General features: G+C 38.7%; 2 protein-coding genes and 2 pseudogenes across 3 annotated transcripts; 2 read left to right on the top strand and 2 right to left on the bottom strand.

The window, feature by feature from the left end:
* Positions 1-21195: 21195 nt before the first annotated feature.
* On the bottom strand, positions 21196-23537 carry LOC143627700 (5-OH-xanthotoxin synthase pseudogene; annotated as a pseudogene).
* Positions 23538-35327: 11790 nt separating this feature from the next.
* Positions 35328-39292, top strand: LOC143627699 (protein FAR1-RELATED SEQUENCE 5-like). The gene is made up of 8 exons (XM_077097468.1): positions 35328-35382; positions 36752-37063; positions 37240-37345; positions 37448-37537; positions 37611-37806; positions 38003-38260; positions 38342-38572; positions 38918-39292. Exons 1-8 carry the CDS (start codon positions 35328-35330, stop codon positions 39290-39292), a joined length of 1623 nt encoding a protein of 540 aa, XP_076953583.1.
* A 15553-nt stretch (positions 39293-54845) lies between these two features.
* On the top strand, positions 54846-58777 carry LOC143627697 (putative mitochondrial-processing peptidase subunit beta, mitochondrial). Its single transcript, XM_077097466.1, has 9 exons — positions 54846-55509; positions 56788-56952; positions 57021-57158; positions 57231-57382; positions 57468-57576; positions 57649-57747; positions 58245-58310; positions 58403-58510; positions 58605-58777. The coding sequence occupies exons 1-8, from the start codon at positions 54847-54849 to the stop codon at positions 58421-58423; spliced, it is 1413 nt and encodes a 470-aa protein (XP_076953581.1). The 5' UTR covers position 54846; the 3' UTR covers positions 58424-58510; positions 58605-58777.
* Positions 58778-59320: 543 nt separating this feature from the next.
* LOC143627696 (beta-glucosidase 40-like) lies at positions 59321-68798 on the bottom strand (annotated as a pseudogene). The gene is made up of 12 exons (XR_013152633.1): positions 68462-68798; positions 66970-67036; positions 66619-66677; positions 66439-66514; positions 62292-62363; positions 61929-62016; positions 61593-61830; positions 61136-61419; positions 60921-60952; positions 60753-60855; positions 59825-59933; positions 59321-59495 (listed from the first exon to the last, which is right to left on the bottom strand). The product of XR_013152633.1 is annotated as a beta-glucosidase 40-like (transcript).
* Between the last annotated feature and the right edge of the window lie 3291 nt (positions 68799-72089).

The following is a 72089-nucleotide window of genomic DNA, read 5'->3' as shown; positions in this document are numbered from 1 at the left end:
AAACCGAAGCATAGACTCTTAAAAACCCATAACCATGGAACTTGTAAACATGACCAACAAACTAAAATAAGCAAGATTAATATGTATGAACAAGTTATATAGATGTATATATATCAAGGACACGAAGTCCTCCATGAAGCCTTGCCTTATGAGCTCCGAAACCTCACCGACCGGAATCAGAGAAGTAACTACCAAAGGTAAACAAGGGGTGTGTATATATATATGTTGCACAACCATAAACAAGTATTAATAAGGCTACATAAACTAATTAAGATGAAAGACTAAAAATGTGACATCTGCCCCGATCCGACCCGACCCAGGTACCCGTTTCTCCGATCCGATCTCTTTCTTTTATGATTTAATATTTATTTATACTTATATTTTACTTTTAATAATAATAATATATTTTCCTTCCCGCCTCTTCCTCTCTTTTCCTTTCCGCCGTCCCGTCCATCTTCTTCTCTCCGTCTTCTTTTCCCTCTTGTTGCCGTCCCGCCTCTTTCTCTCTCTTGTCGCCGTCCCGCCCTTAAGCCTTGAACCCCCTTCTCTTATTTTTGTGTCCTTTGTTTCTTCCCGCCTAAGGTTGTCTGCGCTGCTCCACGCGCCAGACTCCTTTCAAGGAAGCCTGCGTGAAGACCATCTGTTCCAGCGATACGCGAGACGAACTCTTCTCGCAGCGCGCTAAGAATTGTAATTCTTCTCGCAGCGCGCTAAGAACGGTAGTTCTTCCCGCGACGCGCTAAGGATTTGTAGTTCTTCTCGCAGCGCGCTATGAATCGTAGTTCATCCCTCGACGCGCGAAGAATTTTAGTTCCTCCCGCGGCGCGCTAAGAAATGTGATTCTTCCCGCGGCGCGCTAAGAATGGTAATTCTTCCCGCGACGCGCTAAGGATAATAGTTCTTCCCGCGGCGCGCTAAGGTTTGTTCTGTCAGCCTTCGCCTTCGCGCGTGCGCTCGAGCCTTCTCGCGCTAAACCCTTTGAGTTTTCTTCTGTTTAATCTAGCCGTTTGCTTTTGTGTTGTCTTATCTTCTGTGCTGTTGACCTGACCTATCTTATGTCTGAAAAGTTACTTTCGGCGCAGCATGCGCACCAACCCCATTGGTTGACAGAAAAAGTGACTGACATTATCTTTTGAGATCTGCTTTTCCATGCCTGACCAGTACCTTTATCTGATCCGCCCATGCTTTTTACTGTTCCCTGTCAGCCTTTTTCTCTTTTTCCCTGCTGCCATATCTTTTGATATCTTTTGCTTTTGGAATCTTTTGCTTTTTGAGATCTTTTCCCCTTTTTCTAGGGATTGTGTTCCCTAGGGTTTCCCTATAAATAATAATGTTATTTTCTTAACACTGCACACACAAACACTTATTATCTCCCTCTTCCTTGCTCTCTGCCGTTGATCCTCTGCCGTTTCCTTTCTCTTTGCCTTCGCCTTCTATCCTGTTCTGCCCTGCTTTTCCGGTAATATATATTATATTTAATAATTTACTTATTAATTATGCTAACTTATAATCAAGACTTAAAACCAATCATTAAAACAATAATCTTATTTATAGGTTAACTTGTGCTTGTTTAAAGTTGGTTCTTGCTTTATCTTACACCGCATCGTTTATCAAGTGAGTAATCTCGTACCTAATCCCTTTTTATTTTTAATGTTTTGGGATGTTCATGTGTTCATACAAACTTAGAGTCTTAAACTGTTTATGAACTTTAGTCGCGCAGATCCCATGTGTTGAGGACGTAGACTTGGCTGTTTATTTGTATGTGTGGATCATTAACCGTCTTGTCGGTCTATTCCGCAGTTCTCATGGTACCATTAGATGAACACGGGAGAACAATCGTTTATGATTTTCTCTTTTGTTTACACTTGCACAGTCTTTCTTGTTTGTGAGCTCAATTGTGAGCACTGGCAGTCTATGAATCTTAGAGTTGATCCCGATCAGATTACACCCTTGTTGAAAACCAGACATACACATGTTGCGCGCAGATTTATTGTTATCTATGTATTGTATTAAACTTGATTTCTCACCAACACGCAAGTGTTTGACGTTTTATTTTAACACATGTTCAGGTTTGCTGTAGCTACATTTGGAGCTTGTGGACACGTAGGACGTTTTTACTTTTGGACCTAGATTAAAATGTATCAAGACAAGTTATTGTTGTTCGAATATTTTGTTTTATAATATATTGATTTATGTTGATTTATGTTATCTTGTGTTGACTTTGCGCCTGCGCGAATGAATGTATTTATTAAATATTGACACCCAATAGTGTCACGAGTAATGAAACAATATGTGGCGCCCCGATGTATAATCCGCCTTTGGTCGGGGTGTTACAGATTGGTATCAGAGCTCGTTGACTTTAGGATAGGTGGTTAGACGTAACGGCCTAGAATACCTAAGAGTCCCTTCTCGTGCATGAGAGAAATCTCATGTTTGCGCGCTTATTGTTAATTACTCGTTGTTTATAAATATGCTCGCGCTTGCGCAGTATATGATTTTATGATTTATTTCGCGATATTTCGATTTTTGCTGAATTTCGATTTTTATTGATTTTTCTTACATATTCGTTTGTTGGATTTGAAAATCCGAAAAGTCATGGTGATACATGAATAGTTGATTTTCAATTTCCATTTACGATTATGTTCTGAGGTTGGAGACTTGAAAAGTCATGGTGATACATGAATTGTCAACCTCCAATACTCATTTTCTTGTATATTTTACATTGAGGATTGAAAAGTCATGGTGATACATGAATCGTCAATCTCCAATACTCGTTTGCTCGTATATTTTAAATTGGGAATTCGGAAAGTCATGGTGATACATGAATTGTCGATTTCTGATTCGAATTTGTTACCTTTATTAAGTCTGCATTTAGGGTCATTTATTTTAACTTTTGACAGTAACTGACTCCGCGAAACCAAGCTTTATAAGATTAAACTTTGCGCTAAAACCAAGATATTAACAAAAATTAAAACTTTTATAGAATGCCTCCACTATCTCGCCGATTTCAGAGAAGAGAAGCCTCGCGCATGCGTAGACAGCAACGTTCCCAGGAAATGGCCGCCGCGATAGCCCAAGCCTTGAGCCAAAACAATACCTCCAGTTATAACATTAAGTCCTTTAACGCGGGTAACCCTCCAAAGTTCACAGGGCTTGAAGGAGCCACCGTGATGCTCCAATGGCTTGAGAAAATAGAAAACACTTTCCTCCACACCCAATGCCCCTCAGACAGACGAACCCTATATGCTTCCAGTGTCCTGGAATCCAGAGCGTTTACATGGTGGAATGGAGTAGCTCATGCGCGTGGCGCAGAGGCTGCTTCTAGCATGACATGGGAGGAATTCAAGGAAATTCTTACGCGAGAATTCTGCCCTCCCAACGAAGTTAAGCGCCTGGAGGAAGAGTTTTGGAATCTTAAGCAGTACAGTGGCGAAGCGCGCGAGTACGCGACGCGTTTCCATGAACTAAGCCTGCTTGTCCCTCACCTTGTTACCCCTTCCCGCCGAGCCATAGAGAAATTCCTTGGGGGTCTCCCCATGGAAATTCAAGATTCTGTATGGGCCAGAAACCCAGTAACCCTCTCTGACGCCATCGAGTTGGCCGCTGTGCTCAGCGACAACCATGTCAGAGCAGGAACCCTGTTCCTGCGGGGAGCTGAGAAGACTAAACCCACCAAGACTGCCCCTGAACCAACAGAAACCAAGCCCGAACCCTCAAACCGTAACAACCTCAAGCGCAGGCGCAAAGCCTATGCGCTTACCAACCCGCCCATTGTTCAGCAACCCCTTTATCAACCTCCAGTTTACGCGCCTAGCCCACTGTCAGTTTACCCAACTCCCCCTGTAGTCCACAACTATGCCCTAACCAATCCCGCACTCCCTGCCCCGCCAACTAAGAAACCTTACACAGGAAACCACCCCTTTTGCCCAACCTGTAGATTTCACCACCCAACCCAAACCCCGTGTCGACTTTGTCACCGATGTGGCCGCGCTGGTCACATGGCGGAAAACTGTAGAGTTCTTCCCGCCAATCCAATTGCGCCAACACCACCAGTCTACCCGCAGAACCCACAACCAACCTACCAAAACCCACGACCCAGATCGTGCTTCAACTGCGGTGATCCCAGTCATTTCCGGAACGCGTGCCCGAGACTACAAGTTCAGATTACGCAAGCGAATCCGGTGAACCAGATTTCGAACCAAGTGACACGCGGACGAGCTTTTAACATAACCGCGCACCAAGCGCAAGCGAATAATGACGTAGTTAATGGTACATTTTTGCTTAACGGATTTTATGCTTCTGTACTTTTTGATACTGGCGCCGATAGAAGTTTTATTTCTCGCGCGTTTGAGCAGAAGCTTGCGCTTTTTCAGTTGAATTGGCTAATGGCGAAACTGTTTTAATTAACTCAGTGATTAAGAATTGTACGCTTAACCTTAACGAAAACGATTTTCTGATCGACCTCATCCCCATGCCTCTTGGAAGCTTTGATGTTATTATTGGTATGGACTGGCTTACGTATAATCGCGCCGAAGTTATTTGCGCCAAGAAGATGATTCGCATACCTCGAGAAAATGGTGATCTTCATATCTACGGCGAGAAACCCTCCCGCGGTCTTAAACTTATGTCTTGCGCCGAAGCCCGACGGCTCATGCGGAAAAGGTGTATTGCATTCTTAGCCCATGTGGTTAAGCCCGATGAAGGAAAGAAGAAGCTTCGCGATATCCCTGTTGTGCGTGATTTCCCTGAAGTTTTTCCTGATGATCTTCCTGGTATCCCTCCCGCTCGTGAAGTCGAGTTTCGTATTGATCTTGTCCCTGGTGCTTCTCCCGTAGCTAAATCTCCTTACCGTCTTGCACCCGCTGAGATGCAAGAATTGGCAAGTCAACTTCAAGAGTTGACTGCTAAAGGATTCATTCGCCCTAGCTCTTCGCCCTGGGGTGCTCCGGTGTTGTTCGTTAAAAAGAAAGATGGTTCGTTTCGCATGTGTATCGATTACCGCGAGTTGAACAAACTCACCATTAAGAACCGGTATCCCTTACCGCGTATTGACGACCTCTTTGATCAACTCCAAGGTGCCTCTTGTTTTTCCAAGATCGATCTCCGCTCTGGCTATCACCAGTTGCGTATCCGCGATGAAGATGTTCCGAAGACTGCTTTTCGAACTCGTTATGGCCATTTTGAATTCTTGGTCATGTCCTTCGGTTTAACCAACGCACCCGCCGTTTTCATGGATCTAATGAATCGGGTGTGTAGGCCTTTCTTGGATAAATTCGTGATTGTGTTTATCGATGACGTTCTGATTTATTCTAAGACCAAGGCCGAGCATGAGCAACATCTCCGATTGGTATTGCAAAAGCTTAGAGCCGAGCAGCTCTATGCGAAGCTCTCCAAGTGTGAATTCTGGTCGGATGAAGTACAGTTTCTTGGCCATGTTGTTAACAAGATGGGTATTCATGTCGACCCATCCAAAATTGAAGCAATCAAGAACTGGATTACGCCATCCACTCCTACCGAGATCCGCTCCTTTATGGGCTTAGCTGGTTATTACCGGCGCTTCATTTCGAACTTCTCGAAGATCGCTTTGCCTTTAACAGCTCTAACGCACAAAGGTAAACCGTATATTTGGGGCTCGAAGCAAGAAGAAGCCTTTCTGACGCTCAAGCGATTGTTGTGTGAAGCTCCTGTCCTTGCGCTACCCGAGGGTAATGATGATTTTGTCGTGTATTGCGATGCATCCAACCAAGGTCTCGGTTGTGTTCTTATGCAACGAGGCAATGTTATCGCTTACGCATCAAGGCAACTCAAGGTTCATGAAAAGAATTATACAACTCACGACCTCGAACTTGGTGCAGTTGTATTTGCCTTAAAGATCTGGAGACACTACCTTTATGGTACTAAGTGTATCCTCTACACCAACCATAAAAGCCTTCAGCATATCTTTGATAAAAAGGAACTCAACATGAGGCAACGCCGATGGAACGAACTCATCAGCGATTACGATTGTGAGATCCGGTATCATCCTGGTAAGGCTAATGTGGTAGCCGATGCGCTCAGCCGAAAACCCTGCCAGCTTAACTGTATTTTACCGCGCACGCAGCTTCACTTCGCGCCGATCCAAAGCAACCTTGAATCGCTCATTCGTGACGCGCAGCGCGCATCCATCAGTAATGGTAACCTTCGCGCCGAGTTAGCGTGTGGCGCGGAAGCACATTTTGTGCCCAATATGAGTGGAATTCTTTGTTATCTCTATCGCATCTGGATTCCCTTTGATGAGAATCTTCGCGCTGATATCCTGAGCGAAGCGCACAAATCTCGGTATTCTATTCATCCTGGCGCTGATAAGATGTACAAGGATTTGCGCATTACTTATTGGTGGCCCGGTATGAAAAAGGATATTGCTGTGTTCGTATCTAAATGCCTAACTTGTTCTAAGGTAAAAGCTGAACACCAACGCCCATCTGGTTTGCTCGAACAACCAGAAATTCCTACGTGGAAATGGGAAGGTATAGCGATGGACTTTATTACCAAGTTACCTTTGACAACAAGCAAACATGATAGCATTTGGGTAATAGTGGATCGATTGACTAAGTCTGCTCACTTTCTGCCCATTCGTGAAAACTACCGTGTTGAGCAACTCGCGCAGCTTTATGTCAAGGAAATTGTCTGCCGCCATGGTACTCCTTTGAGCATCATATCCGATCGCGATGGCCGTTTTATATCTCGCTTTTGGAAATCTCTCCAATCTGCGCTAGGAACTCGCTTGGACATGAGTACGGCATATCATCCTCAGACTGACGGTCAGTCTGAGCGAACTATTCAAACTCTTGAGGATATGCTCCGATCTTGTGTTCTTGATTTTGGAGGTAATTGGGATTCGCACCTGCCTTTGATCGAGTTCTCTTATAATAACAGCTATCATTCCAGTATTGGTATGGCCCCATTTGAAGCACTTTACGGTCGTAAGTGCCGCTCCCCGATTTGTTGGAGCGAAGTGGGTGAAACTCAAATCACAGGACCCGAACTTGTTCAAGAGACAACCGATAAAATCGCCAAGATCCGTGATCATCTGCTGACTGCCAGAAGCCGACAGAAGAGTTACGCAGATCGCAGGCGAAAGCCTCTCGAATTTCAAGTTGGTGATCTTGTTCTCCTCAAAGTGTCGCCTTGGAAAGGTGTTGTCCGCTTTGGGAAGAAAGGTAAGCTTGCTCCTAGATATGTTGGACCATTCAAGATTCTCGCGCGTGTAGTAAAAGTTGCCTACAGACTTGACCTGCCGCCCGCGCTCAGCAATGTGCATCCAACGTTCCATGTATCCAATCTCAAGAAGTGTTTAGCTGACGAGAACCTTCACATCCCACTTGATGAAGTTCAAGTTGATGAATCTATGCATTTCGTTGAGAAGCCTGTTGAGATTATGGATCGCGAGGTAAAGCAAACCAAGCGCAGTCGTATCCCTATCGTGAAAGTTCGCTGGGAGTCCAAGCGCGGAGCCGAGTTTACATGGGAAAGGGAAGATCAAATGAAGATCAAGTACCCGCACCTGTTCTCTGCGCAACCTACTTCGAGATAAATTTCGGGACGAAATTTCTTAAAGTAGGGGAGACTGTGACATCTGCCCCGATCCGACCCGACCCAGGTACCCGTTTCTCCGATCCGATCTCTTTCTTTTATGATTTAATATTTATTTATACTTATATTTTACTTTTAATAATAATAATATATTTTCCTTCCCGCCTCTTCCTCTCTTTTCCTTTCCGCCGTCCCGTCCATCTTCTTCTCTCCGTCTTCTTTTCCCTCTTGTTGCCGTCCCGCCTCTTTCTCTCTCTTGTCGCCGTCCCGCCCTTAAGCCTTGAACCCCCTTCTCTTATTTTTGTGTCCTTTGTTTCTTCCCGCCTAAGGTTGTCTGCGCTGCTCCACGCGCCAGACTCCTTTCAAGGAAGCCTGCGTGAAGACCATCTGTTCCAGCGATACGCGAGACGAACTCTTCTCGCAGCGCGCTAAGAATTGTAATTCTTCTCGCAGCGCGCTAAGAACGGTAGTTCTTCCCGCGACGCGCTAAGGATTTGTAGTTCTTCTCGCAGCGCGCTATGAATCGTAGTTCATCCCTCGACGCGCGAAGAATTTTAGTTCCTCCCGCGGCGCGCTAAGAAATGTGATTCTTCCCGCGGCGCGCTAAGAATGGTAATTCTTCCCGCGACGCGCTAAGGATAATAGTTCTTCCCGCGGCGCGCTAAGGTTTGTTCTGTCAGCCTTCGCCTTCGCGCGTGCGCTCGAGCCTTCTCGCGCTAAACCCTTTGAGTTTTCTTCTGTTTAATCTAGCCGTTTGCTTTTGTGTTGTCTTATCTTCTGTGCTGTTGACCTGACCTATCTTATGTCTGAAAAGTTACTTTCGGCGCAGCATGCGCACCAACCCCATTGGTTGACAGAAAAAGTGACTGACATTATCTTTTGAGATCTGCTTTTCCATGCCTGACCAGTACCTTTATCTGATCCGCCCATGCTTTTTACTGTTCCCTGTCAGCCTTTTTCTCTTTTTCCCTGCTGCCATATCTTTTGATATCTTTTGCTTTTGGAATCTTTTGCTTTTTGAGATCTTTTCCCCTTTTTCTAGGGATTGTGTTCCCTAGGGTTTCCCTATAAATAATAATGTTATTTTCTTAACACTGCACACACAAACACTTATTATCTCCCTCTTCCTTGCTCTCTGCCGTTGATCCTCTGCCGTTTCCTTTCTCTTTGCCTTCGCCTTCTATCCTGTTCTGCCCTGCTTTTCCGGTAATATATATTATATTTAATAATTTACTTATTAATTATGCTAACTTATAATCAAGACTTAAAACCAATCATTAAAACAATAATCTTATTTATAGGTTAACTTGTGCTTGTTTAAAGTTGGTTCTTGCTTTATCTTACACCGCATCGTTTATCAAGTGAGTAATCTCGTACCTAATCCCTTTTTATTTTTAATGTTTTGGGATGTTCATGTGTTCATACAAACTTAGAGTCTTAAACTGTTTATGAACTTTAGTCGCGCAGATCCCATGTGTTGAGGACGTAGACTTGGCTGTTTATTTGTATGTGTGGATCATTAACCGTCTTGTCGGTCTATTCCGCAGTTCTCATGGTACCATTAGATGAACACGGGAGAACAATCGTTTATGATTTTCTCTTTTGTTTACACTTGCACAGTCTTTCTTGTTTGTGAGCTCAATTGTGAGCACTGGCAGTCTATGAATCTTAGAGTTGGTCCCGATCAGATTACACCCTTGTTGAAAACCAGACATACACATGTTGCGCGCAGATTTATTGTTATCTATGTATTGTATTAAACTTGATTTCTCACCAACACGCAAGTGTTTGACGTTTTATTTTAACACATGTTCAGGTTTGCTGTAGCTACATTTGGAGCTTGTGGACACGTAGGACGTTTTTACTTTTGGACCTAGATTAAAATGTATCAAGACAAGTTATTGTTGTTCGAATATTTTGTTTTATAATATATTGATTTATGTTGATTTATGTTATCTTGTGTTGACTTTGCGCCTGCGCGAATGAATGTATTTATTAAATATTGACACCCAATAGTGTCACGAGTAATGAAACAATATGTGGCGCCCCGATGTATAATCCGCCTTTGGTCGGGGTGTTACAAAAAACCTTCAAGAACACTTAAGAAGATAACCTTGAATCTTTGATGTTTGAGAGAGTTTTTTTTTGGAGTTGTAGCAAGGAAAAATAAAGAGGAAAGGTGGTGTATATATAGGGTAATGTTGGTGGTCAAATATGGGTGTGAGACACAAGAGTTTTCATACAAAATGGATCAAGACAAAAACACAAAACAACAAAAATAAATAAATAAATAAATAAAAATAAAAATAAAAATAAGTTGTTTTCAAGACCCAACAAGTGTGAAACAATATTGTAACATAAATCCATCATTTTGATTATAACATAAGCTTCGGTTTACAAATCGGGTCGGTTTACATAATAAACAAATAGAAAAATGATACAAACAAAACCCGAAATTGACGAATGTCACAACTACCATTAAGCGCCCAAACGCATTATGATGGGGAAGGTATCCACCTCCTAATAAAGAAGGTTTAGTTCTCCCCCCCCCCCAACCGATGTGGGATGTCACAATCCACCCCCCCTTAGGGGTCCAGCGTCAACGCTTAGAAGCAGAACGGATTTAACATTAACCTTTCGACTTAGGGCGTCGGCGACAACATTCGCTTTACCGGGATGGTAACGAATTTCGCAATCGTAATCACTAAGTAATTCGGCCCATCGTCGTTGTCTCATATTGAGATATTTTTGGTTAAAAATGTGTTGAAAACTTTTATGATCGGTAAAACCACACATTTCGTACCATAAAGGTAATGTCTCTAGATTTTGAGAGCGAAAAACGGCACCAAGTTCAAGATCATGATTCGTGTAGTTCTTCTCGTTGACCTTAAGTTGCCTTGATGCGTAAGCGATGACGTGACCTCGTTGCATGAGGACACAACCAAGACCTTGATGAGAGGCATCGCAAAATACCACGAAATCGTCGTTTCCATCGGGAAGGGTTAAAATGGGAGCATTGCAAAGCATGTCCTTGAGTGTACAAAAGATTTTTTCTTGCTTCGAACCCCAATCAAATGGTTTTCCTTTATGAGTAAGGGAGGTAAGAGGCAAAGAGATCTTGGAAAAGTTTCGAATGAAACGTCGATAATATCCGGCTAAACCGAGGAAGGATCGAATTTCCGTGGGAGTCGTTGGAGTTTTCCAATCCTTAACAGCCTCAATTTTAACGGGATCAACATGAATACCTTTGTTGTTTACGATATGTCCCAAAAATTGAACTTGCTCGAGCCAAAATTCGCATTTGGAGAACTTAACATAAAGTCGTTCGTTTCTAAGAAGTTCGAGAATGGAACGCAAATGATGCTCATGTTCGGATTTGAATTTGGAAAAGATGAGAATGTCATCAATAAAGACAATAACGAATTTATCGAGGAATGGTTTGCAAACGCGGTTCATGAGGTCCATAAACACCGCGGGTGCATTTGTTACCCCGAAGGGCATAACCATAAATTTGAAATGTCCATATCGAGTACGAAAAGCGGTTTTTGGAATGTCTTCTTCGCGAACACGCAATTGATAATAACCTGATCGAAGATCGATTTTGGAGAAGCAAGTTGCGCCTTGAAGTTGGTCGAATAGGTCGTCGATTCGTGGCAAGGGATAACGATTTTTAATGGTGAGTTTGTTAAGTTCCCTATAATCGATGCACATACGAAACGAATCATCCCTCTTTTTCACGAAGAGAACAGGAGCGCCCCAAGGAGAAGAGCTAGGACGAATGAAACCTTTATTGGTAAGTTCTTCGAGTTGGTTCGATAATTCTTGCATTTCTGACGGGGCTAAACGGTAAGGAGCCTTGGCCACGGGCATCGCCCCGGGCACAAGATCGATTCGAAATTCAATCGGACGAACGGGTGGAAGACCGGTGACATCGTCGGGAAAGACATCGAGGAAATCACGAACAATAGAAATATCTTGGATTTTCCTTTCCTTTTTGTCTTTTGTCGCCAAGAGAGCTAGGAGCGGAGCATACTTTTGGCGTAAGTATTTTTGCGATTGAGAACACGACATGAGATTAAGCCTTCTCGAAGTAGCTTTTCCGAAGACCTTAAGGATTTTACCATTGACAAGCGGAATGCGAATGAATTTATCGAAGCAAACAACTTCGGCACGGTGCAAAGATAACCAATCCATGCCTACTATGACATCGAAACTTCCCATTTGCATCGGGATGAGATCGATGGAGAATTTATGGTTAGCAAGAATGAGAGTACAATCGAGGACGATGGAATTTATGGTGATGGAGTTCCCATTGGCGACTTCAACAGAAAACGATCGGGAAAGCTTGGTTCAAGACATTGCAATTTTCGACTCAAATTTCAAAGAAATGAAACTTCTATCGGCACCCGTATCAAATAAAATGGAAGCCAAATGTTGGTTCACTAAATACATACCGTTCACAACATCGTTTGCCGCTTGAGCTTGATTAACATTCATCATGAAAGCTCGCCCTTGATTGCCTTGGTTGACTTGAGGTGCTTGTGGTGGTGGAGGAGGTGGTGCTTGTATGGCTTGGATGTGTTGGATGAGTGGTGCATTGAGTTGGGAAAGTTGAGGTTGGTAGGTTTGAACTTGGTAAGCTTGAGTTTGGTAGTAAGGTGCGGTATTGGTTTGGTTAGTAAGGATGAGGTGAGGACAATTCTTGCGGAAATGGTTAGGGTCACCGCAATTGTAGCAAGCTCGGGGTTGTTGAGGTTGGTTTGGTGGGTAGGGTGCATATCGGTGTTGAGTATTTTGGGGAAAAGTTCTTAGTTGGTTAGGTTGGGTTCGTTGTGCGGATCGGCATGTGGTGTTGAGATGACCAAGCCGGTTACAAATGGTACAATGGCGACAAGGCATGTTTGGTGGGTGATGGAGTTCGCAAATGTTGCATAGTGGGGCGGTACCGGTATAGGGTTTTCGGGTTTGGGGTGCAATTTGGGTTTGTTGTTGAGGTTGGGGTTGGGTAACGGCATAGTTTCGGTAGTTGGTTTTGGGTTTCTTGTTGTTGTTGTTATTGTTGTGACGGGAAGAGTTGTAGTAGTTAATGGCTTGTGGTGCGTGTTCAACCTTGGCTTGTGGTGCGGGCTCTGGTTTGGCTTTTACGTTTAGTTTCTTGAGGGTTAGGGTACCCGCTTTCACATGGTTCTCCGATAGCACCGACTAGAGTAATGGCATCCTCAAGATTCACGGGTTTGCTACTCATGACCGAGTCCCGGATTTGCATAGGTAAACCCCCAATGTATTTGTCAAGCTCACGCTCAGCCGGGGTAACCAAATGAGGGACGAGAATGCTCAACTCATGGAAATGGAGTGAGTAAGCGGCGTTATCACCACTATCTTGCTTGAGGTTCCAAAATTCTTCCTCAAGCTTTTGAAGTTCGTGTTTAGGACAAAATTTCTTCATCATGAGTGCCTTGAGGTCGGACCATGGAAGAGCCATAGCCGTTTCTGACCCTTGGAGATGCATGACACTACCCCATCATGTTAGAGCGGTTTTTTTAAACATGCTTGAAGTGAAATTTGTCTTTTTCGCTTCGAGGCACTCGCTATATCTAAACACATTCTCCATATACCCGAACCATTGCAACAAGGTAGTCGCACAGTTCGTACCCCAGAATTCGGTTGGGTTGGCACTAGTAAATTGCTTATATGGATAGGATACGGGTTTGGGTTCAACGGGTGCAAAAACGGGTAGAGGAGGTTGGGTAGCTTGGATTTGAGTTACAAGTTTGGGAATCACAGCGGCCATTTGCTTGACGATAAAAGCAGACATACGTCGGTTGGTGTTCTTGCGCGGTCTTAGTGGAGGCATGCTAAAAGATTATAGATAAATGGAATAAGTTTTAGGTAAAAAGAAATGGATATGAGAGTGTATAAAATAAGAATAAGGTGAAGTTAAATTTTTTTTTTGATTGTGAATCCTAGAGTTAGTGTTACATAAAATATAAATCTTTGTATATAAACAACAAACCGGAAACAATCGTAAATGATTTTGAGGGGTTAAAGCTTAAAAATTTGAGATTTTGAGGTTTATAGAGTCGGAAAATCGTACATGAACCACCATGATTTGATATTCCAACTCAAAAAAAAATTTATAAAACACAATGTTGGAGTCTAAACATGTGCACGAATCACCGCAACTTTTACATGTTTTCGACTCAAATAACGATAATAACACCATAAATCGGGATACAACATCATGTCAAAGCACTAGTGCACGAATCACCGTAGTTCTATTGTTTTGACACCGAAAAATTAGGATGGCGATCGGAACGCTCGCATTCGACTACTTAAAGTATTGACATGTATAACACGGTTTGTGGCCTAGAAAACTAGCACTATAATCCCACCATTCCAGGTAAGTAAATCACCTTCGATTCTTGGAATCTTTTTGTCAAATGGTCGTTTTATAATGTCTCGCTTCCTATGAGGGCTACGAACCCAATATAAATGCAACCTTTAAGAGATTATAAACAACGGGATCCAAGTTAATCTTGTAATCCATAAAACACAATGAAAATCTACTTTTTGCGTTTTAAGGTAAGGATACATAGGAAATACTATGAAAGTGTGTGTATGTGAACATTTGGGAGATTGGTGAATTTTAAACAAGTTTATAAATAATATGCGATATGAACAATCAAAATAGAGTAAACACGTATGAGCACATGTATAGGACCCTAAGCATAACAATATTAGGTCGTTACGTCTAACCACCTATCCTATTGTCAGGGCTTTGATACCAATCTGTCACACCCCGACTAAAGGCGGCGGAACATGCCGAGGTTTAACGATTGTCCATAAGCACATGACACTAATTAAAGTGACAGTATTTAATAAACTCATTTCATTTCACAACATCGAAAATGTCACATAACAATTATCCATAAAATAACCATAAACAAGATATCACAAAATATGACAAATTTGATATTGTTCATTTTTACTAATTTCCTAAGGTCTTTGATGTCGTTTTCTTCACAATCATAAATCAACCAAGATGCAAACCTGCAACATTTCATAAAATAAAGTTTGTCAACACAAAGGTTGATGAGCAATTCATAAGTTTAATCATATTAGTATATAATAAAGATAGCCACAAAACTTGCATACGAAACGATAAATAAAAGTGGTAATTTGGATAAATAGATATCGCTAAACACATTAGCGACACCTAGCTATAAGGGGATGCCAAATAGTCTAGGAATTTATAGTTATCGTTAATTGCATTACGTTAACGACACCTTGCTATAAGGGGATGCCAAATAGTCTAGGATTTTGTAGTTCCACCAACCAAAAGCGATAAACACATAGGCATATAAGCATAGAACACCAAATCGAGCAATTATTTAGGTAAAGTATACAACTACATTTGTGGTTTAAGATTCAAATATAAAACATTTTGTTGAATAACTATGAAATGTCACCCCTAAAATAAAAGATGGAAAATGGGGTATGAAGTACTCACATTCAAGTAGTAAACTTGAAAGATGATAATTTGGAGATTTGTCGGAACGACGAGTTTAACGCACAATGCCTAAAAAGAAAAGAAGTCTTGAATTTAGAAAGGTTGTCTTGAAGGTCTTTAAACAAAATAAATGTTGAGAAATGTAAATAATTAAAGTTCAAGGTTTTAAAATGTAACTATTTAAGAATTTATAATAATAACCCTTTAAAAATGTAAGTTTGCTCGAAACCGGGTTAAAGTATCTAATCTTAATATTTACTCAACCTATGTTAAGTAATAAGGTGGGTAAAATGCAATAATGCAAATCCCTTTGGAATAAAGATACTAAAACGGTTTTTTTTTTTATCGAGTGTTCGGGTTGTCGGTTCGGGTCTTGATAATTGGTCAAACCCAAAGTCGACTTTCCAAAATATTGAATGTTATGAGATAACTCAATAAAATTTAATAAGACTTAACCAAGTATGTAGTTCCATTGTTTTAGAACTAACCACGCACGTTAAGCGAGTGTTCGGTTTTGTCGGTCCAAACTTTGTTATGAGATCAAGTTGGATCCAACATTTCCAAGTACTTAAGAAAATATTTAAAAATCAATTTGTAACTATTTTTAAAGAAATATACAAGTCTTGATGGCTAAAAAAAAACACACTTGTGTGTCTTAAACGAGTAAGAATCGGTTTGGTTCGGTTTCCATCTCACAACAAGTTCATAGATGGTTTCCACATTTCCAAATACTAAAGAACTTGTTTAATAATGTACAAATAAAAATACTTTAACTTTTACGACCAAAAGTTAACTTTAAACAAAAGTTCGGTTTTCCGTTCGGATCGTGTTTCGGGTGAAGACCGAGGTAAGATTCTACAAACCCATAACCATAGAATTTGTAAAAATGATTTTAGAAACTTAGATCTAACAATAAGTATGTTTAAACAATTATTTAACAAAACTAGTAACAAAGTTCGGTTTACGGTTTAGAGCTATTTACGGTTAAACCGAAGCATAGACTCTTAAAAACCCATAACCATGGAACTTGTAAATATGACCAACAAACTAAAATAAGCAAGATTAATATGTATGAACAAGTTATATAGATGTATATATATCAAGGACACGAAGTCCTCCATGAAGCCTTGTCTTATGAGGTCCGAAACCTCACCGACCGAATCAGAGAAGTAACTATCAAAGGTAAACAAGGGGTGTGTATATATATATGTTGCACAACCATAAACAAGTATTAATAAGGCTACATAAAATAATTAAGATGAAAGATTAAAAACCTTCAAGAACGCTTATGAAGATAACCTTGAATCTTTGATGTTTGAGAGAGTTTTTTTTTTTTGGAGTTGTAGCAAGGAAAAATGAAGAGGAAAGGTGGTGTATATATATGGTAATGTTAGTGGTTGGATATGAGTGTGAGACATAAGAGTTTTCATGCAAAATGGATCAAGGCAAAAACACAAAACAACAAAAATAAATAAATAATAAATAATAAATAAATAAATAAAAATAAAAATAGGATGTTTTCAAGACCCAACAAGTGTGAAACAATATTGTAACATAAATCCATCATTTTGATTATAACATAAGCTTCGGTTTACAAATCGGGTCGGTTTACATAATAAATAAATACAAAAACGAATACAAACAAGACCCGAAATTGACGAATGTCACAACTACCATTAAGCGCCCAAACGCGTTATGATGGGGAAGGTATCCACATCCTTATAAAGAAGGTTTAGTTCTCCCCCCCCCCCCCCCCCCGCCAACCGATGTGGGATGTCACAATCCACCCCTCCCTTAAGGGTCCAGCGTCCTCGCGGGACCTGGCACCACTGGTCCGGCAACCTGGCTCTGATACCATCTGTAACAGCCCAGCTACCGCCGCACCATAATATTGTCCGCTTTGGCCGGGACGTACCACCATCGCCTCACGGATTTGCTTTTGGTTGCCCAGGTGAAGACTTTCCAGGAGGTCACCCATCCTTATACAACTTCCACCTGTGCACGCTTAACTGTGGAGTTCTCCTCTCATCCACAACCATTAAGCGCCCAAAACGCGTTATGATGGGGAAGGTATCCACCTCCTTATAAAGAAGGCTTAGTTCTCATCTTCAACCGATGTGGGATGTCACAATCCACCCCCCTTAGGGGTCCAACGTCCTCGCGGGACCTGACACCATCGGTCCAGACCTGGCTCTGATACCATCTGTAACAGTCCAGCTACCGCCGCACCATAATATTGTCCGCTTTGGCCGAGACGTACCACCATCGCCTCATGGATTTGCTTTTGGTTGCCCAGGTGGAGACTTCCCAGGAGGTCATCCATCATGTTACTTCTTCCACCTGAGCACGCTTAACTGTGGAGTTCTCCTCTCATCAACTACCATTAAGCGTTCAAAACGCATTATGATGGGGATGGTATCCACCTTCTTATAAAGAATGCTTAGTTCTCATCCCCAACTGATGTGGGATGTCACAATCCACCCCCCCTTAGGGTCCAGCGTCCTCGCAGGACCTGACAACATCGGTCCGGCCCTGGCTCTGATACCATCTGTAACAGCTCAGCTACCGCCGCATCATAATATTGTCCGCTTTGCCCGTGGCGTACCACCATCGCCTCACGGATTTGCTTTTGGTTGCCCAGGTGAAGACTTCCCAGGAGGTCAACCATCCTGATACTACTTTCACCTGAGCACGCTTAACTGTGGAGTTCTCCTCTCATCCACTACCATTAAGCGCCCAAAATGCGTCATGATTGAGAAGGTATCCACCTCTTTATAAAGAAGGTTTAGTTCTCCTCCCCAACCGATATGGGATGTCACAGAGTTAACAAAATATTAGAATATTTAAAGTTGCATAAAGTGATGGTAGTTGTTCTTATTTACAGTGGTTAAAGGTATTAGATTTGAAATGCTTAAATATAAATATTAATCCTGTGTTATTAGTTAATATTATAGGATGTTGTTGGAATATTTAATTAATCGATATATATAGTTTAACAACTTATAGAAAACAAAAAAGAAGCAAAGATTTCGGATTTTATGAAAGCATTGTAAATGACTTTTAACTGGATTAGATATCTTTTTAATTAATGTGAAAATAGAATATTCCTTGAAATGTAATGAGGAGCATGATTAATTTATAAATAAAAAAAAATGAATATTTCTATTAAGTTACATTATAATAAGTGTGAATTTTAATGAATTTTTATAACACATTTTAATAATAAATGTTATGGCTGTACTTTTTTTTAAAATTCTATATATAGCTTTATTATTTTGAATATAAACCATAATAAACACTTTAATTATGTACTAACCAACATGTAACACTAACGTAAGCCTAATTCGAAATATTTGTATAAAAATAAAACTAATAAGTTAATATAATATTGAAATTATGTAAATAACTAATGAAAACAATATTCTAGGTTTCAATATCCTACATGATTTTGAAAACAGAAAATAGTGGAATGAGACTGAAGCATGTTTTTTGGTTTAAAATTTTGAATGCTTTTAATTAAGTAATTTGTCTTATAAGATGTATTAAATTAACTATATTTAAATGTATAAAAAAGTATAAATCAAGTCATAAAATATATGTCTATGAAGCTTGGTCTAAGTTATGAAAGAAAATATTGAAAACTAAATATTAATCTTTTTATTGTTAAAACATTTTATACTACACAAAAAAGTCATATAATAAAGGATTAATTTTATATGTACATTTACAAAATGACAGATAGTTCATATAGTAAATCGTTATACATATGGATTATTGTTATAATATTCAACTTCAATGATTTAATGGTAAACACCAAGATATATATAATAGGTATTCTCCATGTTTGCAATATTTATACAAAATGTTTGGAGAAAATTAAGAAAATACACGTTTTCTTGAGTTCAAATGCGTATGAGAAAATTATTAAATCCAAATTTGAAACCAATCTTATATAAAAATTATGCATTGTTGCTCGAATTCCAGTTTAAAAACAATTTGTAGTTTACCATAAAAATCCAAATTCTTCAACAACGATGCACCTTTATTTTCTTTATTTGCAATTAATTGTGACTTTAAAATTTTTATTTTAGCATGCCTGCAACTTTAATTTTTAAGTTTCTTTATTTTACCATTAATGTTAATAAATGAATCAGTTAGGATTTACATTTAATAAAAATATTGAATTCATTTATTGAAATGACTTAAAAGATAAGGATCATATATTAAAATTGGTTGAAAAAAAATGTAAGAAGGACTATGAGATTGACAAGTGGCAAAAGTGATAGTATTTTATTAGAGTAGATAGATACATCAATTTGACACAGTATAGTAACAAAAAAACTAAAAAGAGCCCGAAAAATCAAAAATGGCCCGGGTAGAACCAATCAGGTCCAGATTTTTTTTACCCTTTTTTAGTAGTTGCCAAAACAAGCGGCTCGGGATAACGGGCTGGAACAAGTTCGGGTCAGAAATTTACACAATGTTATTTATAAAAGATACTAACTTCAATTTCAAAGGTGTTACAGAATTACTATATCATAAGAGGATTGACGTTGCAAATTGTCGTTACCGCAGCCTCTAACGCGGGTTCCTTAACCACTCATTTGAATAGTAATTTTTTTTATATAATTTGCTAGACAAACATGTTTATTTCGTTAGTTTTTCTGATCATAGTCTTTTTATATAGTTTATTTTTCATATAATTGGGACATATAACTTGCTATATTCAAGTATAAGATTTTGGTACCATTAGTTTAGAAATGTTTTCGATATAAATTGTATGCACGTCCAAATTCAACAGTTTAATTTTCAATTAGTCAAAACCTGCATATCAGTAAAAGTCGATACAAAAGTCAAAGGTTCATATCAAGTCAAGTTTTGACTGCAAGGTGCAATATCAGAATTTGAAATTTTGGTTAAGTGTTCTGTTTCAGGCTCATCTAAGACTTATCAGACCATTTGACAGTTTGATACAAATTATTACGAACTAACCCATTTGACCAGGTTAGTGGCTTGATTGACTCGTATTGACCTTTTGTTTTGATCTCTGTGAGCGTATATGTTTATACGACGCATATCTCTATACAAAAACATATGCGACGCATATATTATACGTCGTATAAACATATACGCTTACAATCTCTCCAACTTTTTTGTTAAATAACTTAGTTTGTGAAATATGATTAATTATTAAAAAAGCTGGCTTGATTATTGAATCCAAACTTAAGGGGCCACTTAAATAGTTGGGGAATTATCAAAGCTTATATGTTCTATGTAATCCTTTGATATAAATATAAAATGTTTGTAATTCTTTACATTATTAAATTTATATTTTTATTGTTTTTGTTTTATTACCAACTAGTATATTAGACAAGTTCTAAGTTCTAACCTAGTTTTATATAATTGACTATTTTATAACTTCATGATTAATCAAATATTTGAATAAAAACCTGGTATTTATTTAAAAAAATATTAAGCAATAGATGTATGTTAAAAGTGGAATTCGAACTCCATTAGGTGACATCCAGAACCTAACATAAGGCCTCAACCATTGTACCAATTTTCATTTTGCTATACAAATATACTCCAATTTTATTTATGGATTTACTCTCACTTTTTATATAAACTTTTTACTAAAATTAAATTTTCAATGGTTCGCATAAACCCATGCGTGTACATATGGGTCCACCCGTGTGTTCAAACTATATATAAAAGATATTGTGACTTACTTAAAACATTAAATTTACAACCAATCAAATAGCTCCTTCTGACAGCTCAGTCAAATAGTTCAACAGAACCATGTTGCGTCTTGCGTGAATCGTGATATAAGCCCAAAAACTAAAGAAAATAGATAACAAATATGATATGTGTTTGATTATCTTTCTCATCTCTTGCTCTGAAATGTTTGATTCCTCCGTCCCTAATTCCTTATTGTTGTTTTATTTTATTACTTATAATTGTTCAACTACTTTAATAGATTTGAGTTTGATTTATGAATTGGGTCATAATTACCTAATACACATTCTCCTTATTTGCATTACTTTTTATCTTAAAACAGACGGTAAAGATAGAAAAAAATTACACATTAAATTATGGAAATACGAAGCATTCAGTCAGCATCTTAAGCTTTCCCAGCATTTTGGATCACGACCCACCGCCCATGCATTCACGTATACTAGAGTCTTCTTTGGTATTTCATATCCACCTAGAACACACCGATCTATCGACTCACGTGGGACTAAGAGGGGCACGGTTGGGTACAATCTAAGCTTCTCTTTGACTACTGCTTTTAGATAGTTGAGCTTATAAAGGTCATCTTCGTGTACTTTTCCTTTATTGCAGATGGCATTGTTGAACTTTCTTTAGAGATTCAGGGTTCTTCATCATCAAAGTCATTGCCCACACCACTGTTGAGGCACTTGTTTCTGTTCCCCCCAGCAAGACTTTCTACAATATTCAAACACAATTATTATTTTATATATATATATAAACGAAACTTTTAAAAGCTATCTGGCTGCTCCAAGCCATCAGGTTGTTTTACTTGTAAATGGAGGTTTCTCATGCATTTAACCCAAATTCACAGGTATAGGTCTCACTAAACCCAGATATCCGTTAAACGAGTTATAACATCTCATTAAATTAAAAATTAATCGCATCAAATATTTGATATGTAAATTTCATAAAATAGGGACATACTGAAAACCAATATCTGATTTTTAAAAAATATATATTATTTATAACAGATAAACAATTTTATAGTAAAAAAAATAAGCCGGTCATGGGTCTCGTCAAACCCAAATAGCTTTTAAACAAGGTTACAACATCTCATTTATTTGTGAAACCCTTTCGTCATCAAACCCTAAGTATATTATTAACTTTCTTACAATAAATAAAATTAAAATCCAATATATATATATATATATTATAAATGAATAATGTAAAACAAACCATGTAATACGCGGGATAAAATGTAGTTATTAACACACACACACACACACACATATATATATATATCGAGCCGGGGTCTCACCGGAAGCAACTTTTCTATTCCTAATGGTTGTAAGGTTGTCTACATCTTACTCTCAAACTTTACCATAGCTTTATTATTGGTGGGATTTACTGAGTACGATGATGATACACATCATATATATATGTGTGTGTGTAGGGGAGAATTCTTTTGAGCACCACTTGAGTTTTAAGAACTCGGAAGAATACTACGTAACAATTATTCTTTTTGAATTTTTTTTACATATACGTAATATATGCAGGTTACATGTACGTAAAAAAATTATATAATTTTTTACGCACCGAGTTGACTTTTTTACATATGTGTAACGAACGTTTAAATTAGTGTAATCACTGTACATATTTATTCTCTCTCCTACTTTAATTTTTTAATCAAATTTAATCTCAACCATATAATCTAATTTATTTAATTAAATATGTGGTTAAGAATGAAGTTCTTAAGTTCTTAAAACTCAGCAAGGTTATCAAATTATCCCTCCCCTATATATGTACGTATATATAGCTAACAAATAAATATTTCGCTAACCATGAGTACGGCTTTGATGTGATCATAAGTGAGTTTGACGGTGGAATCCGACTCTTGCTTGAGTTTAAGCAAGATATCAAGCAAATTGTCTTGCATAAGTGAGTTTGGTTTATTTCGGTTTACATGTTCATCAATAATTTCTTCATAGAGCACATCCATGCCTTTGAAGATTTTTTCAAGTGTAGCAATGTTTCCATTAAGTTTATCAAGCCACCCCATCATAGGAAAGTGATCCCTGTAAACAAAGTTAGGACATTGTAACAAAAGGTCATTAAATCATGTCGCTTCTTGTTGTTCGTCATCATACTCAGACGGCCTTTTCCCAAAAGCCACTCTAGAAATGATATTACTTGTGAGTACCATCACGATTTCACTCAAATTCACTGCATGTTTCTTTGCAATTCTATTCTTTATCGCATCGATCATGCCAAACACTTCTTCTTCACGAACGTGACAAAACGAGTTCACTTGTTTCATTGAAAAAAGATGAAGGGTGCAAGTCTTTCTAAGCTCCCTCCAGTATTCGTTGTATGGTGAAAAGGCTGTCTTTATTACCGTAAGACAACATCTGCTGGCCTGTAAACACAGGCCTGTTGCAGAAGATCAAATCGTTGGTTTTCAAGACTTCCTTAGCCATTTTGGCAGAAAAATAACGAGAGTTTGGACAAAACCTAGGCGCAAGGACATCAATGGCCCATAACGTTTTGAAAGACGCCAAAGGCAGTCTGGAAGGTTGGATGTGCCAAGCTGATGAAGGTTTCCGATTATTGGAAACCCGGGAGGCCCGGGAGGTAGTGGGAGGGGTGTTTTCGACACAAAAGTTCTAAATATGTTATAGAGAAACAAGAAAACGAACAACACAGAGATAGCTAAGAGTGTCATGACAACGGGAAATGAAGCCATTTTTTATTTTGTAGATTGTGATTGTGTATGTAGAACGAAATACACTGACCAACCTATTATATAGACAATGCAAACGTTGTATAAAATACATGCTAGCTAAAACTGTCTGTCCATGGGCATCCATCCATAATTGCTCATTCTTCTGGATTGATTTTTGTCATTAATTTTTAGTGGACATACTTTTTTTGCTCATTTTTAACATGTAAAAATAAGAAAAAAATTATAGGAGGGGTCTTTTAACTTTTTTTTGCTCATTTTTAACATGTAAAAGTAGCAAAACTATTTCTTTATGCTCGCACACTTTTTCATTGGATGTCATTTGCCAAAAGAAATCGCAGAAAGCATCCTTTATACATAAAAACTCTATCATGTTACGTCATTTGCCACTAACCCCGTTAATTTTCTCGTTAAATCTAGTCATGCGCAAGGAACATCTGGGTAGGTTTGTAATGTTACAATTAATTTAATAATCAAACTAAAAAATAAAAACATATAAAACACACACACACACTCTCTCTCTCTCTCAACCACCATAATCGCCAACCAACAACCACCACCACCACTTGCCTTAACTACTGCCTAACCTAAACACCGCTTTCTTCTTAATCTTCTCCTAACACCATTGATTACCGCCAAGCACCATCCCTACCCCACTGATAAAACCCCCAACTCCTTCTCCTCACCGACACTGTTGTCACCGCTACCATTACGGCTGCCACCGCCAAGACAGACATCGTGTCTCCTCCCCATATCCAACAATAACAAAACCGTAATTTATGATTTCCCCCAAATTGGATCTCAAAATTTCATCTAAAATTAATGATCATTTGGAACTGATAATTAGCAAGTTCATTCTTTCCTTCAACATTTGCTTCAATATTAAACGGACTATTTTCAAAGCGGTTGGTGGTGTTTTCCGCAAACGAATAGGAGACGGCGGTGTTGTTTGAGACGGTGGTGGTGGGGTAGTTGGTGATATGAGAAGGGTAGAGCATTACACGTCAATCTCCGACCATTATCGTCACCCCTCTCACCTCTTTAACCCCTGGAACTCTCAAATGTGAAACCCACATTCTCAAATTCGAAACCTGAAGAAACACTAACCAGACCCCGGGCAGATTACGGGTAACCTGGGGGTTAGATAGATGTTTCCCACGAGGGGTTAGACCCGGAGAAGATGGTTCTTCTGATAACCTGCAAAACAGACACCGTGAGCTTGTCACTGAGAAGGGGGGGGGTTCCTCCTTGTGACCACCCTCCGGCGTGAGAATCAGACTAGATTGCTCTTTAAATATAAATGTATATTAAGAGATTGCTAGAGCAGATATCAGGTATAATATGATAAGATATGTTAAGATGAGATGGTCATACCATTTGTGGTATTTATAGCCGAAGGTAGGTTTCCAAGGAGGTGTGGCCGGCTGCAATAGTGTTCATGTTCCACCAACAGTGGCCTACGCATGTGCCCTGCTGGTAGTTGGTGGGTAGGCAGCGGCTGATAGTGACCAGGCCTGCTGTGTACTATTCCTTTTCCACCAACTGCCGGCTATGCACGTGGTATGACAGGAGTTGGTGAGTAGGCAGCGGCTAATAGTGACATACAGTACAGGAGCATGCTGCTCGCCATACTGTTGTCAATAAGCTGTCGTATCTTTAGTTAGATCTTTTGCCCATACCTCGTCAGGTACAGTACAGAAGATCTTCCCGTATCGTACGGACTGGCTTATTTGGGCGGGAGTATTCCCCCTCCCGCCCTTGTGCGGGATTGTTCCCGGCTTTGCTCATTCCTTCAGGTGACACTGAGTGATTGAGAGCTAAGTGCCTTGTGCGTGTAGCCTTGCTGCGCGGGTGGCCTTCCCTGATGGCTTGTATCCGAGGCTGCGGGGACAGGCGGAGTCCTTCACCATTGGGAGGCATTTCCTGCGGGAACAGCTTGCGTACTGCGCGTAAGGACGTCACGTCTCTGAGCATGGTGGGTCCTGCGGATCCAGTTGGTTTCTGCGCAGACGTTCCTCTTCAAGGTGAGTCTTGCGGGTTCAACTGGGCTCTGCTGGGACCTACCTCTTCAAGTCCCCCCAGTCCAATGTTCTTCTCATGAGTGTTTAATAAAGTGAGGTGAACTTTTGGACTTTAAGCAAAGGGTTTTGAAAAGGGTTTTTTAAGGTTTTCCATGGGGATTCTTCCCGCGGAAGTCCTTGTCACTTGCAGAAATTCCCGAGTTTCCTGCTTGATCTTTGGGTATGATGCGGGTAGGCTGTAACCTCCTCGCAAGTCAGGAGCGTTGAGTCCCACTTGTGTGGATTCTCCCTGAGGTTTTGGTAGTTTTGAACATAGTGATCAATTATGTTAAAACCACCAATTCCATCCTGGTGCCTCAAACAATGTAGTTCTCGACGTTCCCGCTATGCGGGGATGTTATTTCCGTTTCCGCAAGCATTGCCCAAAAGATCCTTCTTGGTTTCAATTCCCTGCGGAGCGCTAGGTATGTGAAGGGTTTTGCCTTAACACTGTACCCGCGCTCGTCTTACGGTTACTTTACTTCCAAGGTAACCCTGGCGTCAATTCCCTGCGGGTGCTAGGTATGTGAAGGGTTTTGCCTTAACACTGTACCCGCACCCGTCTTATAGTTACTTTGTTGCCGGGGTATTCTTGGCTTCAATTCCCTGCGGGTGCTAGGTATGTGAAGGGTTTTGCCTTAACACTGTACCCGCATCCGTCTTACGGTTACTTGGTTGCCAAGTTATTCTTGGCTTCAATTCCCTGCGGGTGCTAGGTATGTGAAGGGTTTTGCCTTAACACTGTACCCGCATCCGTCTTATGGTTACTTGGTTGCCAAGTTATTCTTGGCTTCAATTCCCTGCGGGTGCTAGGTATGTGAAGGGTTTTGCCTTAACACTGTACCCGCATCCGTCTTACGGTTACTTGGTTGCCAAGTTATTCTTGGCTTCAATTCCCTGCGGGTGCTAGGTATGTGAAGGGTTTTGCCTTAACACTGTACCCGCATCCGTCTTACGGTTACTTGGTTGCCAAGTTATTCTTGGCTTCAATTCCCTGCGGGTGCTAGGTATGTGAAGGGTTTTGCCTTAACACTGTACCCGCATCCGTCTTACGGTTACTTGGTTGCCAAGTTAAGGGGTATTTTCCCGCTTACTTTTGAATTTTTGAATTTTGAAATTCGAAGAGTTGGTGAAAGGATAAGAACAGTCCAAACCTCTGAAACGTCGTGCGACGGTTTCTTCTGACTGTGTCAGGACGTGCAGGAAGTTATGGTGACGTGACAGTACATGGTCATTCCAGACGCTTTTTCAGGCGCGTGGGCACGATTTTTCGGGCGCGTGGCCGCGAAATTAATGGTACACGTCCTGTCAACAGCTGTTGCCAGCTTGCTTTTTGCCACGTGTCATAGTTTCATTGCACCTTCAATTTCTCTCTCTTCCGCATTAAATTCATCGCATTAATTGCGATTAGTATATAAAGGGGGAGAGGGTTCTTTGTAATTCACACTTTCACTCTTCTCTTCATCTTCTAAACGATTTCCGGCGAATACTCACCTTTTCAGGCAAGCATTCTCTTGAAATCGTTTTCTTTCATCTTCAAGATGTCGTCTCGTGATTTCGAAGCTACAGCCGATGACAAGAGTACTGCTGGCAAGTGCCAGTGTGCTCTGCCTGGCGATCTGTATCGGTACGTCGTTAGGAAGTTCATGCTCGAGTCTCTCGAGCCTGAGTTTCCTGAACCCCACCAGACGGTGTACGATGCCCCTAGAGGCAAGATCGGGGTTTATGCTGCATTCTTTGTTTATGGGAATCTTAGGTTCCCATTGACAAAGTTTGTTTTCCGTGTCCTGGAGAGGCATGGTGTGCACCTGACCGAGGTGCATCCGATGGCGATTGCCAAGGTTCGCCACTTCGAGTGGGTGTGCCGGATTCTGGGCATTGAGCCCTATGTTGACCGCCTGATGACCTTCTACACTTGGAGGTGCATCCAGGGGTGGTACACGTTGATAACCCGGATCAAGGGTTTGAAGATTTGCGCGACCGAGCGCAGTCTTCGCTCGTGGAAGCGAGAGTTCTTCTACATCTCCGCTTGCGCCATCCCAATTGCCATGAAATTCAAAAACGGGCAAGCACTTCCCAGCCTTCACGCCTCCAACTACGAGGAGGCGGAATGGTTTTCGAAGATATCCCGAGTCCAATCTCCGGTTTACCGGTTTGCGGAGTCCGGGATGGTGATGCTGGGGATGAGCCGGGTGTGGAAGGAGGCGGATGCGCATAAGATCCCAATCGTCCTCGAATACGGTTCGAACTCTGTTCCTTACGGTATGCTTTGTTTCTTTTTGTTGATTTAGAATCTCTTCTAACTTTTTTCCTGTTTATTTCAGAGGGGAACGACTTGCAGTCGCTCCTGAACCCGCGGGAGGCTGACGGTCCCGCTCGGATGGGTACTCGCGCTCTAGACGAGAACGAGTTGCCCATCCTAGAACAAACGGCGGATCGGTTCGTGGAGGTCTATCCGCTACGCCATGAGATCCTTAGCGCCAGGCGGCCAGGTAAGGCGCTATTCGACCCTCGACCCCTCAATGTTGAAACCTCTGCTGGAATTCCTCTAATCGTATGTTCTGATGAGGAATCCGCAGATGGTCCTCCGTTGGTGCGGAAGAAGAAGGCTGCCGGCGGGAAGGGGAAGGAGAAGGTGGCCTCCACTGCCGATCCGGTGCCTCGGTCTGACTCGGAGGCCGAGAGCGAAGAGGTGGCGGGGAATCCCGGTGGTGATAAGATCACCATTCCGCAGGCTGTGACAACTGTCACCGAAGAGCCTAGGATGACAACGGTGACCGGCGCGAAGAGGCCGGCTCCATCGGGTTCATCCCCGCCCGTCCGTACTTTCAGGCTCAAGAAAACCCGTAAGTACAAACTTTATCTTTAATTTCATAGCTTTATCATTAACACTTTTCTTCTTTGTGCAGGCGTGGATGTTGACGCATTCCAGGGTGGAGCGCAGAGGAGTACATCTCCGCCAATGACGGTAGGCTTGGTCAGCCTACCTGAGGCGACGACCCAGGCGCCTGCGCCTGCTTCCGCTGGTTCAGTTGCTCACTCCTTTGAGCCGACTGTTCCAGCTGTGATGACGTCACCGCCGGCTGTGAGTGCAATTTTTACTGCATCTTTCACCGAGCCGGCGGCTACGTTTGCTGCGGATTCCGCGGCGGCAACCGCGGCTGCTGCTACCATGCCCCCGTCATCGGCAACGACGGCCGATCCATCAGGTACGCATGGGGCTTCTCGCCAATCTCTGCCACCTTCCCATCTGCCTGACCTCTTGGATGGATTTCCCTTGGGTTCAGGTGATGGGTTCGGCGGCTATCGGCCTGTTATTGACCCTACAGGTGCGTAGGGTTCTTTTGGCCCATTTTATATATATATATATATTTTTTTCTTTTTCTTTTCCTAACTGCTTTATGTTTTTTGCAGTGTCGGATTCCAATGAAGTGTATGTTCCACGATGGAACATTCGCCGAGGAACAACCCTTCGCACCCCTGTGGAGTGCGTGGAATGGGCTCGTCACGCTGCTCCCAGTGGTGCGTTGGGGGAAGCCATGGCTAGCTACCAGGAGGGTAGGCTAACCAATGAGCTTCGGGTTCTCCTGGCCCGGATGCAGCCGCGCGTCGAGCTGCTTTGTCGTGAAAACGACAAGTTAAAAGCAGCTCGCCTTAAAGAAGTGGCTCAGGCGCGGGCTGTTCGGGAGAACCAAAGGCTTTCCGCAGTGGCTGCGGAAAAGGAGAAGGGCTTCAAGGCCCTCGAGGTTGAAGTTCAGGCTCGACTCGAGGCCCGTTCCAAGGCTGCCCAAGCTGTTAATGAACAGCTTCGGCTGGCTAAGGAAACTGCAAGGAACGCAACCGAGAGGGCCACCAAGGCTGAAGCTGTTGCTGAGCCTCTACGCGTGGAGAATGAAGAGCTTAAAGCCAAATTAGAGGCTCTCCAGCAGGCTCATGATGCCTTGGCGATGGAAGACGCCAAAAAGCTCCAGGAGATCTTAGACCAGAGGGGGGTGCTTGACCATACTGAGCGGAAGCTAAAGGGCGTCGAAGAGGCTGCGGCTAAAGAAGTGTTGCTTGCCAACCTCAATAAGAGTGAAGCCGAACGCGCCCGTAACGAAGCTCAAGCTGCCCTCCAAGAAGCTCTGGTTGCCAAGGAATGGCTTCTTCGAGAAGCGTTGTCTCAGGTATGCTTTTCATTTCTTTACGCTTTTCTTTGTAGATAGAAAAGGTTTTGACACTTGTATATTTTCTTGTAGGTTGTGCATCGGGTCTTCTCAGAGACCTCTTATGATGATGCTATGAGCGCAGCCCTCAACGCTTCTCACGAGGATGGGGAAAAGGCCGGCTTCCTGCTTGGTCTAGGGTTCGTTGAGAAAGGCATCCCGCCTTCCAACTTCCCTTTGTACGATGTTGATACTGAAGCTGTTTACGACCAAGCAGTGAATCAGTACGCCGCCTTCCCTCATCCGGTGGTGGAGAAGGTGAATCAAGTTGCTGCTGCTGATGATGGGCTACCTATCTTTAAAGCTTTCCTTGAACTGCCACGATCTACTGATGGTGCTGGTCCAAGTGGAAGTGGCCCTGAAGCCTGATCCTGAAGATCCCTTCCCACTGCTAGGATAGATTTAGCTTGTATAGATTTATTTTCTTGTAGGCGGGTAGTTACCCGGCCATTCTTGTAATGAATATTTATGAAATATAAATCTTTGTGCGGGTAAGACCGCTACTTTCTCTGGATTCCTTGCTTTATAAACGTTATATAACTTGCATACTTTAGTTCAAATTAGCAATTTTCCAAGTGTAGAATAAGTTAACCTTTGAACGTGGTAGATAATAGGTTGAAGTTTTGCTTCCTCTTTCGTGATTGTGCGGGTAGGACCGTCACTTGCACTTAGTAGGATGGCTAAACTTTACCTGCGTCTAACCTGCGTGTAGGTTTTCCTCATCTTTTCTGAGGATAAGTTAACCTTTGAACGTGGTAGATAATAGGTGTGAAGTTTTGCTTCCTCTTTCGTGATTGTGCGGGTAGGACCGTCACTTGCACTTAGTAGGATGGCTAAACTTTACCCATATCTGACCTGCGTGTAGGTTTTCCTCATCCCTGTTTTGAATAACCGTTCGACGCGCGGTTGTTAATAGGTTAGTGTTCAGTTTCCTCTCATGATTCATGCAGATAGACCGGCACTTTCATTTAGTGGGATAACTGAACTTTTCCCCTTCAACTGACCTGCGTGAAGGTTTGTCGTTTTTTGGGTTTATGCGGGTTTTGCCGCCTTCCCCACGCAACTACTTTTCACGTATTTATGCGGTGAAAACCGGCATATTCGTGTTGAATAAATTAACCGTTCGACGCGCGGTTGTTAATAGGTTAGTGTTCAGTTTCCTCTCATGATTCATGCGGATAGACCGGCACTTTCATTTAGTAGGATAACTGAACTTTTCCCCTTCAACTGACCTGCGTGAAGGTTTGTCGTTTTTTGGGTTTATGCGGGTTTTGCCGCCTTCCCCACGCAACGACTTTCCACGTATTTATGCGGTGAAAACCGGCATATCCGTGTTGAATAAATTAACCGTTCGACGCGCGGTTGTTAATAGGTTAGTGTTCAGTTTCCTCTAATGATTCATGCGGATAGACCGGCACTTTTATTTAGTAGGATGACTGAACTTTTCCCCTTTAACTGGCCTGCGTGAAGGTCTGCCGTTTTTTGGGTTTATGCGGGTTTTGCCGCCTTCCCCATGCAACGACTTTCACACTTATGTATGCGGTGAAAACCGGCATCAGTGTTGATAGTTAAAGTATAAATGTAAAATCATCAGCGTCGATGTTTTAAGGAGAATCATTTCCATTAGAAGTGGCTCTTGGCCTTTTCTTTACAAATTTGGAATTGATTTACATGCAAACTGTGTAATTGAGCTCCCTTCCATGTTGTTGGGATGGGAGTGCCATCGAGCCGATACGCACCTGGTTCGGGATCTCGTTCTTTACGCAACATGTAGTCTCCACATTGAAGCTGGAATTTTTATTCGTGTTTTCCCCAGCTGGGGTTCTACACGCATCAGCCTGCTCAGCGTTCATTGCGCCACGAGGTGCGCGAGCGTCCCATCTCTGACGAATGCTTCGACCATGTCCTTTACGTCTATGCATTCTTCGGTGTTGTGGCCTTTTGTCCTGTGAAAGTCACAGTATTTACTCCGATCAGCATTGTGACGATGTCGGATTATTTGAGGCTTTGGCCATGGGAGCTCCTCAGTAGCGAATATCTCGGTGACGCTTTTGGTGAGCGGCGTCCATCTGGAGTTCTTGTTTGACTGTACGTTATCCCTTCCGCCTAACCGATGCTGCAAGCCGGATGAGGTGTCAAAGTTTACCCTTGACTGCCAAATGCCTAGCTTCCGTTTTTTGTTTAATCGGGCGGTAAGGACGTTGTCTTCTCTTGTTTTCTGGGTGTAGAGGTTTGTGCTCTGTGGGAGATCTCTACCCAGTTGCTTCTCCGTTTCCGCAAAGCGTTTTGCTGCTGTCATGATGGCATCCCATGTGGATGGCATGCCATCTTTACCCGTTAAGGTGCGGATGAGCTCTGGGTCGTTCGCGCCCTGAATAAAGGCAGCGCGAACAAGATCTTCGCTAATGTTACCCAGACTTAGCTTCTTCGAGTTGAAGCGAGTGATGAAGTCTAGCAAAGATTCATCTTTTTCTCGAATGCACTTGAGGATTGTCCATTGCTCCTCGGTATACTTTCGTTGTTGGCTGAAGTGTTGGCTAAACTTCTGTTGGAAGTCTGCCCAGTCGTAGATGTGGTTGACCGGTAGACGATCGAACCACGCTCTAGCAGCCCCGACAAGCGTCATTTGGAACATGTAACACCACGTGGGTTCCGTCCAACTACTGACGGTTGCCCCCGCTATGAATCTGTTCAAATGATCATCTGGGTCGGATATACCATCATATGTGCCTATGCTGGACATTTGTTTGGCACTTTTTGGGGCAATTGCTTCTGCAATGTCCCTTGCAAATTTGGACGTTCCTGCATTTGCAACATTTGGTCTGAATGTTTTGGAGAAGTCACGTGGACTTCCACCTGTGTTTTTTGGTTTGAAGGCTTCTCCAAAATGCCTTCTCGGTTGGGAGTCCGTTTCCTTACGCTTCCCTTTTGCCCTATGGCGAGGGTTCGCGTCGGAGTCGGATTCCTCCGAGTCGTCCAAGTAATCTTCGAATTCGTCAGCCTGTTGGACGGAACGCAAGCGTTCGTCCAACTCAGCTTGGAATTCCCTCTGACGTGCCTCCGCCCATGCCTTAACTTCATCGAGTGTTTGGCGGGGGAGTCTTGTTCGTTTCTCTAACTGGGTATCGGTGAATCCCAGTGAGCGATTATTTACTGCACTTGCCCCAGCTTGGGTAGCTGGGGTAGTGTTCGTAAAATTTACTTCACTTGCCCCGGCTTGGGTAGCCGGGGTAGTGTTTGTAAAAACTGTGTTGCCGGTATTCCCCCCAGTAGCTGGGGTTATGGTTACCGGAGTTTCTTTAACCATCTTTCAAGAAGTTTGAAAAAACTGGAGAAAAATGTTCTAGCTTAATGCACGGATGGCGCCAATGAAGAAACACTAACCAGACCCCGGACAGATTACGGGTAACCTGGGGGTTAGATAGATGTTTCCCACGAGGGGTTAGACCCGGAGAAGATGGTTCTTCTGATAACCTGCAAAACAGACACCGTGAGCTTGTCACTGAGAAGGGGGGGTTCCTCCTTGTGACCACCCTCCGGCGTGAGAATCAGACTAGATTGCTCTTTAAATATAAATGTATATTAAGAGATTGCTAGAGCAGATATCAGGTATAATATGATAAGATATGTTAAGATGAGATGGTCATACCATTTGTGGTATTTATAGCCGAAGGTAGGTTTCCAAGGAGGTGTGGCCGGCTGCAATAGTGTTCCTGTTCCACCAACAGTGGCCTACGCACGTGCCCTGCTGGTAGTTGGTGGGTAGGCAGCGGCTGATAGTGACCAGGCCTGCTGTGTACTATTCCTTTTCCACCAACTGCCGGCTATGCACGTGGTATGACAGGAGTTGGTGAGTAGGCAGCGGCTAATAGTGACATACAGTACAGGAGCATGCTGCTCGCCATACTGTTGTCAATAAGCTGTCGTATCTTTAGTCAGATCTTTTGCCCATACCTCGTCAGGTACAGTACAGAAGATCTTCCCGTATCGTACGGACTGGCTTTTCAAAGCGGTTGGTGGTGTTTTCCGCAAACGAATAGGAGACGGCGGTGTTGTTTGAGACGGTGGTGGTGGGGTAGTTGGTGATATGAGAAGGGTAGAGCATTACACGTCAATCTCCGACCATTATCGTCACCCCTCTCACCTCTTTAACCCCTGGAACTCTCAAATGTGAAACCCACATTCTCAAATTCGAAACCCCTTTTTCAACCACTCGTTCTCGTTCTCAGATTTGAAACAGGTTGAATATGGTGGAGAGACAAACGGTTATGGTTGTAGGTCAAGGTTGGGTTATTTAGCAGATGTCTTAGGCGGTGGCAATGGTGGTGGCCTTGACACGGAGAGAGATTGTTTAGAGAGAAAGAAAAAAGAAATGGGTTTTTATTAATTCTGAAATTTAACATATATCTTCTTTTTATATTAAATAAGGGGAAAAGAATAAGAGATGTGAAAAGACACTATTGCTCTCAAGTGGGGTTCATTTTACCAGATTTAACGAGGAAAATTAACGGGGTTAGTGTCAAATAACGTAACGTGATAGAGTTTTTAAGTATAAAAGATGTTTTCTGTCATTTCTTTTGCCAAAGGGCATCCAATGAAAAACATGCAAATATAATGGACTACTTTTGTCAAGATATATTTAGTTGTTTAAAATTAATATATTTATAAAACTAAATATTCTAAAACTAATTATAACATATAATATTTGTATTGAGTATTCCAAGGGAGAATTATGATTTGCGTACATGAACTTATAGGACGAGCGCAGGTTATGTTAAGGGTGTTCACGGTTCGGTTTCAAACCGTGAACCCGTCCAAACCGGTCTTCAGTTTGGTTTCACGGTTGGTTTTTCAAACTAACTTTTGATCGGTTGGTTTCAATATTTTCAAACTGTAGTGAACGATTTGGTTTACGGTTTATATCAAAAAACAACCATATAAAAGCCGACCTGTAAGAAATTATTATATTAAAGTTGTGAAATATTTCACACATAAATATATATTATCTAATATATATAATTTGAAAGTTTGGTGACGCTATCATCTTATTGGTCCAAATGGCGGTTCGATATTGGACAATTTTTTTTGTATTTTTATTTTGTTTTATAGTTCCAGTATCGTAACAAGAATAACTGAAACTAATATATATAATTTGAAAGTTTGGTGACGCTATTATCTTATTGGTCCAAATGGCGGTTCGATATTGGACAATTTTTTTTTTGTATTTTTATTTTGTTTCATAGTTCCTATATCGTAACAAGCATAATTGAAACAAATATCTAATATATATAATTTGAAAGTTTGGTATTGGTCCAAATGGCGGTTCGATATTGGACAATTTTTTTTTGTATTTTTATTTTGTTTCATAGTTCCAATATCGTAACGAGCATAACTGAAACAAATTAAATTTGTGTTGATTTACCACCACAAATCCCGAGACCAACAACGCTCAGATTTTACCAACTTACTACCGCAACGCCCGAGTTTTACGGACCATTTTGTTTTAATTCTGATACCTTAAGTTGGTAATGACTGAATTCGTGTCAACTCATCGTCGTAATACTCGGGTTTACCAACGCCCAGGTTTCAATACTGGGGTTTTTCCAATTGCCCCGGCGCAACGCGCCGGTTAGAAAATCTAGTTAGACATAATTTGTAATATACGAAACACAAAATTCACAGATATTAAATATCAGATTAATATGTCGGGTATTATCAAGTTGATAATTAATAAAACCGATCTAATACGATTCGTTTATATATATATATAGATAGATAGATAGGGTTAAGTTAGAATAAAAACCCACTTGAGTTGTGAAAACTCTAGAAACTCATTCTCAACTACATGTTTTTAATTAAAGTTTAAATCTTGTGGTCCACAATTAAAGTTAATAAAAAATATAAAAGTTGATTTACATTTTCTCTCTCCTAAAAACATATATAAAAATTACTAAAAAAATGTAAAAAAAAATAGCAAAACATTTTTTTATGTTTTCGATGTTTTGTATTAAATGTTACAACATATATTACATGTAACAAAAAAAAAACGATGTTACATAGGGTTTTCACTGGTTTTCTCAACTCAAGAGGGTTTTCAAACTATAGTTCTCCTATATATATATATATATATATAGGAGAAGTATATATAGGTATGTATGTTCATACATTTTTATGCACGGATTCTGACAAATATTCGTGTACGTTTTTCACCCGTGTAGCTTTGCATTTTATTGTTTTTTTTTCTTTTTTTTTCCAAACAGATACAATCTTACGTTCATTGTCCTGTTTGTCTGTTATTCTATATTATTTTTACATTATTACATGTATCTTTGTAACTAACTAAAGGAATGTCGTTCAACGAATTAGGAGTTACTTTTCTCTAGTCGGAAGCACTAACACCTTCTGCAAATTTTATTTATTTGCGTGTCTTTGGTTCTTTATTTTATTGAAAGACAGTTTTTTTTAAGACGTATGAATGTTAGGAATTTTTTCAGTCTTCGGTTATTGGCTATCTTGTTTTTGTTAATCCATTTACGCTGTTATGTTATTGCTATCATTTGTCGATGCAGTATACTTTGTAGGTCTGACAGTTGTATTATTTTCCCTCGGATGTGTAGCTGCATTTATGGTGTAGTATACTTTTGTTACTTTTATTTGACTACCTATTTTCATATACTTTTTCTAGCTGGTCAACATTTTTCACATTATCTGGCCATTATAATCAGATCCAAACTGCTTTGTTCCAGGAAACCATGTTGTTGCACAGATACAAACGAGTGATTCATAAAACAGTGAGTTGTTACTCGAACAGTCGAGTGTTCCAAGCGTTATCAGCCACGAGCGTAAGAGTTAGAAAGTTTAATTTACTTCTATTTTCTTTCATTAACACTTCCTTATTACTATCCCAATATTAGTAGGTAGATTGAATTTTATCAATTAACATTATATGCAGAGAATGACGAACCAATTTGCTTATACTCGTCTGATGGGTCAAAATGTTGGATCCCAAATGTCCCGTCACATGAAAAACCTTCGATTGGTAATCAATTTAAAACTTGGGATGACGCGGTTGCTATATACAAGGCGTACGCAGCCAAAGCTGGTTTTGATATGAGGATGTCAACCATAACATGGACCAAAGGTGCCATATCTCATAGGTATATGGTGTGCAGCAAAGCCGGTACCCCGCGTTGCAAAGATGTGGATACCATAGACACGTCATCGTCCTCTTCCAAGCGACGCCACACGAATATAAAGGTTACAGGTTTCAATGCGTGTATCAAACTAAAGTTCCATCAAACTCGGTCGGTTTTGAGATATATGATTTCATAGAGGCTCACAATCATGGCCTTGTTAGTGAATACAATATGGACCTAACACGCAGGAGAAGACAGTTACAGTTTTCAGACAAGGAATTTATTCAAAATCTTCAAACTACAGGTTTTGGTCCAGTCGTTGCTCACCGTGTTCAGTCATCTTTGAAGGGTGGACATTGTTTGGTCACGGGTTCAAAGACTGATTTTAAGAACCATGCTCGTAATGTCAGGTATTGTGTAGCTGATGCGGATGCTCAAATGATTGTCGATAGCAACATGAGTCATTTGGAGGATTTTTTTTTCTAATTCAAAACTGTTGACGGTGTGCTAAGGTCTATATTCTGGTCTAACGGCATATCTAGATGCAACTACAGTATGTTTGGTGAAGTGCTAGCTTTTGATGCAACTTACTCAACAAACAGGTAACAAATATCGCGTTACGTTTCTTGGCAACAACTTCTAATTCTAGTTTACCACACTTTATTTTTAATTCAGGCATGACATGATTTTTGTTCCTTTCACGGTCGTTGACTGCCACAAGAAATGTGTTACCTTCGGTGCCGGCTTAATACATTCAGAAACGATTGACTCATACCAGTGGTTACTACATGCGTTCCTATCAGCTCATGGCAAGCAGCCCAGGTTGGTGTTGACAGATCAAGATCCAGCAATGAAACAAGCCGTTTCATCTGTTTTGAATGAATCTACACATAGACTGTGCATGTGGCACATTACAAACAAAATACCTGTTAAGTTATGTATACGCCTTTCAGCATGAATGTTCTATTCCAGTTTTTAATTATTTTGGTATGCGTCGGTCATTTTAAGTTATTTATTGGCTCTATTGCACGTTCAACAATACTAGTTACTTTTGTTTTGTTTTATAGCTGAAGGATGAGATTCAGGTTAATGAAGAAATTAGATGTCGTGTTAACAAGCTGGTTTGGAATGTATTCATCAAGCCCGAGACGTTTGAATCCAGATGGCATGATTTGATTGACGAATTTAATTTAAGCGAAAACAAATGGTTAAAAGACATGTTTGCTATTAGGGAAAGTTGGGTTCCGGCTTACTTTAGAGATATTCCAATGTGTTGTTTGATGAAGACTACCTCACGTTCTGAGAGTTGCAACTCACAGTTCAAAGTATAATCTAGCCCTGGCAACAATTTTGTTCAATTCATGAACTGCTTTGAAATGGCATTGAATGCTCAACGGCACGTGCAGCGCGAATTGCAAAATGATACCACAACAAAGACACCGCCGTTAGAGACCCGTTTGCCAATCGAGCGACATGCCTCCTACGTCTACACTATAACAATTTTCAAAGAAGTTCAGAAAGAGATTACAAAGGGATTGTATCATTGTGCGCGTACACGTGTTGACTCCGCAGATGGACTGAACATTCATCTTATCAATCACAAAGACAAACGCAATGGGTTTGTTGGCGAATTTAAGGTACATCTCCTGTCATGTAACAAAATATCTTACATTTGTCGCTTACGTACTGTCATATCACTAACTACTCACCCTGATCGAACGTATACTGCAGGTGACTCACAATCCCAATGACAACACATTTTCATGTTCCTGTAAGAGTTTCACTTGCATAGGCTACCTGTGTATACACATCTTCAACGTCCTCCAAATCGAGTTAATTGATGAAATCCCTGACAAATACATTCCATCTCGATGGAGGAGTGACGTCCTACCCTCATCACTGTTCAAGATTGAAACCAGATACGGCGTTCCTCTTGATGAAAGATTTTAACTAAGGCAATAGTTTTTGTTTTGACCAATCAGTGCGCCGACCGTGCAAGAGGAAACATAGAACTTCTCCAATCGTTGGTCGATCAGATGCATCAGATCAAGGACAATATATGGAAAAAAATTCCTATAGAACCTTCCTGTAATAGCAACTCCGCCACAATACAAGATTTGATTGGCTACAAGCTACCTGAGCAAATCACAATAAAGCCACCAACAGGGATTAAAAATAAGGGTTCAGGATCTCGCAAGCGCAAGATTGGTCCAGGCGAGAAGGCTAAGAAGAAAAGCAAAAAACCAAAACGTTTTTGTGCAAAATGTAACAAACGGGTTCGTGGTCATGACTCGCATAACCATAAGAAAGTTATGGAAGAGAAGGAACGTAGGCGAAAAGAAAGGGAACAACGCTGAAAGGAAAGGCAACAAAGAAGAAAAGACAAAATGGCAACGGTGGATAACCAACAGGCGGAATATGTTGAAACCGATGAGACCGTTGACACATCTGAAACGGATTCTTCTGAAGATTCGGATGACACGAGCGATACCGACTACAATACTGAATAATGTCTTTTCTTTTATTTTTTATTTTGTGTTTTTTTGCTTACGAGACATTATCATCTACTGTTACACCTTAACATTTTCAATACACATCACATTTCAATTTCATACACCTCTATTCACATCACTCTTGTGTAACATACAATTATTTTTTTTCGTTTGCAGCCATATGAAATGTTATCTTCAGTCATTTCATGTAAAATACATGCATGTCTATCTGCCAACCGATTATTAAACATGGATTTGATGCCTTAACACAAATCATGTTCTACGCTTACATGTACAAGACATGTTATTCGCTTACGTACACTTTTAGACTTGCATACGCTTGTGTATCTTACACTGATTTATTTATATAAGTAGCTATACAAACAGCTGTCATCATCCCCTTCATGTCAACTACGCGCGTCTCTGTCTGTCAACCAATAAGTGAGCATGGATTTTTGCTGTGGTTGAACAACTCATTTGGTAAGGCACTTTGTTCCAAAGTTAAGGTATGTGAATATCTTTTAAAAACCTACATACACAACATGTTATATTCTATAATTACCAATTTCTGGATTAACGGGTGTTTACGTGACGGTTCTACCTAGATATAGGCCCGTATGTGGTTACCTATTGGCCAACTATGATTGTGTACTATCATTCAGATGCACCAAATGGTGTTCACGTATGTGTCATTCTCTTGGTGCGCTTCTCTAGTCTACTCAACACAGTAGTATCCCAATGTTTTTATGTAGTCAAACTTTATGGCTATGTAACTATAATCACATGTATTCCAGTGTGTACTAACATCGTCTAGCATCCAGGTACGTGCGCTTGTCTGCGTCACCCGGTAGGTACTCAGGTTTGCTGAGTCCAACGTGTGCCCAACTCGTTTGTTCTTATATACTTTGATGTTTGACATCTTATTTCTGTTGCAACCAACATTATCTTCCTCTTGAACACACCAAATGTTAGTTTGGTCCACACTACCCTACAACATAACCACCGTATCTCAACAATGGAGCATTACACTAACTAATTTGACACATTGAACCTTTGAGGTGCAACAAACTAACACACACAATGGTTACCTTTGGCAGCCAACATATAAACCAAAAAAATAGTCACATACTTTGCGTGTAACAACAAACACATCGCAACGAACTCAGTCAACAACTGTTACCTTTCCCAACACATCAATTATCTACGCATATACTGCATCCGAAAAAACATACACATTTAATTAACAAACCAACTTCATTAACATACTAAAACCCAGTTACATTTAAAAATCCTCAAAATTCGGTCATCAAAACCCAACTTTTCATACATAGCTCATACATCATAATCAAAAGCACATCGACATACCAGAAGGTTTTATCAATAATAAACAAAACATACTAATGTCTTAACATAAGGGAGTTTTGGCCCGAAGCCCATGAAACATAATTCAGAAAACCATAAAACATTAAACACTAAACCTGTTACTAGACTTCACGCATGCATCCATCACTCGCTTACCAGCGCTTCATCAATCTTCTCTTTCTTCTTGTTGACGGAGGAAAGCAGAATCTTCACCTTGTACTTTATCCTTAAGCTGATCAACACCTTTTTATTCTTCATCGAAGCCTCCCAAAGCCCACAACAGCAGTTACTACCCCCCTAAACGTCTCTATATGCCTCATCGTGAACAACCCGGACTCTTCATATTCCTTTCTAGTGCACTTTAACTTCAGCCACTTCGGTTCTACCCCTTCCATTGGAATTTCTTTTGGATGATCCACGATTCGGAGGTAAATCACAAAAAACTCCTTCTACAACAACAGCTCATCATTAACCGTTACACATCCTTGTCATTAATCATCATACAATAAACAAAAAAAAATGGATTTTTACTAAAACCATACTAACCAGTTTCATCATGTACGTGAGCAAACGCCACTGTACTCGTCATCCGAATCCTTCTCTGATTTCGACCACCTTTTGTTTATGGCCTTATCAACATTGTCTAACACCTCAATTGCCAGATTTTTCACATCAAAGCACACCAAATAACAGTGATCACCTGTCATAATCGGTATTACAAACATGTCATACGGCCGTATTCGTAATTTTCTCACATCGTTGTTAACCGCCCGCCTTAGATTATCCTTTATCAATCCAACGCCCTCTGTGAAGGTCACATCTTTTAACTCGATCATGCTTCCATTCTGTTAATTTCAAACACAAAATCAACACAAGAAGCAAAAAAAAAGATCCATTAATCAACATGTGCCAGACCACTGTATCCAACCAACCTTAAAGTCTAAGCATTATGTTAATGGCATAAAACAATAACATACAAACTGTTGAAAAAGTTTACAACTACACAACACACATAAATCACCCACACAACATCTCAGTAATACCTACATATCTACCTACAGCGATCGTTAGACCATCGCATTCCAACACACATAACAAAGCAAACATCAACCTTCGCATACTAACCACATTAACTTTCTACCCAGCTGGCATCACGAGACCAACACGAAACAGTAATACACACAGCCAGTTGAACATGTACACGCAACCGTATCCGATCAACAATAAATCTACACAGTCTCTTAACATAATAAACAATAATACACACATACAATTGAAAAAGTGTACACTACCTCATCTGATGAACCCGCAAAACGCAAGCACATGTTACAATTTCTCTTTATCTACTACGCTGCATGTCGAAAAAATAACAACTAACAAACTACCTACACACCATGTTGACGACATAACCATGTCTTACTAACGCATGGTCCCCTCCCATATTTGTCCACAACCCAAAACTAAGGTTTCAATTTTAAAAAACTATCCCCTAATAAGCAGTAAACACCATCCCAATACACCCAACTACTTAACATTTACTTTAACATACATGAAAAGCAATTACAACAAAACTTACAAGCTCGATTGGTCCGAGAAACAACCGATACTGTGACGAATCGCTCCGAGCTGCCTCCCCTTCATTCAATACCATTGAGAAACACGAGATGACGTTGCTACTTATCGTCATGTTTGGCTACAGCGTCTCGAATGCACCACGTAAATCTAACAGTCCACCTTTAGTCGAAAACAAAGTTTCCCTACAACGAAACACTATATTGTTACTAGTATTCACACTAACATATGAACTTAGCGTTGTGTATGTCAAACGACTTACGTTTCCGGACCACCAGTCCGATGTATGTACCTCCATACGAGAGTCTCATCTTTCTCTTCTTTGTTAGTGACATCCACCGGCCTATACATATACGGCGATCTAAGCCGGTAGCTTTGACTGATTTCCCTTTTCTCCCTTTCGATACCTTTACCTTTATCGACCATACGTCTTGACACTTCACTCAACGGAGCGTGCTCCGTATCACTATCAATCATTTTTTTCCCTTGATTCTCAACCGTCGCCAACTCAACATCCAAACCAAGTGTATCAACTGCTATCTTTGCTGTCTTTGGTGTCTTCAGCAATACTTCATCACCAATCTGTGTCATTCCCAAACTAAACGACGGCTCAACCAAAATCGGGTTACTTTCCTGTGTTACACCCTTCAATGCCCTAGCTCTACCAATTCCAATGTCACTACCACTCCCGCTTCCTTTCCCACCAGCACTCACCTTGTCTGCACTGTCGCACAACTCTTTCACAACCTCCGGATCACTCCAAAATGGTGAGCAATTAGGATCTTGATCATCTAACTCATCAACTTCTCGTACTTGTTCTCCCTTTTCTTCTACCGCTTTCCTTACACTACGCTCAACGCTCTTTTCGTTGCTACCCTTTGCTACACATGCTGCCGTTGGTAACTGTTTTCCTACATGCACGTCCACCATTTTCTTACCTCTGCTGTTACTACCAGAATCCCCCAAATAACTCTTCCAGTCGTCTTCATATTGAACAACCTCATTGTACTTCTCAGCAAGTTCTTTCAGCTCAAGCTTCCCAGGATACGCATCATACACCTCTTTCATTAACTTTTCAAATTCCTCCTTGCATCTAGAAAGCATGTCTAACACTTTCCACATGCGTTGCACCTTTGCCTGCATACACAACAGTCAGCAGTATTACAAACTCGACCATACTTTCAACCATGTAAACAATAATTAGGTGTGACATAAAACGCGTAAACGACTATTACCTGCAACTCAGATTCTTCTATTGCCCGACTATCCTCCCTAATAACTTTCTTCTTACCACTTCTCTTTTTCGATGATCCAATCATTTTTACATTCATGCGTCTACCGAACCCACCACCAACTATTTCAAGATGTTGCCTTTCTTTCAACTTATCCAACGTCCAGCCTGATAGACCGAGATTTGATAGTGAGGCTGGTACTCCATCCACCTTTACTTTGTTAACATAATACAACCGCAAGCACAACAAAGATAATTATTTACAATAATTTTTATGGCATAAATGTTCATAACAACGACTACGTTAATGTTTATATTATCAACAGTTATATCAGTGTTAATTACGTCTACTTACCTACATCACGAGACCAACACGAAACATATCCCCATCAACAACCAGTTAAAGCTGCAGTTAACTACACAACCCCAAATCTAAGCCAATTACACACAGATAACCAACACAAAAAACATAAAATAGTAACCAAAGCACACAAAAACCCAAATCTAACCTACTTACACACAGATAACCAACGCAAAAAACATAAAACAGTAACCGTAACGCTACAAATAGCTTTATTATGCCACAATCTAGGGTTCGTCTACCAGAACACATATAAAAACTACAACAAAAGAACATCTACAACTAAAACAGCTGTACATACCCTCGAAACCCCCTTACTCTTTTAATCGAACTAGCAGACACCAAACCCTTAAATCGATTGTAATCCGACAGCGGTACAACTAGACGCCACGGAAATTGCGTCTTATAGTACACAAAATAGGATCCACCTCGTTTAATTAACCGGATTTTTGTGTTCGTCGGTTTCGTAAAACGGGAGGATTTTGTGCGATGATGACAGTGTAGGTGAACTGACGTTTTGATTGTGTGTATCATCTGGAAACCAATAATATATTCGTTCATAGAAGAACGTGAAACCATATGGAAGGAAGCGTGACAACCGGGAAAAATAATTGATGAACCAGCCGTTCCCCCTAACCAGCTACACATATATCACAAACTTACCCTTTTAACCAAATATATCTGGTTACAAGTTAAAAAAATTTACCAAACTGCCACTAACTAACCTACACCATAGATCTTTTTAATCAACGGCTGAGATTCATTTCTCGCACTTCTCATTCTAACAACACTTCTCGCAAGATCTATCCCACATATATATATATAATCCTTATATATGTATTATCCTTCATTCATCAAAAACCGGACTGGTATCATCATCGCCGCCATCTTCGATTTAACCGCCGCTACCTGCTGCCGGAAACCTCTCCTCATACGAGTTTGTGTGTCACCGTCGCTTATATTTTGTCTCTCTTACTTGTCCTATCAATCCGTTGAGGGACGAACTCCCGACCCTTTGCCATGACGCTTTCCATAAACATAACATGCTTCTGTGAGTTCAATTTATTCCAGAGACTAAATCTATATATTAAATCGAAGAAAATGGTCAAGCATTTAGTTTACAGTTCTGTTCGTAATTGTTAGTGTACATGAGTTTGATGCCAACGTATGTTAATCAATAAACATAAATATTAGACTATCCACTATCAAAACCCAACCCAACCATTTATTAAAAAACTAATTTCTCTCTCTTTCACCTATACAACTCAACCCAATCTAATATTTTACTCACTATCACAACCCAACATAAACCAATATTTTAAATAGAAATGCTTCATTTTTTTTATAAAATTTATATCAAAATGTTTAATATTTTTTTATTAATAAAACAGTGTCGTTGCATTTTGTTTAAAAAATGTTGCAAGTTGTATTTTTCATGAAAAAACCAAGTTATATAAAAGTTTGGTTGCAAACTTAGGTTGCCGGAACAACCTAGGTTGCAATCGATTGTGGACAAAAATGAATTTCTAATTTTTTTAATTAAAATGTTTTGTCTTTTTGTGCCACCTTACAACCAGTTATGATAAATGATCACCGGGGCCGGCTTAGGGGGTGTTTGGCCTAGCTTTTTTAACAAAATTTATAGCTTTTTTAGATTTTTTTTACAAAATAAGCTTAACTTGGTGTTTGCTTTAGCTTTTTAAGCTTATTCTTATAAGCTTATATAAGCTAATTTGAAGAAACTTATTTGAAGATGGTTTTTTAGCTTATTTGTGTAAGGGTGTAAGTTACTCAATTACCCTTAAATGGTGGTGGATTAATAATTATTGAAGCAACTTATTACTAACAAATTAAAGAATGGTGGATTTAACAACTTATTATCAACTTGTAGAATATAAGTTAATCCAAACACTTAAAAACGGCTTATCAAACAATGGAAAATAAGCTATAAGCACATTCAAAATAAAAGCATAAGCCTAAAAATAAAAGCTAGGCCAAACACCCCCTTAGAGCATGTACGAGCTAGGCAATTGTGAAAGACCTATTGAGGTTTGAGGCCCATAATTTTTTAGTTTGTTTGAATATATTTTACATATTGTATAAGTTTTTTTATTTCTTTTAATATATTTTGAGTCCCATATTTATAATTCGTGCAAGACCCACAAAAACCACTAAGCTCTTGGAAACGGCCCTGGTGATCACCATAAAGAATAGTCTTAGCATCAGCAGGTGTCAAATAATAAAAAAAATAAAAAAAAAAGAATAATATTTTTATGGGTGGTGAATTAGATTGTTGATGTATTTTTTTTACATTTATATTCGATTATTACTTTTCGTAAATGATTTCGAACATGGAAGTTTCTTTATTTTTTTTATATTATGTAGGAGTTAGTACGACTTAGCGTGACTTGACTTAACTTTCTTCCTCATCGACTACAAGGTACGGATTCTGTGTTTTTCGTTCATAGTATAAACTATATTCCGTTACTTCGTAGTACGGTTTCTGGTTTCTTTTACTCATAGCATAAATTCTAATCCGTTACTTTGTAGTACGAACTTTCGGTATTTTATATTTTAGTATCACCTAGTTGTCTCTATCGACACGACCTGTTTGGTCTTTGGACATTTTATGCGTCGTCAACTTTTTATTTAGTTTCGTTCAGCTATTCATTTTGCTTACTAGTTTTAGTTAGAGAGATTTGTAGCATGCAATAGATTTTATAAACTCGTACTTATTATTGCATGTTCTTATGGATAATAATATGGATTTCTATTAATATGTTATATATGTTTGGTAGTTATACTGCCTTTCACGTTTAGTACTCTGTTACCCGAGCACAACACTTTTCGTGACAGTGTTTTTTAAAAGTTCACGGCGTCTCTAACTAGTAAGTTGGTAGTACTTTGGCCATTTACGGGCGTATGAATCGATCCTAGTTCAGTTATATGTTACACGTCACACGTTATATGTTACAAGTTATATGTTATATGTTATATGTTTCGGCTCCGGGTACTCCTTTAATTACCCGACTTATTTTTGTAACATCATTTGTCATGTAAGTCAGTCGCCATTATATGTTCAGTAATACGTTTAGTATCGGTTTTTATTCTGGTATTGTATTGTCATATGTTCTAAAAGTATCAAATTTCGGTATCATACTTATTTTGGTTAAGATAGATTTTGTTATTATTTTGCTTCTGTTTATTCGTCTTATCGTCATTACTATTGTTCATTCCGTTACTGGGCAATTTTTGGCTCAGCCGTATTTTCTTATTTGTGTTTGTCTTATTTGTGACAGGTAATTCGGGAAATCAGGGTAATAAGTGATGAGAGTAAAATGAAGTTCAAGATTAAAGACTTTTCTTTTATTTCAGCAATTTAGTAAATGAGACTTAGGATTTCTTTCATGGTATGTTTGGTTGGAGGTAATGAAATGAAGGGAGAATGAAATGGAAGAAGGAATGGAATGGACAAGGGATTGAAATGGATCATTACAATTCCTTTTCCTTGTTTGGTTAACCTATAGGAATGAAATCAATTATTATTTTTTATCGTTTGGTATCCATAAAAATTGTAGAAATGAAATAGAAATAATAAAAACACTTATGTCTCAAAATACTTTTTAACCAAAAAAAAACTACAATGGCGACGGTGGTAGCTCCGGCGACGAAAATGATGGTGGCGGTGGCGATGGTGGTGGCGACGGTGGTGGTGTCGGTGGAGTTGGTGATGGTGCCGATGGTAGTGGTGATAGTGGTTGTTAGGTGGTGGTGTTGAGAAAGTAGGGTGAAAAAGGAATGGAATGAAAAAAAAAGAAGGGGGGTGGGAGGGAATGGTTTTGATGGAATGAGATTCCATGTGTAATGGATGATTCCATTCCATTGAGCAACCAAACACCATTTTTTTCATTCTCACGTAATGAATCATTCCATTCCTACTATCATTCCTTCATACCAAACACTACCTTAGTTTGATTTCACTCATTGGCGGTTCTTGGATTCTATTTCTTTCTTTTAAATGGATTGTGTTTGTTTTATGATATCTGTAATAGTGGCACACCGGCCTGTTCCGGGTTGGGGTGTTACATAATTATAAAACTAAAATTGTTTAAGTTAAAGTAAATTAAGATTTAAGAGTATGCAAACCTACTTTCTTTGATGTGCTTTCTAAATTGCAGGTTTTCAACCGGTGACGGGCTTAGAAAATTTTCTTGCAGGGGTTGGAAAACTTTTAGGTCGATACTCAGTTGCTTATCGCTATATAAATTTTTCTTCGGTCCGGTTCGGTTGTACGGGTTGGGCCAAATAGGTATATAATTTCTTTTTCAAACCGCTTTGGTCATTTAAGTCGGGTTAAATCGGTCCGGGTCATATAAAAAAGAGATAATCACACAACATATCATATTACCATATAACAAAAAAAAATACATGATTCGTCATTAGTTACGCATGATTAAAATACAATATATTTATAGTTGTTTTCTACGAGTTTTTATTTTTTGTATCTAATCATAACATTATTCGTTTGATATTCATACATTAAAAAAATATAAAAGCAAAACAAATGCTTATTAAAAGTTAAAAAGTTAATTAATAATATACGAAACAAATGGGCAGGTTAATTTGGGCAAAAAACATACTGACTTTTATTAGATATTAGGTTATAATTAAACTAACTCAGAAATAAATAAATGTTTTATTGACATTATTTTTATTTTTACAAGCTCTATTAAATTTTGGTAAAATATTGGGCTTTGAAAGAGAGTTAATAAAGACCTTTACATCCTTAAAATGTTAAATTAGATCATCTTTTTTTCTTTAACTACGACATGAGAATACTTCTTTGCACCGACTGTCAGAAAATATGGTTGGTTTATACTTTTCTTTTCATCTCAAGTTCTCTCTATTGGTGGTCATTCTCAAATCCACAGGGGTCGGTATCAAAATTTCACAGGGTCGATCAGAATTTTAACACATATATACCACTAAAAATTTTTTTCTCACAGGGGTCGGCCCGGCCCGACCCCCTACCACTAAGATAGGTCCGCCACTGTTTCCAACACAATAAATCTCATATGTTCGAAGTTATGAAATCCTTGTAAAGTGTTTATGCCCGCATATTTTGTTTCATGTGACTAATGTTGAAATCATATATCTTCCTTTTGAATTTCCTTATGTAGCTAGAATCTGACGGTTCTACCAAAATCGCTTATTTTGGACATCTTGTATAAAATCCTAAAGTGTTCAAACTGTGAAACCAAACTGTTATTAACGGTTTGGTTCAGTTCGGTTTAAGATTTATACGGTTTGGTTTTGGTTTACAAAAATAAAAACCGTTAGTAACGGTTTGGTTTACAGTTTAACATAAAATCATAAAAACCGGACCATGAACATCATAGGTACTGCCCACAAAAGTCAAAATGACCATCCTATTATATATACAAACGTTGTGTAAAAGAAATGGCAGCTAGAACTATCGGTCTATGAGCATCCATAATTGCTTGTTTTTTTGGATAGGTTTTTGTCATTTGTATATACACCAGTAAATTTTAATGGACATTATTTTTTTCTCATTTTTCACATGTAAAAATAAGAAAAAACCACATGGAAGAGGGGTCCTTTGCAAGAATAAATAGGGACGGGTTGGGTAGTGAATAAAAAAATGGTTTTTTAAGATATATTTTGTTATATAAAATTATTATATTTACAATCAATAGCATATTATAAAACTTACCATTTTGAAACATTCCTTGTTTTTTCATAGTGGTAAGAGATTTAGGTTTTTTAGTGGAGACCCAAGTTTGATTCCCACTTATGTCACTTTGAGTTATCTTACAATAAATGATTTAAGCTAGGCCTTGTACAAAGGTTGTCAGTTCGAACCCTGAGCCCACCCGGATTTTCGTCCCACCGTGTGTTACGCTAGAGAGTTCTGCTCTTGTGGTGGCACAGCGACTGTCAAGTGACAGCTGGTGTTGGGTTCGTAGGCCTTGTTGGCCCGGTTTATTATATGAAGTCAAAAGAGGAGACGGGTGTGGGCGGTCGGGCCCAAGCCCGGCCCGGTTTAGATTTCTTGCATAATAATTTACTAACCCTAGTTCAGTCTCTATATAAACAACATTATGTACTTGTAATATTTGTCACTCAATAAAGATATACCTAGTTGCCACCCGTGGACGTAGGTCAGTTTAGACCGAACCACGTTAAATCCTCGTGTTCGTTTATTGCTTTCGTGTGTGTGTTCGGTTTCGTGTGTGCGTTTAATCCTAACAAGTGGTATCTAGAGCTTAGGTTCGGATCACACGAAGAACACGGTGAACCAGTTCCGCGTGTCGCCGCCGCACCAGTGATCGGGGCTAGGGTTCCGCCGCGTTACCGCTAACTGCTGCTAGGGTTTCGCTGCCACCAGTTGCCACAGGTCAGATTCAGGTTGTCGATCTAGGTTTTCGGTGTTGGCAGCTAGCCGACGTATCCAGCGATCGACCGGAAGGTTGAAAAGAAGGCAGAAGTTTTGCGAGTCGAGATCCTACTTTGCAAAGTACGAGTCAATAACAGCGAATCAAGATCCTATTTTTGTTGAAGAACAGTTTCAAGTCAGAAGAAATTTAAAGAAACTTAGAACCAGTGCCAACCGCGTTTGTCAGGTTTATCGTTTCAGTTTAAAGTTTCGGTTTCTGATTTACAGTTCGTTATTCCGCTGCACGTTAAATAGGTTGATTGTTTAACAGAGTTCAGTAGAACAATCGTTAAGTTCAGGCTCGTGTTGCTGTGTCTGTCTCTGTTTTTTATCCAGTTTTTCGTTTTAGTCATTGTTATGGCAGAAGACGGAAAGGTTTCGATACAGAAGTTTGACGGACAGAAGTTCGGTTGGTGGAAGATGCAGATTGAGGCACTACTTTGTCAGAAAGACTTGGATATAGTGCTTGAGGATGAAAAACCAGAAAAGCTGTCAGAAGCAGATTGGAAGAAGTTAGACAAGAAAGCTAGGGCTTGTATTACTTTGTCGTTGTCGGAAGATGTGGCGTTTAACATCATGAAAGAAACCACAGCACGTGGTATGATGGACGCACTATCCAACATGTATGAGAAGCCTTCGGTAGCGAATAAAGTCTATCTTATCCGAGAGCTAGTGACAACAAGAATGAAAGAGGGTGGGTCAGTTACAACTCATATCAATAATCTTAATTCGATCTTGTCCCGCTTAGTGTCAGTTGACATTAAGTTTGATGATGAAGTTCAAGGCCTCTTGTTATTATCCTCTTTGCCCGACAGTTGGTCGTAAACAGTGACTGCATTTTGTAGTTCGTCTACAAATATTACTTTCGATGGGATTCGAGATCTGATTCTGGGAGAAGATTCAAGACGCAGAAGTTCAGGTGAATCATCAGGCAATATGCTAGTCACAGAAGGTAGAGGCAGGAGAAAACAGCGAGGCAGTGGGAGCAGGAAGAGGAGTCAGTCTAAGACTCGTAAGGATATTGAATGTTGGGGTTGTAAAGAGAAAGGACACTTCAGGAATCAGTGTCCGAATGGTAAGAAAGAGGTGAATGTTACAGAAGACGACACAGATGACGGGGTCAGTAGTGATGAGGCTTTGGTTTGTAGTGTTGAGAGTAGCGTTGATGTTTGGGTGATGGATTCTGGTGCATCGTTTCATGCCACTCACTGTAGTGAAACGATGAAGAATCTTAAATTTGGGGATTTTGGAAAGGTTCGACTAGCGAATGATGATATTTTAGAGGTTACGGGTATGGGAGACGTTGATTTGATAACTTCAGCCGGTACTTCTTGGACTTTGAAAGACGTGAGGGTTATTCCAAGTTTGAAGAAACGTTTGATTTCAGTTGGGCAGTTGGATGACCAGGGGCACGATGTTAAGTTCGGGAATGGGCAGTGGAAAGTAGTCAAAGGGAATCTCGTGGTTGCTCGTGGCAAGAAAATGGGTTCGTTGTATTTGGTCGATATGTCATCGAAAGGAGTGGATCCAGCTTTGGTGAAAGACAAAATCCGGTTCACAGAATCTCGTGGGCAGAAGAAGGTTCGTTTTGCAAGTAACAAACCCAGAGCCAAAGTGAAGATTCAGGATGAACGAGCTAGGAAGGTTAAATCAGTTGGGGGACATCGTGACAGTGGGAGCATAGGTCATGTTTCAGTTACAGTTCCAGGTCGACAGTGGATTAAGAAAACCAGTATTCCAGCTGTAAAAGTCTCTCCAATGAATTACTTGCTGAATATGGAGAGTGTTTGTACTCAGGTTATCTCAGGATCCGGTAGTTCGTTACAGTGGGAGCCGGTAGGGACAGAGAATGGGTCAGGGGCAGTTTCAGCCGTGACTGACGTGTTGGAGCTTCGGGGAGCTTCAACGGGCCTTCAGGTTAATTGATGAGAAGGCGGTGGCAACTAGAAGAAGTTTAATGTTCAGATTACAGAAGTACAATCAGGAGTGCAGACGAGAGTACTCAAGGCCTCCGAGTGGGAGATTGTTGGGTTCGTAGGCCTTGTTGGCCCGGTTTATTATATGAAGTCAAAAGAGGAGACGGGTGTGGGCGGTCGGGCCCAAGCCCGGCCCGGTTTAGATTTCTTGCATAATAATTTACTAACCCTAGTTCAGTCTCTATATAAACAACATTATGTACTTGTAATATTTGTCACTCAATAAAGATATACCTAGTTGCTACCCGTGGACGTAGGTCAGTTTAGACCGAACCACGTTAAATCCTCGTGTTCGTTTATTGCTTTCGTGTGTGTGTTCGGTTTCGTGTGTGCGTTTAATCCTAACAGCTGGCGGTATGGTTTCTCTGGGAAACGTCTAAGCCAAACTCTAAAAGCTAGCATGACACCGGTTAAGATAACATAGTCTGGTCAGAGTGGGACAACGAACTCTCCAAATTTGGGGAGTGTGGTGACACACAAAAAGTCGTCGTTCTAAAAAATAAAACTATTCTAAACTATTGATTGTTCTCAGGGAGAATTATGATTTGCGTACCTTAACTTATAGGGTAAGTGCAGGTTCTACCCACAACAGTTAAAATTACCTAGATGAGTCCCTGTATTTCTTGGCGAGAAAAATCGAGTCCCTCCGTCAGTTGAGCGTCCAACGAAAAGTGGAATCGACTATTATGCCGTTTTATCACTTTCTTTTGGCGTCCATGTACTTCTAAACCATTTAGTTACGTCCCACCACCACACGTGAGAATTGGGTAGTTGTTTTTACTTTTTATAACTTTTGGTTAATTATATATGTTTTGAAAAATTCTTAAAATAATCCATTTGAGGAGAAAGATTCTCAAAATGTCCCTTTTTTCTGATTTTATAAACGCCCATCCAAACTATTAGAGGAGACGAGTTTTGAACCAAATATGTCAGCTGACAAGCTCTGCCTTTCAAAAGGACTCGTAAGCACGATGTTCAACTGATGGAGCTTATCAAGGACGACTCTTTTGACTAAAGACTAGATCTTCTGGTCCTTTGTTGTTGTAATTTTGTATTTTCCTTTTTTTTTCTTGTAAAGTTTCTTTTGGCTTTCGGTCTTCGGTTCCTGTTTGGACCGTGCACTGGAACTCTCTCTCTCTCCCTCCCTCCCTCCCTCTCTATATCTCTATCTCTCTCTTTTTTTATATAACTGTTAGAAAAAACATATAAAGTAGAGGTGGGCAAAAGAACCGGTTAACCTAACCAAACTAAAAATCAAATCGAAACCGAACCAATCCAAAATTCAAACCGAAGCCGATTATGTAGAAACCGGTTTGGAACCGCAGATTAGAAACCGGTTTGTAATTTTCTCCACCAAAACCGGTTAACCGAACCGAAACCGATCGTAACCTGGTCAAGAAACCGGTTTCAACCCAACCCACTTTTGGGTTTCAAACAGGTTTGTTCACATAGAGACAGAATTAGTTATATATATATAGGATTAGAGGTGGGCACGTAAACCGGTTAACTGAAATGATCCGAAATTCGAACCGAAACTGAACCAGTTTGAAACCGATTATGAAGAAACAAGTTTGGAACCGACTGAAACTGTAGGTTCGGAACCGGTTTGTATTTTTCTCCATCAAAACCGGTTTCAAACTAGTTAACCGAACAGAAACCGGCCAAAACCGAGCAAAAACCGGTCAAAACTCGAACCGAAACCGATCGCAAAATAGTAATAAACCAGTTTCAACCCGAACCGAAATCGATCGTAAACCGGTTTTGACTTTTGTTGATCAAACCGAACCGGCTTTAACCAAACCTGTTTTGAGTTTTATACCGGGTTGTGCACCTCTAATAAAGGTAGGATTAGTTATAGATAGGATAAATTAGAGGTGCACAAACCGGTTTAAAACTCAAAACCGGTTCGGTTTGGTCAACAAAAGTCAAAAACGGCTTAGATCGGTTTCGGTTTGGGTTGAAACCGATTTTCTTACCATGTTACAATCGGTTTCGGTTCGGGTTTTGACTGGTTTTTGCTCGATTTTGGCCGGTTTCGGTTCGGTTAACCGTTTTGGAACCGGTTTTGGTGGAGAAAATTACAAACCGATGGACCGGTTTCTATATAATCAGTTTTAGTTTGATTTCGGGTCGGTTCAGTTAACCGATTTATTTGCGGGATAAAATACATAAATTTAGCCAAATCTATTTGAATAAACAAACTTACATAAATGGGCCAGGTATTGGGTTACCAGAGGTTGATTAAAATTAAACCAACAAAAGGCCCAATTCCACTTCCATAAATTTCTACTTTATTTTTGCTTCACTTTATTATTAATTAATCACTCACCAATTCGACCAATTCGATCCCCAATTTTCTGACCCGACCCGTTTCTGACACCCTTATATCATCTTCTTCTTCGTCAAACCAAACCCTAATTATAATCACCCATCAGATTGGAATCAATCACTGAACCAGCCATGGCGATCCGGCAGCTTCTCAAGCTCTCCCGCCGATCTCACCGCTCTCTCGCCGCCGCCGCCGCCACCACCAGATCCGCCTCCACCGCCGTGGCCGCCGCCGTCTCCGACCACCCAACACCATCCCCGCCACCACCCACCCACATGATCTACGACCGAGCCGCCGAGCAAGTCAAATCAAAGCTCAAACTCCTATCAAACCCTAACCCTAGGTTCCTCAAACACAACTCACCGTTCCCAACGTTATCCGACCACACATCCATTTTGAAATACCCCGAGACACGTGTCACCACTCTCCCCAACGGCCTCCGTGTCGCCACGGAGTCGAACCTCTCGTCGCAGACCGCAACGGTCGGGGTGTGGATCGATGCGGGGTCGAGGTTCGAAACCGATGAGACGAATGGCGTGGCGCATTTTTTGGAGCATATGATATTTAAGGGGACGGATAAGAGGAGTGTGAGGGATTTGGAGGAGGAGATTGAGAATATGGGAGGGCATTTGAATGCGTATACGAGTCGGGAGCAGACGACTTATTATGCGAAAGTGATGGGCGGGGACGTGCCGAAAGCGTTGGATATTTTGGCGGATATTTTGCAGAATTCGACGTTTGATGAGCGGTTGATTAATCGGGAGCGCGGGGTGATTCTTCGCGAGATGGAAGAGGTATGTGTGGTTTGATTGTTATTTGTATGCAAATGATGAGGTTGAAATGTTTAGGATGCGAGTGTTTAATATTATTAGTTGATTAGTGATAAAGGTTTGAGCTTCTTTTGAATTAAAGTATTAGAAAATTGTGTTTTAAAGCGTGTGAATTTCAGAAAATAGATGTTTTTGGTACATTTATTGGCATGTAATGGTACTGTATGTATATAAAGTTTTATACTTTATAGGTTAGTTTATGAAGGTGTTTGAACAAAAAGGTATGTGTGTTTCGATTGTTTTGTTTATTATTGAATGCAAGTGAAATAATGATAAGGTTGAAGTATTATTAAGGATGTGAGTTTTGAATGTATAAAATTGTGTTTATAAGCGTGTGAATTTCGGAAAATAGATGTGTGTTCCGCTGTTATTTGTAGGTTGAAATATTAAGGATGTGTTTAATATCATTAGGTGATTAATGAAGTTTTGAGCTTTTTCTTGATTTAAAGTATAAAAATTGTGTGTTTAAGCATGCGAATTTCAGAAACTAGATGTGTGTTCCACTTTTATTTGTGTACAAAGAATAAGGTTGAGATATTAAGGATGTGAGCGTTTAATGTTATTAGTTGATTGGTGATGAAGTTTTGAACTTTTTATTGTGTTAAAGTATAGATATTGTGTTTTTTAGCATGATTTTTGAGTAAATTGATATTATACTCACACAAGACAGGTGTGAATCTTGGTACATATTGGCATGTAATGGAACTGTATGTATATAAACAAGATTTTATATATAAAAGCTATGCACTTTATTTCTTGAAGGTCTTTGGACAAAAGAGGTTTGAGTGATTAATGATGTCAGTTTTTAAGTTGAGTTGATTAATGATGAAACTTTGAACATTTCATTGAAGAAAACTTTTTAATGTATTTGAGCACATGAATTTTGGAAAATAGGTGACTACTATCTTCACACAAATAGGCGTGGATCTTGGAGTGTTAATCTTGGTACAGTGATTGGTAATTTGTCATGTAATGGTCTGTATTTTTTATATATTAACACAATCACACTTTAAGATTTCAAGTATAAAGTTATATGCTTTAGTCATGAAGGTCTTTGGACATATAGGCCATTTTGAAACAATATAGTAGGTAGCATGAAAGTTTTGTGATTTTTTATACACTTATATTTGTTTTTGGGATTTATAACTTGTATGATGTTTTTTCCACAGTATTTGATTTACAGTATAATCTTTTCTCAGCTGTGATATTGAATGTTAGTTATTCTTGCAATGTTTGTTACAGGTTGGACAACAAACTGAGGAAGTAATCTTTGATCATTTACATGCTACTGCTTTCCAATACACTCCTCTTGGTAGAACCATTCTTGGACCAGCTGAAAACATCCAGAAGATTACAAAGAAAGACATTCAAGACTACATTTCAACTCACTATGCAGCCCACAGAATGGTACCAAACTTGTACATTGATAATACAATGCGAAAGATGTAACCTTTTTAATCTATTATCTGCCACAGGTGATTTCAGCTTCTGGAGCTGTTAAGCACGAGGACCTTGTAGAACAGGTTAAGAAGATGTTCACAAAGTTGTCTGCCGATCCTACCACCACAACACAGTTGGTTGAAAAGGAACCTGCAATATTCACTGGTTCTGAGGTGTGTATTTTAACAAAGCTTTTGTTTTTCTGATAATTAGTTATATTGTTACTGAAAGTGTGAAATAATTAGATCCGTATGAGGGATGATGATGCACCCCTTGCTCAATTTGCCGTTGCTTTCAATGGAGCCTCCTGGACCAATCCAGATTCCATAGCTTTAATGGTCATTCAAGCCATGCTTGGATCATGGAACAAAACTGCTGGTGCAGGCAAACATATGGGGTAAGCTTTATGATTAATATTGTTATTTGACTTTGGGTCTTATTGTCACTTGTTGAAATATTTATTTTTTTGGGAACTATGACAGATCTCAGCTGGCTCAGCAGGTGGGCATTAGTGAACTTGCTGAGAGTATGATGGCTTTCAACACCAACTATAAAGATACTGGACTATTTGGCGTGTATGCGGTTGCTAAGGTGAGTTTAATTTCATATTTTAATTGTATCCTAGTGTTTATGTAGTGGGTGCTTACTCTTTGTTTTGTGTAGCCTGATTGTTTGGATGATTTGGCTTTTGCAATAATGCAAGAAGTTAGCAAACTATGCTACCGTGTCAACGATGATGATGTTATTCGTGCACAAAATCAGGTACTTTCGTTATTCCTACTTATGTTCACGTTCGGTTAGTTTAACCGTAACTGAACAAGTAATTGAACATGAACTGTTAAACGAACGGAATTTTTGTTTTTGTGTTTGCTGTTAAGAAAATAAATTTGTTCGTTTATATCGGTTCTTAATTGGTCTAAATGAACGGTTCAAGAATGTAAACAAACACAAACGAACGCATTACTGAACATAGTTGAGCAAATGCTAACTAATTTCATATTTCATAAAGCTAGACTGAATTGTAATAGAAACTTCTTTGTTTAATATATAAACGAACTTAAACTAAAACGAACATTTACGAACAAAAATGAATGGAGGAGATATGTGTGTGTTAGTCGTTTAAGATGGTATATGCAATTTGGACTTTTGACAAAGTACAAAGTAGATGCCATTTTCAGAATATATATATTGTAATATCTGAGCGCAATATATCTATAATGCTTTATTTAATAATAATCTTTCAACTTAACCGTTTGCAGCTGAAATCTTCATTGCTACTTCACATAGATGGAACCAGCCCCACTGCTGAAGACATTGGACGACAGGTACACTAGATACATATAATATTATTAAATCTTAAACTTACATTTGTCTTATACTGTGTTTTTTTAATTTATTTTTGTTTTTTTAATTGCAGTTGATCACATACGGGCGTTGAATCCCATTTGCTGAATTATTTGCCAGAATCGACGCAGTAGATGCTGCTACCATTAAGCGTGTAGCAAACAGATTTATATTCGACCAGGTAACACTTCGTTTTGCACATCTTTTACACATGGCTATAAGATATATAATCACATATATTTTAGATTTTTATATTTTGTTTTTGGTGATTGTAGGACGTCGCAATTGCAGCATCTGGGCCTGTGAAGCTATTGCCCGACTACAACTGGTTCCGCCGTCGCACTTACATGCTTCGTTACTAGACGCATGTTTTATTATTTTTGTGCTTTTGTCAATTTTAACTATAAATCTCGCGGAATGCGCGTGTTCATTTGTATAGTTTTGACATAACGTTACAATTTCTTTCTAAATTAAAATAAATCCGAGGCTTTTTGTGTTATTTCCTTGTATAACTAATATAATGGGCTCATTTCATCATTTTCCTGTTGTGTATTCAAATACTTGATGTATATGGTATACAAACAAATCCAAAATAGTAATTAGAGGCACATCTTTTAGTTTGTGGTCGCGTGTTAGTATATGAAAACTATGAACACGTGACCGACAATGATCTCGAGCGAACATCTAACCTGTGGTCAAGATATGACATATGAACAATGTATATATGCTACTCAAACAAATCCAAAATAAATAATTAGGAGCATCCTTCATGGTTTTTGATCGCCAGTTCATAATGTAAACTATGAGCGCGTGACTGCCAATGATCTCGAGTGATCTTCTAACCCGTGATCCAGATATGACCTATGAACATGTATATATGTTATACAAGCAAATCCAATATAAAGAATTACAAAGCATCCTTCTCAGTTTCTAGTCGCGTGTTCATAATGTAAACTATGAACACAAGACTAACAATGATCTAAGCAATCTTCTAACCCATGGTCAAGAAACTTTTGAACCATATAGCCGAGTCCTTTGCATATCTTTTGAGCTTATCATTATAATCGACAAAATACAGCCCGAATCGTGAGCTATAACCCGCAGCCCATTCCCAGTTATCTAGCAAAGACCATGCAAAATAGCCCTTCACATTGCACCCATCCTCTCTGCAAAGACCATCAAACCGGAACTTAAACGCATTGATCATTGGATTGTACAAACATTTAAATTAGTTTTAGAGCATGTTTGGGATTGAGTTTGAAAAATGCTTATTGGCTTATTGGCTTTACAAAAAGCCATTTTGAAAAGCCCGTATTTGGGGCTTTTGGAAAACTGCTTTTTAACCGTTTCAAAAAGCCTAAAATAAAAAATATTTTTGTGATTGCCAAACACATTTTAATTTATTAGCTTTTTGGAAAAAACCAATAAACTGATAAGCATTTTTCAAACTCAATCCCAAACATGCTCTTAAAGCAAGAGATCTAAATGGACTTACTTTATAGCAGCAAGCAAGTTTGTGAGATAGTCATTATAGTATTTGACTCTTTTTTCATCTTTTAGTGCTTTCTTGAGTGAGATAAATATGCTGTTTGAGTCATCCATACCTGTTGGAACAAAAGCATACAAGTAACATGGTGCATTGTACTCTCCATAAATGGTGGTAACAAGTTTGGTTCCACGGTCGGTTATTTTAAAAAAGAGAGAACTGTGGTTTTCATCCTTGTGGTTTAACCAAATCTGCAGTTTTAGTCCAATAGTTTCAAATCTGTAACTTTCCTCCAGTAGTTTTGTTTTCACCTACAATTAAACCTGACCCAACTAATCCCGCTAACTCTGGTTGTTAAACCCATCAGCATGCCCCTAATGTAAGGGGCAATTTTCTCAAGGGATGAATCATAATAATCGTCGATTGTTCGAAGCCACCGCCAGAAGTGTCATGATCGAAGCCACCAGAGATGAATCATAATCCTCGTTTATTCGTTTAAGGTTTGTGGAAGACTATGAAAGAACGACGAAGATGAAAACGGGATTTGGGAATTAGTGTCGGGTTTTATTTGGGGAGAAAAAAATTGCCCCGCACGTGAGGGGCATGCTGATTGGTTTAACGATTAGAGTTAACGGGGTTAGGTAAGCCGGGTTTAATAGCAAGTGAAAACAAAACTATTGGACTAAAACCGCAGATTTGGTCAAACCACGAGGACAAAAACCGCAGTTCTGTCTTTAAAAAATTTAGTCATTCGGTTTAGGAGTTCTGAAACCGTAATGAACAGTTTGGTTTATCGGTATACTACAAACCGGGGAAGAACGATCCTACGATTTTGGGCTATGCAACTGTTTTACTCTTTATTTGTACTAAAGGCAGTTAAAACCGAACCGTTAACAGTCCATGTTACAAGGCACAAGATCTCATAGTGAAAAATTACCGTTTTCAGTGACAATCACTAGAGGATTCCCATATCTGTTCTTGACATAATTTAATAAGCTTCTAAACCCATTTGGTACTATGTATAACCATATTGAATTTGCCTGCAATATAAAAAAAAAAGTAAGTATATGTAACAATTTTTCGTACCAGGTAAAAGATCGCGTACCCTGTAGCCAATTGCTTTCCCGTTCTTCCAAGCTGGAAAAAACACACACAAAAAAAATTTCATATTCCTAGACAATTTGTTACTTGCATCAATACAGACGTCAGACTTTTTAAATGGTAACATGTATATTGTTGAGTTGTATACAACTCAACAATATACAATTTAAAAAGTCTGGGTCATGCAGATTAACCAAAATGGATATTTTAATGACATACGGAGGGTAATGGAACCAGAATCCGCAACAGAATCATTGAGCAAAACGCCTATGATGCTAGTTGAGTTGTGCCATGCGTACCATGTCGTGTACTGATTTTGGTAACCGGGCTCCAACTCTTGTCCTCATTGAGCTCGGGTAGTCTCCAAATATTACAGGGTCGAGAAACCAACCCAACTGAAAATCTTGTGCTCTTTGTGTCGCCTCAATATCCTCGGTTTTGTTTGTACCAGACACGTACCAGATAACATCAAACGCGATCCCCACGCGTCCATTTTGTTTTGCCTTAACAACAAAATGATATGTTTTAAACTTTTAATGTTATTAAAAGGTGTTGAGAAGTTTTAAATAAGCAGATTGTGTATTATTGATCAACTATTTATAAAAGCACAGTGATAACAATAACAAAGGATATTAGTATAGCAATAAGTACTAATTATATATGCTCTAATATTTACCTTGTATTTTCTTTTGTAGATGTCAAAGGCGGCTGCGTGTGCAAGAAGTACATTATGACCAACAATGTAAGGTTCCCGACAAAACAATCGAAGAAGTATAGAGCAACGGCCCGGTGCTTGAATCCCAACATCATAACCTTGTACGGTTAAAGTATGAGGTTCGTTAAATGTCATCCAGTTCTTCACCCGATCACCAAATTTCTGGAAACATGTCTCGGAATATGTTGCAAAATCATTTCTGTGTTATAATAACGTGCAAAATAACATCACAAGTGAAAAAAAGTTTTAAATTTTTGTTCAAAAAAGAAAATTCTAAAAGGAAAAAATAATATTTACATGATTCGAGTGTCGAGCCATCCATTGTATCGGTCTTGCAGTGCTTGAGGAAGGTCCCAGTGGTAGATGGTCACATACGGTTCGATCCCTATGGTTTAATTTTAAAGAACGTGCAATTTTGTATTTTTAAACGTCTAATAAGAAAATAGTAACATAACTGAACATGAGTAGTTAGTTTGATTACGGGTTAAAACCAAATCTATTTATGTTTTGGTTTCTAGATTTTTATTATCAATCGACTTTAGTTAAAAAAAAAATATTGAACTTTAATGATGTTTTGATTATTTTGATTCAAATTTTCAATTATAATTAGGTTATTTTATCATCTAAATATAAGTGCTATTAGTTAAAATATAAATGTACCATTGGCTAATAAAGAATTAATAAGAGCGTTGTAATGATCAATTCCAGCTTGGTTGATTTGACCACTTCCATCTGTGATAAAAAAAACAATGAAGAACCATGAAAATTAATTAACTTAAAAAACACAATATTAAGTTTAGGGTAACAAATATACAAATGATTAAATTTAAGGAGTTATAAAAATAATATTTTTAGGGGTAATTATACGTTCATGTCTGTATTAGACAATCTTTTTATCTTAATAGTTAAAAAATACGTGAAATTATTTTATTTATCTAGTTTATGTTTGCTTCTTATTATAAACTAACCAACTTTTTATCCTTTCTCTGATGCAGAGGTGTTCAAAAAAACCGGTTATAGAACCGGTTTGGTCGGTTTAACCGAAAACCGGTTAATAGAAAAACCGGTTATTAAAAATCCGGTTAGACCGGTTATTGAACCGCCGGTTAGTACTTCGGTTACTCATTCGTGGACAAAAACCGGTTATTGAACCTGTTAGTAAAAAAACCGGTTAAATTTAAAAACCGGTTATTAAAAAACCGGTTAACCTAAAAACCGGTTAACCGGTTAACGGTCAAAAACCGGTTAACCTAAAAACCGGTTAACCGGTTTTTAGGTTAACCGGTTTTTGACCGTTATAAAACGGCCATATGACCGTTTGGGTCCTTTTTTGCCCGTTTTTTCTTGATTTCTAGCCGTTTTTTTTAACATTTTACCCCCACAAACAACTATATATAGTTTAGGTTGGGTAGGTTAGCTCACACTCGATTATACAACTCTACTAGCTCTAAACGTTTATTTCATACGCGATTATTTTGTTATCTCACACCCAATTATACCACATTACCACTCCATACGCTCTTATTTCGTAGTCGTTTATTTCATACTCGTACTCGTTTATTTCATACTCGATTATACGCTCTTATTATCATGGCCTCCCAAAGTGCTGCTTCATCCGTCAACATGGGTGCCTCGAACACAGACATAACGGTCGTTCGGATCATCCCCACGAAACGAAACCAAGATGTGTGGCAACATTTCGACCTATGCGAACTGTCTAACGGTCGCCAAAAAGCTCGATGCAAGCACTGTTTGAAGTTCTATGCCAAATATGCAAACTTCACTTTAAAAGCGCATATACAACAGCGCTTTTGCAAGGCCTTGAAGGACGAAGCGGGAAGTAGTTCGCAGCCGGATATGACGAATCAAGGAGGGGTGTTTACGTACGACGTTGAAGCGGTACGTCAACAGTTTTCAAACTTTGTGATTCAACAAACACTTCCTTTCAACCACTTCGACAACCCTCAATTCACGGAGATGATGCAAAACTATGTTCAACCACGCTACCAACACGTAAGTCGTTCGACCCTTATAAGAGATTGTCTTAAAGCATGGAAAAACGCTAAATCCGAACTAATTTCATACTTTTCAAACTTACAAACTGGTGTAAACTTAACAACGGATGTTTGGTCGGTACCTCATGGTTCGCCCGACTCATACATTTGTGTGACGGCTCATTGGGTTGACCCCGAGTCGTGGCAAATGATGAAACGAACCGTTGCGTTTCAATTGTTTGATTACCCGCACACGGGTAGAAATATTTTTCAAATCTTGGATAAAGTCATTCGACAATACAAAATTGAAGATAAAATCTTTTCAATTTCGTTTGATAACGCGTCCAACAATACGGCCGCGGTTGGCCATTTAAAATTAAAGTATAAACCTATTTGTGATTGAGCGTTTTTTCATAGCCGATGCATTGCACATATTATCAACTTGGCCGTGCAAGATGGGTTAAACGTGATCGAAACGCAAAGAAACAGTTTTAAAAGAATGTTACGAGATGTTTTTAGCAACAATAAAACATTTTCAAGATACAAAAAATTTTGTGTAGAAGCTAATTGTCAATGGTTGGGGCCAAATTGGGATTGTCCAACAAGATGGAACTCGACTTGTAATATGTTTGAGAAAGCCATCCAACAAAAAGAATCATTAATTGCGTTTCATCAAATTTTGTCAAGTAGGGGTAAATGTGCACCATATGATCCTAGAAACTGGTTATTGATTGAGATTATTACGGAGGTCCTTCAAATTTTTAAATCTTGCACAACTAGTTTATCCGGGGTTTACTATCCAACAAGCCCCATTGCTTTACCAAAAATTGCTGTCATGTGCACAAAGTTGAGTGAACTTGATTGTAGAGGTGCACCTTATTTTGATATGGGTGTAAAAATGAAAGAAAAATTTAGAAAATATTTTCAACAACTACCCGCTGTTTTGACATGTGCTGCTGCGTTAAACCTTGCATCAATGTTGGTGGTGTTGAAGCTTTAATAGAAAAAATTTGTGATGAGCTTGGGTTAAACGACGATCAAAACCCCTATTATAGCCAAACTTTAAATAATGCTTTTAACACCACCTTGTCAAACATGTATGATGTCTACCTTACAAAATACGGGTCGTCTTCCCAAATTCATGACTCGTTAAGAGCTGTTGCCCAATCCCAATCCCAAACCGACCTTGAAATGGGGATGTACTACATGATTTGGGAAGACGCCGGTAAACGTCAAAGGGTAAACACCCCAAGCAGTGAACTTGGAAGGTATGGTGGTACCAACTTTGTGAAACACATGACTCCGGATGAATTTAGAAGTTTTGATTTGCTGGCTTGGTAGAGAGGTAAGGAGGATGAGTTTCCGATCCTCGCCGCCATGGCCAAAGATTTACTAACGGTCCAAGCTTCCACGGTAGCTTCGGAGTCTGCTTTTTCTGTTTCTGGCAGGGTTATATCGATCAGGAGGACTCGACTCACTGCACCAGCTATAGAGATGTCGATTTGCTACAAGGATTACTTGGACTCTTTAGATAGGGCACAACATCAACGCTCACTCGAGGGGGAAATGGAGTATTAAGCGGGCTTGTATGAAGACGAGGTCAATGAATGACACACTCAACCAATGACCGATGAAGAAGCCGCGTACGACGATTACCTAAGAAATAGCTCGGGATCGGGTAGCGAAGAAAATTAGTTAAAGAAACAGCAAACATGGAGGCAAATCATGAGTAAGAAACAGCAAGTTGTTCATGTAATCGTGTCTAAGCATTCTTTTTCCTAATATGTGCTCTTATTTACTTGTTGATTTGGATTTTTCTAATTTAGTTAAAGAAACAGCAAACATGGAGGCAAATCATGAACAAACTGCGATTGGGAACAACAGGAGCATCTGCTAGTTCACGATTTAATGTTTGTATTTTTGAGTTAAATCATGAACAACAGTTCTTGGCAGAGATTTCTTCAGTGTTAATGATTTAATGTTTGTATTTTTGAGTTACGAATATGCGATAACGATTTAATGTTTGTATTTTTAATGTAAAAACTATAAATGAAAGTTATGTGTTTTTAATCTTTGGTTTGTTGAAAACACATTCACCAACACACACTCATACTCATCTTCCAAGCAAAGAACCCTAACAACGAAAGCAAAGAATGGCTTCGGTCAGTCCGTTTTGCCTTGTAGTTACCGGTTTGCCTTGTAGTTACCGGTTTGTTTATACTGTGAAAAAATAATGGTCTTCATTAAGTACAAAATATAAAAAACAAATATTCGTATTTGAAACCGCGAAATTAAAAAAAAAAAAAAAAAAAAAAAACCGGTTGATAAAAAAAACCGGTTAATAAAAAAAACCGGTTAATAAAAAAACCGGTTTATTAACCGGTTCTAACCGGTTTCTAAACCGGTCCTAACCGGTTAGACCGGTTAGGGTTTTGACAGAAAAAAACCGGTTATTAACCGGTCCGGTTATTAACCGAACCGGTTTTTTTCCGGGCCAAAAAAAACCGGTCCGGTTAATAACCGAACCGGTTTTTTTAAAAAAACCGGTTTGTGCACTCTAATGTACACAATATTTTTGTCTTGTAACTACTTTATTTTCTTAAAAGGTGGACCAAGCTTGTACATTTCAAGACATTTACGATGATACGTGAAGATAAAGTAGATACGTGAAATTATTTCGTGTGTCTCACATGCAAAACTACACTATATCATTCCCATGATTTAATATTCAATCTTGTTGATTAAGTTCCTTACTTGGGAAATTTTTATTATATAAAAGTAATCTTTGATATAAAAAGTTGAAAATTCCTTACTTGGGAATATTCTTGGCCATGAGATTGAAAACCTATAAGCATCCATGCCCATATCCTTCATCAACTTTATGTCATCCTACATGTGAACCATCAAAATAATTTAAATAAATAAACCTTTTTTTTACAAATATTAATAAAAACCAAATAGATAGCATTTACAAGAGCAAAAAGATTACTTGCCTCATACAAGTGGTATTGATCAACTGCAACATCAGCGTTACTAAAATCAGCTACCTTACCTGCCAAATTACAAGGTCAAAATTTTAATTTCATTTTTGAAGGTCAAAACTCGGGATGCTTAGCGTGACTTGTATAAAATGATGTTTGGGATTGCTTAACGTTTAAATTTGCTAGTCCATTTTTTAAATGCAATGATAAGTTATTATAAGCAATCCCAAACACGCCTAAAAGTCGAAAACCCTTTCGATCCAAGACATTTTCTATGCATATGAGAGTTAAATGTAGGAAATCTTATACTCGTTACGCGATCTTATTCTTAATAGAGTCGCATTAATTTTTGTTTCTTTTTACCAAATGAATGAGCAAATTTGTCCCAAATAGAAGGACCCCTTCCATCTTCCTTCACTGCTCCTTCATACTGCAAGTGATAACAGAAAACCGAAATTAAAAGAAAAAAAAATCACTGTCACTTGTTATTATAAGATTTGAAATATAACAGAATTTAACTTTGGAACATCTCATACACATATTTCTTTTATTCCTCTAATACAACCAGCATGACAATATAATATTTAAATTTTATGTACTATATAAATATTTTAAATCTAATTGAACCCGTCTCAAGTTTTCAACATAGTTATATAAACTTTTCTTTATGTATGTATGTATGTGTATCCACATTATTTTCTTTAAAAAGTGGACCATATTTGTTACTTGACAAACCATTTAAATGATACATTAATATACGACGGGCATTGGCACACTAAGATATAATACAAACTAGTTTTTTTATTTTTTTAGTAAACTGCGGTTTTAGTCCATTTGGTTTGTCCAAATCTGCTATTTTAGTCCAGTAGTTTTAAATTTGCGATTTTCGTCCTTATGGTTTCATTTTACTTGCAATTAAACCGCCCATACTAACCCCGTTAAGCCTGGTCGTTAAACCCATCGACGTGCCCCTCACGTAAGGGGCAGTTTTGTCCTTTTTCGCCCCTGATAAACCCCAACTTTAATTCACAAAGACACAAACCATCTCGCATGAGGGGCTTTGTTGTATTTGAGAAATAAAAAAGACAAAACTGCCCCTCACGTGAAGCGCCTGTTAATATGTTTAACGATCAGACTTAACGGGGTTACTGGGTCGGGTTTAATTACAAGTTAAATGAAACCGCATGGACGAAAATCACAAATTTAAAGTTATTGGACTTAAATAGTGTATTTGAACAAACAATGGGAGTTCACTCTCTTATTTTTTCCAATGTAAATGTCTCAACGGTTTCAACTAGCTAGGCTTAACGTTTCAAGTTTCAATTAGGCTGTTATGTAAAAATTAAAACAAAAATAATAACAATAATAAAAACAACAGAAACGTATGGATCATGTTCATCGTATTGGATAACCGCTGCATCGATAGTTCAATACGTCATCATGTCATACTTTATCATTTCTATTTTAATATAAATATATCTATCCAATTTCAAAAATTCAGTTAAAGACATTCCAAAATTAAATAACCCTTTAAATAATAATAATAATTGAACCACATGTTTGGGATTGGGTTTGAAAACAACTTATTGACTTATAAGTTTTTTTAAGAAGCATTTTGAGTGCTTTTTGAAAACGGTTTTGTATTTATCAAACATTTTTTAACTTATTGACTTTTAAAAAAAGTCAATATATTGTTTTCAAACTCAATTCCAAACATTTTATTTTCTTAGATTTGTGGTTGGGGTAGTTTCATTACTATGACCATTTTCTTGCTAGTCGAGGTTTCGTTTTAGTCGAGGTTTCGTTTTAATAATACTTTAGCCGTTCAAAAGATAATAAAAGGAGAACAAGAAACCTGGTAAGCAGAAGAGGCAGTTCCAAAAACAAAACCATTTGGAAAGCTTTTTCTAGTAATCATCACATCATCACCAAAACATGGATGAACAAGTAAAATCAGCAAAGCTGAAAATATTAATATTAATACACCCATTTTTGTCTTCAATAGCATTTCAGTGTTCAAAGAATGGGTGGTGGACGGTGGCGCGTGAGGGTGGTGGTTATGGAGATATATATAGTGAGTTAGTAGGAAATGGTGATAATAAGGATTTAAAGATTAGCACAAAATAATAATGTTAATAACGGGGAATATGTTTGTGGATTTTCCACCGAGTTTTATGCCAAACTATAGAGAGTGGGGGTGTGGAAGTGGTGCTAGAATGTTGGAAGTCTTATTTTCACACTCTTTTGAAATGAAAAGTTTTATAAATAATAATAATAATAATGAAAAATCTCTTATAATAATAACCAACTTTCAAAAGTGTTCTAATTAGTTTGTTGATACATGTTTTCCTCAAATTCGGTCACTAAATCTTAAATCAAGTCTCACCGATTTTTTTATGCGTCAAGAAAGAAATGAAGGATAAGATATGGGGATCGGAATTTGCAATATATGTAGTTAAATTTAAAAAAATTAAAAAAACATTAATTATATTAAAATTTAAAAATAAAAAATAAAATTCATATCGCCACTCAGCGTCAACTACAAAAAAAAAGATAAAAAGATTTCCTATGTGAAACAAGAAAGAAAATAGCTAAAAAAAACATGTTAAAACCTTTAATTTAATCAAACATGAAAGTTGAGTGACTTGATTGGAACACTTTTTAAAATTGAGTGACCTAATTGGAACACTTTTGAAAGTTGATTACTAGTCTTTGAAGTTACCCTAATAATAATAATAATAATAATATAAACAAAACCTTTAAAAGCTTCAAGGCATCAGATTGTTTTATTTGTAAATGGAAGTTTCTCATGCATATGACCCGAATTTACGGGTATGGGTCCACCAAACCCATATAGCCCTTAAATGGGTTATAACATCTCATTAAATTAAAAAATAATCTCACAAAATATTTGTTATGAAAATCTTATAAAATAGGGATATATTAAAAATTAGTATCCGATTTAAAGAAAAATATCATTTATAATTAAGAAACAATTTTATAGTAAAAAAATAAGCGGGTCATGAGTCTCACAAATCCCAGATAGCTTTTAAACCGGGTTTTAATATCTTATTTATTTGTGAAATTCTTTCATCATCAAATTCTAAGTATATTATTAACTTTTTTACAATAAATAAAATTAAAATCCAAAACAATATATAAATGTTATAAACAAATAATGTAAAACAACACCGTAATACGGGAAATAAAAGCTAGTAGTAGTAGTAGTAGTAGTAGTAGTAGTAGTAATAATAATATATGATTCTCATTAGGGGTGAGCAGAAAACCGAATTAACCGAATCGAAACCGAGTTAACCGAAAAAACCGAACCGAAGCATTAACCGACGGCTAATTTTTTGTTTTTTTTTGAAAAACTGAAATTTCGGTTTCGATTCGGTTATCCATTTTTAAAAAACCGAACAAAACCGAACCGAACCGATTGATGATAACAATTATCAAGATGATGAGGAATGTACTAAAATTTTAAGATAAATAAATAAGATGATGAATGAAGATCGGGACTAAACTTTTAATACTTTTAATTTTTAAACTCTATTTAGCAACTTTGTATTCGTATAGTTTCACGTAACACGTGCCTATTTTTTTGTTTTTTGAATTCAATATATATGTGGATTGTGGTACTCTAACACGTTCTTATACAAGCTTAAAATATGCATTTTTATTTTTTAATTTTTTTTGCAATGTCAACACATAATTGAAAAAAAAACGAAAAATAACCGACTAGAAACCGAAATTAAGCGAAAACCGGAAAACCAAAAAAGGACGGTTTGCATATTCAAATAACCGAATACATTGGTTTCGATTTGGGTTTCACCTAATAACTGAACCGAACCGAACCGAACCGTGTTCAGCCCTAATTCTCATCATGCCATACTCTCATCATATATATCAAACATATTGGCCTTTTGATAATTGTATGACTTATAGATATAGTATATTGGATGCACGGTTCTTGAATACTTTATTGTATATTTGTATATAAGTATGTACCCATTGCATACCAAAGGTTGTATACAAAGTGTTTGTTTAGCGGCTTCCTTTTTATTTTATACTATTAAGAAGTATTTAATTTTTTTAAACAAATACACTATATTATGTGTGCAATCAAAGTTGTATATTCAATTAGACAACATGATATATATAATACAGATATGTTTTTATAGTAATTAGTTTCATAGACGATTGAAAACAATCCAAAAAAGTTGTTGGATTGCATTTTGGAATGAATATAATAGAGCTATATATGTGTTATGATTTCTACAAATTAATAACTAGGTAATTTGTCAAAAGCTTTAGAAATGTTCAAATATATAAGTACTAATCATAAAGAAATCAAAGATGAGGACTTGATGTATAAACTATACATGAACTAATTCATCAATATCTTTAGCCTAAAGACTTTAGGTAAACTTCATATCATTTAACACTAAGTCTAAGATCTGTGTCCATAAAAAATGTTGTCTCGTATACTATGCATCAATGCATTTCAAATGCAATGTCTTTGGATGAGACAAGAATGATACAAAATTACAAATGACCTCATCTTCTAGTGAGTAAAATAAAAGGTATTGATTGTTTTTTTGGTTTTGCTTTGGTTTTTTTTTTTTTTTTTGGAACGACAAATTTCATTAAAACAACTAGCAAGAAGCTAGAAACTGAACAAAAGAAAACAAGATTACAACATAAAATTACACCAACTTTTCACAACAAATTTTTGAAAGACGAACGATTTTTTATCCAAAGAAATCCTAACGATTTAATATCTTCCACAGTTTTAACGAAGCAAACCGTCTTATTTGAAAAGATGACTTCGTTTCTAGTCTTCCAAATGCACCAACACGCTGTGAGAATGATCCCGTAATAGAAACCGAAAGGTATTGATTCGTACCATTGTCATAGTGCCATATGTTACAACTTGCAACATTAGTTGTGTTTTAAGATGTTTCCTACTAAAAAAAGATTGTTATTTTGTATTGTTTATATGAAAATAACCAAACATAAATAATATACTTGTAAGTTGTAACTTGTAAGATATAAAGACCATTTGCCACACAAAAAGGCCAAGGAAAATAACTTTTTATTTTCAGAAAAAAAAAATACAATTTAACAAATAGCATTACAATGGGAAGTTCCGCAAAAATAATCACTAATACAAAAATATATATTTTGCAAAATATTAGTGCAAAGGTGAATTGGAAATAAATAATCTAATTTTTGTGTATTGGTCGATAATAATTTCAACTTTAAAAATCATTACCAGCGGTCCCAACTTTCAACTATTTTTGTCTCAATGGTCATCTGTTAAAAAAAACTTAACACCGTTATGTTCTTTCCCAAGTTTTAAACCGATGTTTTAGTGCTTTTGATCAGAAAAACGATACGATTTGACTAATGTAAAACTTATCTTGAAACTGTTATCCAAGCGACGAAACAATGTTTCAATTCGGGTGTTTAAATTTCCA

The sequence above is a fragment of the Bidens hawaiensis genome, unplaced genomic scaffold (assembly GCF_021521415.1).
Source record: "Bidens hawaiensis isolate Kalapana, Puna unplaced genomic scaffold, B.hawaiensis_p1.1 tig00004706_1, whole genome shotgun sequence".
Taxonomy (NCBI): Eukaryota; Viridiplantae; Streptophyta; class Magnoliopsida; order Asterales; family Asteraceae; genus Bidens; species Bidens hawaiensis.
This window is presented reverse-complemented; position numbering and strand designations above follow the sequence as displayed.

Bases quoted from the DNA above. Each gene is read 5' to 3' on its own strand.
- LOC143627697 (XM_077097466.1), top strand. From the start codon at position 54,847: ATGGCGATCCGGCAGCTTCTCAAGCTCTCCCGCCGATCTCACCGCTCT. The intron at 57,383-57,467 runs GTAAGCTTTATG...GAACTATGACAG, and splicing joins GGTGCAGGCAAACATATGGG to ATCTCAGCTGGCTCAGCAGG. The intron at 58,311-58,402 runs GTACACTAGATA...TTTTAATTGCAG, and splicing joins CTGAAGACATTGGACGACAG to TTGATCACATACGGGCGTTG.
- LOC143627699 (XM_077097468.1), top strand. From the start codon at position 35,328: ATGACTGAATTCGTGTCAACTCATCGTCGTAATACTCGGGTTTACCAA. The intron at 37,538-37,610 runs GTAACAAATATC...TTTTTAATTCAG, and splicing joins GCAACTTACTCAACAAACAG to GCATGACATGATTTTTGTTC. The intron at 38,261-38,341 runs GTATAATCTAGC...CGGCACGTGCAG, and splicing joins GTTGCAACTCACAGTTCAAA to CGCGAATTGCAAAATGATAC.